We start from the raw sequence: 72,089 nt of genomic DNA on the forward strand, positions 1-72,089 counted from the left end.
GAGAAGCCATGAAAAAAAAAAGTACACACACACACAAACCACACACAGAATGCACCGTAATAGAGGGATATGTCATATTTTGCATATTACATTGTTAAGGTATATTATATATATTTTACTTTGTGGATATATGTTACATGTCATGTATTATATGGTTATATAAGTTATATGGCATATAACATATTACACACAAGATATCTGTGAATATGTAATATATGCTTGTAATATGTCATATGTTATATATTGTACCATGTGTATGTATCATATATCATATATTATACATTTCTAGAAAATTTTGAGACAGGCAGCATTTTAATAACAAAAGCTGTCATGTGGCATTAAGTAAAGTATGTGTGCTATTTCTAAGAGCTCTTTTCTTACCTCAATTGTCATGCTTTCAGTGATAATCCATAATCATGGTCATCATCTCATCATCTCTCTTTCACTGTGTCTTCTGTCTTCTACAGAAGATTTAGGATTGCTTATAAAAATAAGTGCAGTACTAAAGGATAAGCTAAATAAATAAGGGATATGAGTAAGGGAGGAAACGTAGGTAAGCCGAGGGTAAACCAAATGTGCAGAAGTGTTTTCATAATGCTTAACATATTTGCTAGAGTGACCACAGATTCGTGCCTTTGCCTCCATGTTGCAAAGGCAAACAGGGAACAACCACTGCTTGTAAGACAGAAACAAACCTACTCTGGGGATGCACAGGTTTTTCCTGATTTTGAGAATAGAAAAAAAAATGTCTAATAATGCTATTGTAATATGCTCAAAGCACATCAAATTATATTCACGATTCAGTCTAATGGAGTAGCTAATCAACCGTGTGTGTGTGTGTGTGTGTGTGTGTGTGTGTGTGTGTGGCTTACTGGAGAGGATACGGTGTAAGAATGGTTCTCATAGAATCATGGGTATTCTTAACAGAGAAAGCCCAGAAGGTCTATGGCTGTCTGCCTATGCTGGGTGTTCTGTGGGACATCGCTCCATACAGTGTAATGTGTGATAAAATGCAGGAGGAAAATATTATTTACACAGATGTTTTAAAAATCTGAACTTAGATAAATTTTAAGCTTACTAGTACTTAGGATAAGGATTATCGGCTACACCCTCATGCTAATCATACTTCATACGGTAACATGTGAAGATACTCTGAGGGAAGAGCAGAGAGTCCTTTGCATAAACAGAGCTGACAGTAGTACACTCACACATTAGTTTCAGCAAATACTGACATGGCACATCTTTACATGTTTGACAGCTGTCTACATAGATATAAAGACTATATTACATAGTTTTAACAAAACCAGTTAACTATATCTCACTGCAGTTTAGATTGCACCCGTCCTAAACATTTGGGGGGAAGTATTAAATAGCCTACACCAAGGGAGCTTAATTAGCTTGGGAAAAATAGTAAAAAAGTAAATATAATGATTCCATATTTAGTAACCCCTTATCATAAACTATGTGCTATTATTTATCAAACCTAATGAGTGAAGCCTGTGCCGTCTTCTTGGAAGATTGTTATAAGGTACCAATGAACACCTTCCTCATTAATCTCTTACCCAAAATGATTCATTCTACAAATACCCTGGATCCCTGGAGAGCTTTCTGTGTTTTCATGGTACAACTTCTAGCTTCCATCTCACTTACCATTCCACATTTCTTTTTATGCCCCTCTCATTTTTTTGTGAAGCAAGTTTCCGCCTCAGGTGGCACACTTGGTTAAGGGCCATGTCAAAACACTGGCTTCGGGGCATGTAGATAGACACAGCTATAGTTCGAGCCAGCAACAACACTTACCACTAGAAACCATGCAGCTCAAGTGGTGAAGGACTTACACCTTATGAAGATAGACTTGGTATGACAGCACGTACTCCCAGATGAACCCTTTAGCAGGTTGCAGCAAATGCCAGATCATCTCCTAGATTAAATTAATCTAAATCTTCTATATATATTACAATGGATTATAACTGGTTTTGACAGCTGTTATAGTAAATTTAACTAAGTAATTACCTAATACCTGTCCCCACCAATACTTGTCTTACTTTTCATCAGATTGAAGTAGTACATAATAGGGACTTAAAAATTTTTGTTGAATGAACAAATTGATCCCTTAATAAAATTTGCCATTCTCTGGTAACGCCTTCAATCTATCGATATTCCTTTAGAATTTTTAGAATTTTGACTCAATACAATAGTACAGATATTTAGTGATTCAACAAATCTATATGTTTTACTATTCCAAGTTTAGGCCCAATGGTTGACTTATAGATTTGTTATGCCTTCAATAAAGGAAGAAAATTTATCACTTAAAAAAAATTATACGTATTTATGTAGTATAGAGATAATGTACCCTACCTTGAACATGCAGTCAACCAAAATCAGTAACTTTCTTGTCTTCTCATAAACTTTTGAGTCATATTTTTCTCCTTAGATCTGAATATATTTCTTCAAATTGGAATCATTATTTTTATTATGATACTTTAAATATATCTTAAAATAATCTAGTTTTATGGGAATTTTTTTGCTAATTTTCTGATATTTTTAATATTATAAGTTTTGATTCATTTGGAATCTAATATTGTCAACCAAAATATAAACTATCTTTCTCAGCTTTGTGACAGTTGACATACCTGCTATCAAGGTCATTATCCACATCAAAAATATGTGTTGAACAGGTCAGAACTGAGGGCAGATTCTACCGTGAGTGGTGAAAGTCACTTTCCAGTTAACCATCTGTCCATTATTTAGCACTACTTGAATACAGGAATCAGACCAACTACAAATTTACCTAACAGCATGCTCATTTCATCCATATTTACTCGTGTTACTGATAAACATGCCAGGAGATAATTTGATAACTATATTTCTAGATTCCAGAATCAGACTATTAAAGACTAGTTACTAAAGTTAAGGGTTGCATGATTCAATTGTTGAGAAATTTTAGACAAATAACTTGATAAATTACTGATGACAATGGTGTGAAGAACATCATCTTGTAGGAATGTATCAAATCAATAATAATTAGAGATGATAGTATTCACTATTAAAGCAATAAAATCTGTATATGTAATAAGTATATTTCTACTTATGTTTGCATAGTACCTTATAAACATATTTTTCTCAGCAAACATTTTCCCTCATACATCCTCATCTATATTATTGTAAAAAGAATTTCTTCAGTAAAAGGAATTGTGTTTGATTGACAATATACTGACCACACACAGAAGTATATTTTCTTTATACTTTAAAGAAGTGTACTTGGAGTAACCTTGTGATCCTGCTATATTAAAAATTCTTTCTTTATTAGAGAGCTTCAGTGACTGAAGTGTGTGTGTGTGTGTGTGTGTGTGTGTGTGTGTGTTTAAAAGCACTTCAATTTTTTCCTCTTCCTGATTTTGTATTCAAAATTGCATTTTTTTAAAGTTTTTCAATCCACTGACTCATATTCTTGGAATCTTATGCTTGGAATTATAAAAACTTTTTCTTAATGCATATCTTTCTCCTGTCCAGAGCACATGACTGACTTTTTTTCAGAAGGCCTATGGAATCACTGTTCTATAGTTAAATGCAACCAACAAACCAGGTTGCAACCACGCCAGCCTATGCTAGATGGGAAGATATTGGTGGAATCAATTTGTCTGGATGAATGCTCTGTTTTCAAAGCTGATATTTCAGATACTCATAAAATTACTGTTTCTTCCCCCACTTCCCTCTCCCCCTGCTCCAGTTCTCATTTATATCTTAATGCTATTTTGCTTTCAGTTAAAGAAAGTTCATTGTTCATAAAATCTCTTCCATGTTGGACAAATGGTTATATTATACTGTGGTGAATGGATAAAGCTTAAGTAAATGTTCTATCTTTGGCATGCTTTTGGTCTCATTTAAATAGAAGAGGATAATCCAATTATGTCTCTATCCTTTTCAAGTTCCCAAGCTCTTAGGACTGAAGTTTATTTATACATTAGTTCATTTGGTAGTATATTTTCTTATGCTACATGTATACTAAATATCACAAAATGCCAGGAATACAAGCAATGCATAGTAACTATTTAAAATAATGAAAGTAACAGACAAATAAATATCTTAGGTTTCAGTGATGAAGGGAGAAATGGTAATCAAGATAGATTAATGAGATGAATGATCATTCTCCTATGGAAAAGAATGAATTTTCATTTCTAACAAGTGAAGAGAATATGCCTACTGAGAACATAAATAAGAAAAATCAAATATCCAAAACTGAGTGTGAGGAATGTTTGTTTTTATCAGATAATGAACCAGAGCTTGGTGATGAGAATAATAATGATTCCATTACTGATGCAAAGAAAATAAAAGTAGAGTTGAAAATAGTCTCATCAAATTGCTTCCATGTGAAAGGAAGAATCCATAAATTCTTAAGGAAAAAATAGAAAAATCTAAGGATAAAAGAAATGAATGGAACCTATAACAATGTCTTGAGAGAAAGATTGATATTATATGAAGTTTTATTATTATTGGCATCAGATATAGAACTGGTATGATTGAGGAATTCCTTTACAATTTTAGTTCAAATTTCTCATACTGATCTCAAATGCAGACCATAGTAATAAATCATGAGAGTTTCAAATACGTTTGTTAAATGAACCAGTTGCTAATATTTTATTCTTCAATGCATCTACTAAACTTTTTGAAAAAATTATTAGATATACATCTAATTTACCTAAACTGAGAATTCTTAAATCTAAGAAAGTATATTAAATTTAGCATGCATTTTAAAGTGAACATGCACTATATAAAAAGAAAATACAAATTCAAAATATATAATGTATTTATAAATATGAATAAAAACAAATGTCAATGTGTGCAGAGATAGAAAAGAGAGACTAATTTTCCTTCTTTCCTTGAGGAAGATAGGAGAAATGATTTCTATTCACAGCACTGAAATCATGCTATTGTTTCACTTTGTTTGTAAAAGATAGCCAGAGAGAAAATAAATCAGGCATTCTCCTAAATTTTAAGAAGGTGGCCATTAAATTTCATCAGACAAATAACTAAGATTTCAAGACTAATGCTATAATCAGAAAATTGAAGTATATGGGAAGATAAAAACTAGTCTTTCAAGACCCAAGTTTGATAGCTTCTGGAATAGCTTCCAGTTCTACTTCGACTATTGATTAGCCTATGTTTAACCTCAAGCAAAAGCTTTTGAGGAGAGATGGGTATTGAGCATGGCATTCAGGGTATGTGGCCCAGTCAGCTGGTCTGCTCCTTTATTAAAAGTAAAGTCTACATCTTCTTTATCCTTTCATCAGTCGATGGACACTTGGACTCTTTCCATAGTTTAGCTATTGTTGATAATGCTGCTATACACATCAGGGCGCTGTATATACAATGGAATATTACTTAGTCATCAAAAAGGATGAACTCTTGCTATTTGCAGTGACTTGGTTGGAGCCAGAGTGTATTATGCTAAGTGAAATAAGTCAGTCAGAGAAAGGCAAATACCATATGGTCACTCATATGTGGAATTTAGGAAACAAAATAGACATACATGTGGGAAGGGGAAAAAAACAGAGAGGGAGGGAGGGGGGAGGCAAATGGTAAGAGACTCTTAACAATAGAGAACAAACTGAGGGTGGATGTAGGGAAGTGGGTGGGGGATGGGCTAGATAGGTGATGGGTATTAAGGAGGGCACTTGTTATGATGAGTCCTGGGTGTTATATGTAAGTGATGAATCAACAAATTCTATTCATAAAACCAATATTACACTATTTGTTAACTAATTAGAATTTAAATAAGGATTTAAAAGGAAAAAAAAAAACAAAAAGACAGCAAACAAACAAAAAACAAAGCAAGGTCCAAAGTTAATGCATAAATCCTCCCACGCAAGCTGGGCTCCAAGTCAGACCTCCCATTTAAGGAGATGGTGGTGGGAAAAACAAACAAACTTACCCACACAGGAGGAGAGAAAAGCTACTATAGCTCTCAATTTTAATAGCATAGACTTTTTTTTTTTTAAGAAAAAATGGGCAAAAAATTTGCTATCTGAGGAAAACCTACAGAATAGATGAGAATGACTTAATGACCAAAAGAGTAACCACAGGAAAGAGTGAAGACACAGAGGAAAGGACATTCAAATTAAAATATTTAAATTCATGTTGTCAGCAGATAATGCTTTTAAAAATTAAAATATTGATGAATTAAAAAGTCAAAAATAAGGTCTTGGAAGATAAAATTGAGACAATCTCCAGATTATAGATTACAAAGAAAAGAAAAAAATTTGGGCACCTGGCTGACTCAGTCAATAGAGCATGCAACTCTTATCCTGGAGCCCCACATTGGGGGTAGAGTTTACCTCAAAAAAAGTAAAGAAAATAAACTAAAGATATGAAGAGTAAAAATTCAGTGGCAGAGAGGGTAAATTCAGAAGGTCTAACAACTTCTAGAAGAGTGTCAAAATATGATCATAGAGAAAATTGAGATTTAGCTATAATCAAAGATTTACTGAAAGAAACACTCTGAGAGCTGTGTACAGAAAGACAAGTGTTCAGATTGTATGGGCCTTCCAAATGCCACGCTTTTCTTGGAGCTAGGGAAATAGCTATACATGGAACAGACCATAGCCTAGGAAAAGTCCTTTTGAAATTTCAGAAAAACAAGAAAAGAAAGTCTCTAAACCATCTGGTGCAGAAAGCAGGCCACCTCCGAAGACACAAGCACCAACAGAGGTCATTAGCTTTCTCATCAGCACACTGGTGTCAGGAAAAAAATGTGCAATGAAGATTTTAGAGTTCTCAGGTCACAGGGAGATTTCTGAGAATCCAGAGACAGAGATGCCAGAAGCTATGGCCAACAGTAAGAGCTCATTTTCCAGATCTAGGGATAAAACTGAAGTAGATAGAAAGAAAGTGTTTGTCACAGTGATTTGGTCAATTCTGCCACGTTGTGTCTGAGCTTTGTCTGGGCTAAGCGCATGAAGATTCTCACCGTGCTTTCCTTCAAAAAGTGCTAACATATAATACTTCCTAAACATATCGAAGTCTTTCTTCAGTACATGAGAAGCGAAAAGAATCCTTAGCCACTATTCAAGATCCTCCATGAATTGGCCTCAATTTATCATTCCAAATTGTTAAGTTTTTAAAATACTCATTGTCCAAAGTGTGTCAGGCTCTAATTCCTCAACATCTTTGTGTATTATGTTCTTTCCTTTCTGCCCTATGACCTCTTCTCATAGTTTAACGTTCGTTTTAAAGGTCATTTTCCCTAGGAAGCCTTCTATGATACTGTTGATTTAAGTTAAGTGGTCTCTGTGCTTCTGTAGCATGTGGTTTATATTTCTAACCCAGGATAAGAGGTACTATTTGGGGTCATTTGAGGGCAAGCATGTGCCTTGTACATTTCTGTAATTATAGCAATTAGCTAATTTCTTAGTCCCAGAAGGTTCTGAATAAGTGTTTACTTGGTGAATCATTAAGGGAAGGGCTGGTTTATTATTTGGGGCTGATGAATAATTGACAAAATGTATTAGAAATAACAGATTCTTGAGCTAATCTTTATCCAGTTCAGATCCTTCTGGATTCTTCAATACTTGGAAGTTTACTTGGGAAGTTAAGAAAATAAACACCCGTTAAAAAAATAATGATTGAATTCATGTTACATAACATTTAACTTCAGCATAACAGTATATGATGAGAAATGGATCCTCTTTCTTGGGTTCTGATACCAATATCCAGTTTTGCCCAACCAGGAACTATTGACAACATTTAGCTGATGTTTCTGTTCCTGGTCTGATTTGGATTCTTCTCCGGGTTTCACTGATCCTCTACTACATGAACTGAAATTTTTCTCTTCCACCAGATCAACACTGGTGGTTTCAAGGCTCTAATTTTTGTGTGCAGACCATTCTCCTTCTTTAACAACCTAATTGCTTGAAGTGTGCTTTAATTACTTCAGCCAAAAAAATTAATCGATTTCTACAAAGGTTAGCATCTTCCAATAATGCAAATTTCTGACTGAGAATCTAAGCTCAATTGCATCAATTTGCATCTCTGTGTTTTCTGTTAGAGAGATCCACTTAGCCCAAGTCTCACATTCACAGGACCTCAAATTTAGGCATCTAATTTTATATTTAATATAAACCTTCAAAATATCTAGTGGATAATAAAATTCCATTGTACTTTGATTTGTTTGTGTATATTAAATGCATGATTATTTTAAATGTAAACATTTAAAATGCTCCACGAGCTTTATATCCCTTTTTTTATTATTTCTTTATTTTTTAAGCTACCAGGAATTTCTAAGAATTGAGTATGTACAAAAAAATAAAGAATTGAGTATGTACATGTTTTCTCAACTGCAGAGAGACCCTCTATGCTCCTTTATTTATGCTTTCTACTTAACCTGTATGATCTGCTGCTTTAAAAGAAAAAGAAGGGTGGGGCACCTGGGTGGCTCAGTCAGTTAAGCCTTAGACTCTTGGTTACAGTTCAGGTCGTGATCTCAGGGTCATGGGATTGAGCCCTGTGTGGGGTTCCATGCTCAGCAAAGTCCTCTCCCTGCTCATGCTCTAACTAACTAACTAACTAACTAAATAAATAAATAAATAAATATCTTTTTAAAAATAAATTTATTTATAAATTTATAAATGGGTTATATTCCACCCACTTACATGGGAAATAGGACTTTCTGTTTGGATTTGACTTGAAAAATTTTGCCATTGTATAATGTTACTACATCCCCTTTATAACTGCCTGAAACCAACCCATTTTGGGGTTTCTTGCTTGATCAATTTATACTCACAACGTGTGATGATCAAAAGTAGAATTGTTAACATCACTTTTTGCTAGTCTGTCAAGAAAAATTTTCTGTACATTGAAAAACATAGAGTAAATATTGGAAAGAAGTTAATGGAGCCCAACATAGAGATGGTTCAGTTGTTCCAGTTGGAGTTTTCATATATATAATTTAGCATAGAAAATTCAAAAAATGAAGTAAGTAAAAGGAAAACTTCCACCTGTACATCCAATTCCAATCCAATACCGCTGGGTTACATTTTGTCTTCCCCTTTCCATATTGTATATTTCTTCTCTGCTAGCACCCTCTCTGACAAGGTCATGACCATAACCTTGGTACTGCCACCATACAGGCCAAGTTCTTACAACCCCTAATCCACTTCAAAGGCCAGCCAAGGAGGTGTTTTGTTTTTTAAAAATTACTTTGGTAGACTCTTAACTGCTATATGCCCCCAATTCTGGCAGACTTGATTCTGCCTTTTAATCAAAGGAATTTAGATGGGTATACATTTCTTGAGTTATTTCCACTTTGCCTTAAAACTTCTTAAACAATGGTCTAATTATTTTTTCTTGCTTTTTTTTTCTGTTTCTCACTGGATTATTTATAAGGCTTCTTTATTACTGAAGTTCTTTTCAATTTCACTAAGATATGTCTTATATTTGATTGCTATGTGTATCTTTTTACCTTTCAAATAAAGTTTTTAGTTTGGGAAATATTTCTTCTATTTCATTTTGAATATATATTTTATTGTTTCATTAGAAGCACAATTTTGTATGTGTTAGAATTCATTTGCCTATCTTTCCTATTTATCATTGTGTAATTTTTTTTATATATGCATTCTTTTTCTCTTACTACTTTGATGGTTTCTTCAGGCTGATTATTACTTTGACTATCATTTGTGTTCTGTGTACTTTTGGTTGATTCTTTTACGATTATTTTGTTTTTCCATTCCTTTCCTGAGCTACTGAGTTCTATCAGCTCATTTTTCTCCTTATTTTTTGCTATTTTGATGGCTTATTTAATTGTTTTATTTTTCCTCTGTTCTTTAATCTCCCTATTGTCTTTGAGAATGATTTGTATTTCTTTTCAGATTTCTATAGTAATTAATAATAACTCACATTTATGAACTCTCTTGATGTTCCAGAAATAGTTCTAATCACTTAGTTCTTATTTTGTAATTACTACTCAAATAAACTTAGGCGAGTAGGTACTATTCTTATATTATTTTATAGGTAAGTAAACAGAAATAGTTCATAACTTAGTTATGAGAGCCTTTCTATTGGATCAGGCACTTGCTCAAGAATATTGAAAAAAGAAGAGAGTGACCTAGTGTAAGTCAGAACTTTGGTTTAGGGACCATGACTTGAAACATTCTCTTATCAATACTGTTTGCTCTGGAGGCACATCTCTCAGTTTTGGTATTTAGCATCATAACGTGAAAAAGTGGAGACTCAGTGTCTCCAGCTTCACGACTACCGCTATGAAAAGCAGTATTACCATCTTCATCTCATCTTTGCTGTTTCCATGTGCCAATGCATAAACAAAAACTGTGTGTCAGCTTGGCTTGATACGAAGCAAAATCAGTAAAGGGAAAAGGCACATGGGGCAAAGCCCAGATAAAATCAGGCTCAAGCTTCTTAAAACTCCTCTCTCAGTGGAGTCATGTAGACATGAGTAAGTCTTCCAGCAGTGACTATGACAACATATTAAACATGTATGAGATATGGTCACATAAGCACCCTTGACCTAGCATGTACAGAAATTCCAGATTCTCAGAAAGAAGGCAGGTGATCAGCATAAACCACACTGTTTACACAGATAATTAAGGTGCCGTGAGCTACTACATTGTTCTGGGAATGATGGGAATCCCCCAAAATCCAAATTCCCAGATGCTAGTTATAAAATCAGGGCTTTTTAAGAATAACAGTCTTAAGCTTACTTTGTTAACTCTTTCCTTCGCAGACATAAGCAGCAAATGATCATGTATTTGTATTACTTTACTACAATAATTACTTAATGACAATTCAATGATTTGAATTACATATATTACCTCCCTTTCTTGACTAAAATGTCTTTGAATGCATCATTGAATTCTAAACAACTTTTATTGTAATGAATCATATTTGGTAAGGATTCAATAAGATCTTGTTAAGTAAGCAAATGAATGAATCAATGAATGAATGAATTTGACTAATGTTAATGCTAAAATAGATTTTCATTCTTGGATTTGAAAGGGAAGAATTGTTTTGTGAAGCAAAATTAGAGTTGTTCTGTATGGTTGACCTCAAAATGTAAACTATGTTGAAAGGGTCAGAAAGAGTTAATCCTATTGTAAGAGTGCTCTATGGTGACAGATGGTAGCTACACTTGTGGTAAGCATAGCATAATGTATAGAGATGTTGAATCACTATGTTGTACACAGGAAACTAATGAAACATTGTGTGTCAACTCTACTAAAAAAATTGAAAGAAAACAATATGAAAGAAGGCTTTCTAAATATAAGAGCTGCCTACAGACAGAATCCTGTTCCTTGGACATCGTGAGTTCAAACACAGATGACTGGTAGAATGGATGTTTTAGTTTAGGCATTGGTTGGTTAATTGGTAGGCTACAATAGATTGCCCTTAAAGTTTATTCTAGCAAAAATCCATGACAAATTATTGATCTCTATCTAGTTTATCAGTGGTGCAGATGAGTTTCGGGACAGGATGAGCAAATGTCCTACTGCCAAATGTATAATCAAGCTAAATCACCTGTTAGAGATTTTCCTACCATGCAAAGTATAGTAAATGATTCTGGGAAAAAAATTTTTTTGAACATCAATTGGCCAGCTAATTTATTTATCAAAATTTAGGATAAGTAGTTAAAGAGTGGTAGAAATCAGTGCAAGGGATGACTTTCTGAAGATACTAGTTATCTATTACTGCATGAAAAGTTTCCCATGAATTTAGTGGGATTTGCATAGTTACTGTGGTTTAAAAAATAACATTTGTTATCTTGCAGTTTATGTGGTTAAAAAACTTGTGAGTGCCTTAGCTAGTTGGTTCATAGTTACAGGTCTCTCGGAAATTTTAGTTAAGATGTCAGCTGAACTGCAGTCATCTGCAGGCTTAATCAAGGCAAAATCATCTACTTCCAGACTGGCTCACTCAGGTGGCTATTGCAAGAGGCTTCATTTCTTTGCTGGCTCCTGGCAGGAGGCTCAGTTCTTCACTCTATGGCTCTCTCCATAGGCCTGATTGAATATCCTTATGACATGGCACTTGGATTCTCTCAGAGGACCATTTAAGAAAGAGATGAAGGAGAAAGCCATAGTGCTTTTTATGACTTGGTCTCAGAAGTCATACATTATCACTTCTGCCATATTAGATTTTTTTGTTGTTGAGTCACTAAGTCCAACCCATTCTCAAGGGAAGGGGAGAGGGTATTCTCCACTAATTCTGATTTAAAAAATGACAATGACAATATTTCTACATACAGCTCCCTTGATGCTACTATAGTTCAACAGCAGATATGTAGTCTATAATTCAATTGTCTACCAGTGTTGACATCATCCAATTCTTAAGTATGTTAAAATTTGAGTTTGTATCTTTTCAAGGACTTAACAATACTTATTATTTGAATATTTCCTAAATCAAAATCACATAAAATATGACACAATGTACCAAATAACAGGGTAAAATGTATAACATTTATCTTTATTTAAAAGAAGCTATCACTTTATGAAACATCTGGAATACAAAATATAAAGAGAAATTGGATTAATTTCACTAAATTTCTCAATCCCTGATTCCTAAGTTTCAAAAGTAGGGAACTCATTGTAGTAACTAGCACAGCCTGACCAGGACCCTTAAAAATAATCTCACGAGGAAAGGAGAGTCTAAACTAGTGATTCTGGCTAATGCATTACCCTAACAGTTTGTTGGGAGTGGCTTAGTTCTTTAGAGCTCGGCCTGCCTCATACTGTGTTCTACTTTGAGGAACAGGAAAAGCAATCAGAACCTAAGAAAATTGTGAGTGTAATCCCTAGTTTGGGGACCCTTGGAGCTTAAGCATTGATACAGAGCATCAGAGGCTCACTATAGATTATAAAAATGACTATGGGACCAGGCAGTTCCAAGTTTCTATAGCCTTATCTATGGTCATGAGAAACAACCCAAGCAGGGGACTTTCTGGTTGGCTTATAGAAACAGGACTCTGCCCTCACCTTTGGATGGCTTAAGCACCAGATTCATAAGCAATGATGTGGAAGGAGTGGGTGAAGAGAGATACTAGACTTCCTACAACCAATACCAGTGGATTCTTAAGCATTAGAAATATAAAAGATGAGAGCATATTTACAATCTAAATTGATAAGTATATAGGTATAGTATTACATTGTAACAGTTTGTCAGGTGATATGATATGTAAACTCTAACACGAGCACTGTGTTTTTTTTTTGTTTTGTTTTTTAAAGATTTTATTTATTTATTTGACAGAGATAGAGACAGCCAGCAAGAGAGGGAACACAAGCAGGGGGAGTGTGAGAGGAAGAAGCAGGCTCAAAGCGGAAGAGCCTGATGTGGGGCTCAATCCCATAACACCAGGATCACGCCCTGAGCCGAAGGCAGACGCTCAACCGCTGTGCCACCCAGGCACCCCTAAGACGAGCACTGTTTTAATAGGTGGAAATTGTTTTTTTTTTTTTTTTCAAGATAGAAATAAAAATTTACCAAAAAAAAGTGTGAGGAAAATAGGTTTTTGAGAAATGCAGCTGACTCTTTTTTGGTACTAATCATGTGTTGTCCTTACTTGTATTTTAGATGAGGAAGAGATTTAACATCTGTTTTCTTCTTTATGTATCCTTAAAGGTCTGAATGAGGCCTGTCATGAAGAACTCAAAGAAGGTAGTCAGTTATAATTTAAGACTCAAGTATAATGAAAAAGGGAGAAATTACAATTAAGAAAATCACTTCAAGTCACTATGGAGCCTATTTCTAATGACTATATAACTGGTATAACCTCTGAATTTCCTATTTATTTTTACAGGTTATTGCAGGAGGTCTGCAATATTAGGCAAACCTGCACCTGAATGAAATTGCTGAATCAGTTATGCTGTTTTAATAGCACATCTAGTGAATTGAACCACTGCCAAATCACTTTAGTTTTTTAGGAAAACCATAAATATTCATCTTAGACTGAGTCTTTATACACAATCCAAATTGGAGGATTTAGGTCATTACCCGATTTTTCAGACCAGAAAACAAAAGAAAATAGATTTTTCACCTGAGATATTCAGATAATAAAAGCCAAGGGAAATGTTTTCTCTTGAATTATCCTGGTATTTTCTTTCGTCCTCAGTTTCAGGTTCAGATTAATTCAACACATATCTGTCTATCGTACAAGGCATTTAACTAAATATTGTTGAGATATGGAAATACGTAAGACTCAATCTTTGTCTGGGAATATATGGGGGTCAGGGATGGAGTGGAAATGGCTACCATTTTTTGGAGGCATGCTATACATCTGTAGTTGTGTTAGTGACCTTTCTTCTTAAACCAATTTCTACCACCTCTTAAAAGTTGTTAAGTATTAGTTTTCCTATTTTAGAGCATACATCTGAGACTGTGACTGAACTAAGAAACTTGCATATCTTGTAAGTGACTAAGCTTGGATGAAAATTCAAATCACTCAGTTTCCAGAGCTGACAATGAACAATTATCTATTGATGGTCAAGTCAATCACATGTAAACCCATCTGTAAGAGTAAACATTCATTGAACAGATACTCAATTGGAATTCATAATCTCAGCTCTCACAATTTAAAGAACTTTTTAACAACGTGGGTAATATATAGTTATTTTATGACAGTATCATTACTATTGTTTATGTTTTAATGTTACACTTCCTGTACAAGTAATCCCAGAGTTATATGTAATTATCTGATCATGATGTACATTTTGTCTACGTTCCCATTTTCTTTACATGCCACATGGATACTGAACACTGTAACGTATGAAATCAATTATTTTAGATAAGTAAAGTTTAGAGAGTTTAAAGTGGGTTTTGTGGGTTAGATGACAAATTCTGGAGACTCCCATCTGAGTTACATACAAAAATATTTTGCTTAACTAATGAATATATAAGAAGGAGTAGGCCAAATGGATGTAACAACATCTTATCCTCTGCCCTAGTGTAGCTATGCACAGTGTTGTGCCAGCAGTTTTAAATCAATTAGTTATAGAAACCAAATGCAAATAATTATCTGATTTTGAACTCCTTAAGTTTAATTCTGATTAGGTTTTATCATGGAATCGAGGCATTATAAAGAATCACCACTATAAAAGAATAGATATATAGATAAGGCAGCATCTGACTTTGATTCATAATAGTCTTGATCCAAGTATGGATAATTTACCTCATCATGGTTACCAATGAAATTATTTATGCAACCCACACATATAAGGACACTTCCTGTTGTTGTCCATGACTCAAAGAATTGGATGTTGCTGATTAATACAGAAGTTTGAATTCTTTCATTATCCTCTTCATTTCCAAAAAGCCTTGGGTATATAGACTAAGCACATGTTCTTTGTTTGTATGTAAATCTCTATTACATAAAGAAAATCAACCACAACATGATTCCCCCAAAATTTGGCTGTCCTGGGGGTGCCTGGGTGGCTCAGTTGGTTGAGCATCTGGCTCTTGCTTTCGGTTCACGTCATGAACTCAGGGTCATAAGATCTAGCCCAATTGGCCTCTGTGCTCAGCAGAGAGTCTGCTTAAGATTCTCTCCCTCTCCCTCTGCCCCTTTCCTGGCTTGCCCTTGCCCACACACTCTCTCGATCTCTAAAACAAACAAACAAACAAGCAAACACACAAACAAAAAGTTGGCTGTCCTGAAGAAGTAGAACAGCTTTCATGGAAACAATGTTTTTATTCTCAAAAACTTTAGTGGGAAATAAATGGCACCAAAGTAGCGACTATGCATAACATAAGCATGAAAATAATAATACTGAACCAATGCACTGTAAAACATTAGCATTCCATGTTTATTCAACATACTGTTAGTGTAAATTATGACTTTGGCAGTATAGGTCATCTGTTTCTATTTGCTATCTGGGCTGCTGGGACTTCCAGGTGTTCATCAGAGCTGATATACCCAGTTTCCATAGTGCTCAAACTGTCTGTAGGTACATAGATGCCCACCTAGAACGCATTCTGTAGTTTCACCTCAAGTTAGATGTGATTGTGTGATGAAACTCAACAATAGGGCTTGAGTGAGTGTATCAAGGACCCCTTTGGATCTGGGCCTTTAGATGGAAGACACTTTCATTACATACTCTCTTTCCCCTTCCTCTTGGTAGATATATTTGAGGCAGTATCTCATCTTCTGCCATGAAGAAAATACTGCAGGAGAAATTAGAGCAAAAATGACAGAAACCTGGCATTCTGACAGAATGAAACAGAGATTCCCTGATGATCCAGGCCTTTCACGTAAGGACTGCACAGAAAAGACAGGGAAAAAGTAGCTTTTTATAGTTCTTATACTTTCGGATTTCAAGTGCAGTAACTTGTCTGTCACCTTAACTAAGGTACATGGGAAAGACCCCGCCTTAAGCTCTGATTTCCTCATTGACTAGGGATACTGGACTAGAAGGTCTCTAAAGTCACATCAAAATCTAATACTCTATGAAATTGACTCTCTTCTTCTCTGACAAATTGTTGTTAAGAAGCTGGAAAATAAAACCTGGAAGAGATCCATATTAATGAAGCAATTGCTATACAAATATGGAAAGTGGTTCCAAATTTAAAGAGCCAATGTAGATAAGCACTGATATGGTGTTGACAGACTCTAGTCCACTTACATTCCTTTATTGAACAGAAAAATTCCTGTAGAGATCCCACAAGGAGACAGGCTTCAAATCATTACCTATCACCAACCTTCTCTTTAGAGTTATAAAAAATTGAACATGCAGTGCTATGCAGAACGGATTGGAGAGGATCATAGAAATAAGAGTGAGGAGTTTGTACAATAATTCAAGAATGAGAAGCTCCCAGACTGTTAGGAAGATAAAAGTGGATCAGAAGGGACATGACTTATGCTGTAGGGCCTGACTGCCCATATAGGTACGCCAATGATGAAATTTACTGGTGATTATGTGATCTTAGGCAAATGACTCCACCTTTCCAAATCTCAGTTTTCTTGTTGGTAAAATGGGTGGGAAAAGAGAATCTACCTAAGAATATTGTAAGGGTTAAAAAAAAAAAGGCAGTGTAAGTAAAGAACTAAAGTGCCTGGTGACAGTAAGAGCTTAATAAATGAAAGTTGCCTTTGTTATGAGAAAATGTCGATATTCATGGTAGTAAAAATATTATAAGTTATCAAAGCTTTGTGTGCCCAAACATTGTAGAATGCAAACACCAAGTAAAACGAGATGAACAATCCTCAAAGGTTTGCAATTGCCGTATATAACAAGACTCAAATATGGAAATCAATTCTTAATTAACAGATTAAATGCTACTTCATAGCATGCAGTAAGTATTCAAAAAGAGAGGGCAATGTGAAATGGGGTAGGCTTTGTGGGGAAAATAACATTGAAAGACTATCCTAAGGATCATGAAGGCCCACGCTTACTATGTGTTAAATATTATTCTAAGTGTTTTACCCTCTTGGCTTCTCAATCCTCACAATAATCTTATGTGTGTGTACTTTAATTATCTCTATTTTATGCATAAGCAAATTGAGGGATAGAGAGTTCAAGTAATTTGCCCAAAGTTACAGGTGGTATGAGATGAAAGTTGCAGGAAAACTGGCAGGCCAAAGTGGGGGCCAGATCACCAAAGCAGAAGTGACACTGTGTTCCTAGAAAAGATAAAGGAATGAATGAAAAGGCCATGCTATTCTAGGTAGGGAAGGAAATAAAGAAACCAAGGAAGAAGAGTTTGAGTATGACTTATGTCTGAATCAGAGAGGACACATAGGGGCAGTGACTGAAATTCTGAGAATTCACATATTACAAAATGATATTTTATTTATTATATTTATTTTAATTTTTTAAAAAATTTTACTTATTTAACAGAGAGATACAGTGAGAGAGGGAACACAAGCAGGGGGAGTGGGAGAAGGAGAAGCAGGCTTCCCATTGAGCAAGGAGCCTAATGCGGAACTTGATCCCAGGACCCTGGGATCATGACCTGAGCCAAAGGCAGGTGCTCAACCATCTGAGCCACCCAGGTGCCCCTATAAAACAATACTTTAATATGAAGGAATGTGATCTTTGTAGAAGCCTTGACTTTATATCATAATCATTAAACAGCGTTGCTTATTTGTTTCTGTAATTATATTAATTTAATCTACACTTTGGCAGACCTGATATTAAGGGACAGGTAGTTCTCTCAGAGTTCCGAATATGTCATTCTCACAGAGTTCTTCTGAAAATGCCATTCTTCTCAGAGACTTTCTGAATGTGTAAAGAATCATGACAGGAACTGATAAGCAAGTTTTCTACACTCTAACAGGAATGACATTAAGATATTTCTTTCTTCTCAGTTCATTTTAAAAGAAGTTTTTCTACATGAATAGCATGAACTGAAAAATGCAAAAATTTTACTTGAAGAAGAATTGATAAGGGCAAAAAATATTACACAGGTTTACAGTGAAGTTTCTGCTTATATTATGAAATCCGCCGCCCCAAAAAAAGTTTTACTTTTAACTCAAGTTAATTTTATAAATCAAATACACTCTTGTGAGAAGAGAGATAGCATCTGTGTCATTTTTAGGCAATAGTTTTACAGCTGAATATTTAAACAGTGAGTCTTGGCATCCACGAAGGAGTTTAAACATCAACACCTCTTTAAAAAGCTGACCAAATGACAGTAAGCTGTGGCAATCCTGCTAACTTTTTAAATAAGAAATATTCTGAAAGAGGTCTGTGTCCTTTTATGTCCTTTACATGCTACATTAACACACTAACAATTTCATCTTGATTAAAAACTTTCTCAAATAATGAGTCTCCTTAGTGGAAAAATGTAAATTGGTGTTTGGTAACTAAATTTAAAATATAGTCATTTTAAAACTAATTTTGGTTATGTCAACATGATGAAAGATTTCCTTTATTTTGTAAATATAAACCGAGTACTCATTCATACTTTCAGAGTAGAACTTAGTATGTATTAGCAAACCTATGTTAAATTAAAATAAAAAATGTTGATGATGTCAGAACTAACAATGTTCATATTCTTGCTGGATTAGTTTTCATAAATATCAAACAGACATCAACATTCATCAGTTTCCTATAATTTAAATGAATAAAAAATCTTTAGTTTATCTTCACTGTTGTTATTGCATTTAAATTGTCATGTGAGTTTTGTTGCTATCATTCTGTTATTAACAAATAAACTTGTATTTTCAATAGAAATGGATTTATTCTTTCGGGAATTGGTTAGGCTCTAGGCCATAGAACTGAACAAGAGAGCAATGATAGTTGCCGAAACGGAACTTCCAATATACTGTGAAAGGTTATTTTAACAACAATAATTTTGAAAATCAGCAACTAAAAAAGACTGGATATGTCATAATGGTGTATTTTGAAAGGCTTTTATAGAAATTTTCCTAAATAGGTTTCATATCTATACTTCGAAGGTTTATTAGGGAGCTATAATTAGGATTTTTTAAATTTCCTTGTATTTATTTTTTAATTTTTAGATCAGAGAATTAGAGCTTTTAATTTCCTATTCTGATTTCCTTTTATGTGAAGTACCTAAATACAAAGGTGCCTAGAACGACAGAGTGTTTAGAGGGGGGGCTATGTTTGAGTTCAGTCCAGAATCCTTCAGACTTATGGAGATTTATGAAATGCACGCTTAAATGCTGAATTCTTATAATCAAGAGTAAGAGCTCAAAAAAGTCTTTAGCACTTACAAAAAATGTCCTGCTTCCAGAGATATTCCTATTCACATTATTCCAAATAATAGAAAACTATAGATAAACTAAACTTAAACTGTGAGTTAATTTCAATAATTCTAGGTTGTTCTATTCTGAACTATATGCATCTTTCTTTAAAATATGCATTTTTTAAAAAAATTAAATTTAATCCAGATGTTTGGTATTTCAAAAAGAATTTCTATTTTCTCTTCCAGATATACTGCTCAAGAAGATTTACTTTATTCATGGAAAAAGTTGATTGATTTGTCCTCTGCAGAAAAGAAGGGATAGTTGATGCCTATCAAGACACCAGAACTGCAGGGGAGGTTTTAAGAGTGGGGAGGGGGAATCCTTGCCTTGGGCCCTCCTTGATGACTTTTGAAGTTATTGTCAAAACCTCCATACAGAATTCATTCAGCTTTCCCCGTTCCAGGCATATTCCTGTTTCACATTTTCTTGTTGCCCCATCTTTCTGTAGTTCTGTCTGTTATCTATATACAATCCTGAAACTTAATGACCTTTATCATTCTCCAGTTAATTATGTGAGGTGAGACTCTAACTCAATTAGCATATATCATGTAGAGAGTGCTTTATGTATTTCTAACACTGCTAACACTCTCCTGTTCCAAGTTGATTCATAGCAGAGCAGTCAGCAAGTCTTAAGGACTGTTCTCCTGAGATCTATTTATCTTTTTCCTCTCTTTTTTTCAATCAAAAAATTATTTTACTCACTCAAAACTGCAAAACCAGAGTATATTTACTTATAAAGACTGCTTTCTTATTAAGAATCAGAGGATTTTTTGTTTATTTGTTTGTTTTTGTTTTTTGGGGGGGGTTATTGTTTGGTCTTTCTGGACTTGGGGAAGATATGTAAATTTTTGAAGATTTAATGAACTTTTCTCCCTAACCTGATCATAAAAAAATCTTAAAAATGATTAAAATCAGTAAATATACTTCACATGTAATATATGGAATTTTAAACTTTCTCAAATATAAAATATTAGACATCAATGGTGATCTAGTGAAAATAAAATTACTCAACATATACTTAATACAATAAAGATAGAGACAAAAATCTAATTCTAGTGGCATTGCATTCTTCAGCTGTTAAATGATCATGCTATAATGACACTTTTGTCAAAGGGTTTACCGTCTATAGTCACGAAAAATTTAAATGTATTTCAGTATTGGTAATATAGGTTTTAATAAATTATAATAGTTTCAAGTGGTAAAGAATTCAAGATAAATTCTACTTACAACTTAAAATTGAATTGCCCCACCCAATTTTCTTAATTGAATAAAACTAAATGCATCACTTACTCTTTAAGGAAATTTTGAAAAGAACATATATGGAAGCAAAGAAAATATTTTCAGATTAATATTTATTATTTCTACCTTGTTTTTCTTGGTAAGAATACTTCTGTGTACATGTATCTTAGGACAGTATGTTGGTATGTTATATAACTCCAGGGGCTGTCATTTAAATGCCATTCATTCCCAATATTATGTGAATGGTAACCTCTTGGTTGAACATCATGGAGGTCTGCACCAGAAGCTTGTCTGGTTATCGTGAGGCTGATGGATACAGAATCTGCTTTGTCACATGGTATGACTTTAGGTGTATATTGGTATGACTGCCAGGGCCAGCTAAATAATTTCTAGGGCTCACTGAAAAATGTAAATGTAGTGTTCCTTGTCCAAAAAACAGGAACAAAATGTTTTTTCCTTTCTTCCAAGGATTCTCTATTCTCCTGTCATGGGTTTTTGTTGTTGTTGTTGTTGTTAATTTTCTATTTAATATTACACTTCTCCAGGCATAGAGAAACTCAGGAGTGCAGACCCTTACAGGTATTTGGGTTCTGCCTTGAAACTTACTGCATCGGATTTCACCCCTCCATGTCTCTGTCCCAACCCTCCGCCAAGAGTGGATGGTGGCAGCGGCTGCTGGGCCGAAGCTAGAAGCAGATAGCCAAGAACCCACCCCAAGGGGGTGCTAAGAGGGGAGAACACACATGAGTTCCTAGTAACTCGGTCATTGTCCATTGCATCACTGGGCTTCACTTAAAATATACAAAGTTAAAGATAAATTATTAAGAATTTTAAGACACGACCTCACAACATTAAACCCCAAGACAAACATCCTTCTGAGAACAAGGTCCTGTGTTACCACACTGGTTGAATACATGAAGTAGGCCGTGGTCACTACATAATTTATCATTCAAACCAGCACAATTTTGATAATGAAAGGGGCAAAACTGTAACTTTGCTGGGACAAGAGTCATTAATCAACCTGATTTGGGACAAATTGCGATGAATAATCCACTCTACAGAAAATACAACTGAGATTGGCCTTTAAAAATTAAAAACTTCCTAGGCACCCACTAGTGAAGGTCTAAGGGTGGGGGTGGCTTAAATCTAATGATTCTTGTTCTATCTCTGTATTATTCTCTTCTGTCTGTTCCCCTTCATGTCCTTTCATTCCGAGACACTGACATTATGAAAATGACTGTAGTTCCAATCACACATCTGTTTAAGACAAAATCCAGAAGAACAAACTTCCCTCCAACACACACCCTAGGTACTTCCAGAACACAAAAGGCCATTCTAGAAACCTCAGAAAACCTCCCCTTGAATTGCCTTGACTTAAATTGAGTCATGTGCCTATTTCTGTTATCAAAAAAGATGAATTAATTTTAAGCATTTTAAGCTTATTAGAACCACCCCTGGAGATGGGAGTGGGGCCACTAATGGGCCCCCAATGAAGAGTACGGATATCAAAGAAAATCAAGTTTTATTAAGAAAATTCCCATTAGCAAAGCACAAACAGTGCAGATGCAGAATTGCCAAGTAATAATGTTGACCAAATACATAGATAGACTGATTGTTCCTGGGTGAACAGAAGAGACTGAGTGATATGAGCCCTGATTACATATGCAGTGAGATGTATGGAGGCACAGCTAAGCCGGACAGAGTTTTCAGACAAGTTTGGTGTTCCTAACAAAGCTCTCAGGACCCCTTGTGATTTTTATTACTGCTAATACTTCTCACTACTGTTGAAGAGGAAAATTTTACCTTACATTCTTAAAGGGTTTTTTTTGTTTGTTTAAGTAGAGCCTGAGAATTAAATTGATATAAGACATCCACAGGAGAAAGGCATACAAATTTACTTAATGCAAGTTTTATGTGACACAGGAGCCTTCAAAAGGAATGAAGACTCAAAGAAATGGCGAAAATTACATGCTTTTATATTAGGTTGAACAAAGAGAGGCAATTGTGGAAAAGTAGGTAAACTATGGGGAGAAGCTAAAGTAAGATAAAAGAATTATTTTAACAAAGTCTGTTTGTATAGAATTCTCTCGTTCTCAACTTCTCATCCTTGATGATAAGAATGTTACTTTCCTTCTACAATAGGGGGGACATTTTTCACATGGAAATTCCACCTCCTGCTTTTAAGAAAAAGAAGGAAGGTTAAAGTGTTTTTCTTACATCTGCTGTTTTTCAAGTGCTTTCAACTCAAAAGAGTCAAACTGCCAGAGTGGAATATTTTAGAGTGGTGTTTGGAACTCCTTCATTACCTACCCAACACATAAGAAATCAGCCATAAATAAATACTTGAAATGGTCCAAATGTGTGATGCTCTATTAGTTTGTGCTGTATCTCAAGTTCCTAGCATTTACCAAACACTTAATACATATGCATTAAATTAACTAAGGACAAAAGCATTATTAGGACAAGAAAGTATCATCACATTTTTACAAAAGTTCAGGAAGACATAATGACTTCAAACTTAGGTGTATCTAGAAAATTGCTTAAAATATATACAGAAAAACTATTAAAAGTACAGAGAGAAGCTGACAAATTTATCATAGTGATGATCAAGTCTCTCAAAGTCTATCTATAGGTTAAATGTAACTCAAGTGAAATTTCTCCAAATATTTTTCTTTCTAAAACATATATGGAAAAGCAAAGGGCCAAGAATAGCTAAGATACATGTGGAAAGGAGCAAGGCCAGATGACTTTCCCTGCCGAATATCAAGATTTACTTTACTTTCATCAGAGTAAAAAAATAGTAGAAAAATTGACCACAATGTAACTTATTACAGCACCGATATTTGGCAAAGATGGTTTTGAAAATTCCTAGGAATAACATCAATCTTTTGCTAACTGATGCCAGAACAATTCATTGTTCATATGAAGAAAAATAAAAGTAAATGCTTACTTCACTCCATATACTAAGGTCTATCCCAGATGGAATAAAAACATCAAGGAAAATTTGAGAAAATGAGAGGATATCTTTATAACCTTGGGACTGGAAAAGAATTTCTAAACAATTTACATAGACATCTATCATTAAATTTTGACAGTCTCCTTAAAAATTAAGAACTTCTGTTTACTGAAAGACACCACACACACACACAAAAATGGGAATAGATTTTCAAACAAGAATTATTATCCAGAATACATAAAGGACTCTTCCAACTCAACATGAAGAAGATCATCAATGGGAAAAGAGATTTATAACATGAAAACACATTTTTCCAAAAAGAAATACAAATGGTGAATAAGCATAAAAAGGATGTTCAATCTTATCCATTATCACAAAATGAAAATTGAAGTGAGATGAGATATTATTTTTCACCCAGTAGATTGATAGATGCTTGTAGTATGGCAATACCAACATTTGGAGAGGACATTGATCAACTCACACACGACTGGAGTGACAATTGGTTTTTAACCACATGTAAAAGATATTTAACAGTAATCATATATTAACATTTTATATTATCTTGTAAATTAGAATATTTGAATACTCTATGAGAAATTGTTCCATATGTGTGACACAAAAGAATGCTCATTCTCACTAGAATATAAGCTCCATGAAGACTGGGAAGCGTTTATGTGTGTCTATTAAAACAGTGCTTAGCAGCTAGTAGGTGTTCAATAAATATTTGCTAAGTGAAAGAATGAGGAACCAAAAACTAACAAACTGTATCTTCTCAGAAGAATAAAGTATGGCATATTCACAAAACAGAGTATCAAAATTAAAATTGATGAACTAAATGGTGCTGGGTTTAAAAATACTTTTGAATGAAAATAGGTCCTAGAAAACTACATACAGTGTATTATGTTTATGGAACTCAAGAGCAAGAAGAAATAACTTATCTTCTAGGGATATAAATGTATATGATAGCACTGTTTTTGAAATCTCAACAGAATGGGGAAGGCACAGCAAAGCAATGAGGAGGAATACACATGTGAAAGCACAAGAATCCTCCGGTCCTTAATCGGGAGGTATTCAGGAAAGAGATGTTATTATTATGTATTAATTTATAAAGGCTATATATTTTTGTATGTACTAATGATAACATTAGAATAATAAAATAAATACAATTTTAAAAAGCAAATGAAGACAACAGATTTAAAAATATGCACATAATTCTTCACTTGGAACTTTTAGACAAAACCTATAAAATCTGTTTGAAATTGTATAGAGAGCCGATGAAGATCTGGCACAGGGACAGAGTTTCCCACTAGCTAACCTGGTACATTTTCAAAAAGTACATACCTTTCAATTTGCTGGATTAATAATTAGAACTTTGTAAGATTTATTTTTTTAAAACCTAGAATTAGAATTCTTAAGCTTTGAACCTACTAATTTGGATTTGGCAACAATTCAAAGTGAATCAGGCCAATGTTTACCTTTGTACTATTTAAAATAAATCTACTTTAAACAAATAAATTGTGTTAAGATTGCAAGTTTTAAAAAAAGAGGATATCTTTTTAATTGTTCAAACTTTTCTTGGATATAAAAAATACTGACTTAACTCTAAATAATCACTCTTCTAACCACACGTGAAGCTTAGCTATTCTTTTGAGCAGGATCTGAGAACTTTGTTCTTCAACAGATGGTTTTTCTCCAGAATTGTAAATGTATGAAACCCTAACTGTTTATAAAATATTCATAAGCTTTATTTTCCAATAATTCTAGTCACCTTTCCTTGTGGTTGTAAAATGGTTTCTTTTAATGTACAATTCTCCCTTTAAATGATTAGTTTAGGAATTAAAACAAAACAGAACAAAAATGTTTGGTTACTCAGAAGATAAACACAGAACATTTCATTTTCCTAAATCCTACACCGTAGCCTGGACTAGGATTAGTACGCCTTGTACCGACATAATCAAAAGTAGCCATAGGAAGGACAATTGGAAAGGTTCCAGAAGAAGAATGATAGAAAAAGGAAAGTAATTAGGTTAATATGTTTAATGTTCTGAGAAGAAAACACATGGAGAAAGATTTCTCTTATTCCCTGGGACAGAAGTATCCTCTATGTTAAAAAATGACTGAAAGAAATGTTGGATAATCTACCTCAGTGAAGAAAATATCATTTAAATATGATGTGTTAAGGCCCTTAAAGGACAGAGCACTTAAGGAAGTGTATTTAGAGTATATTGATTACAGCCATAAATTTATGTATTTCTTGTGTAGATAAATTCGTTACCGTGATCCATTCAAAATTACCATTTTAGATAGTATTACTCTGTATAGAATGCTGGCAAACTCGAGTGAAGTTGATTTATTCAAGAGAATTATTCATTTAATTTCCACCATTTAGTATTTATGTTCCCTTTCCATTCATTTATTCATTTCATCTTTATTCATTTATGCATTTATCAAATATTCATTTAAATAAGTTTCATTATAACTACAGAAAGTGTAGGGCGAGATTTGCAGTAAATTTATTCTTTTAATAGGTTTCTTCTTGCAAAATCCTCTGAGCAGATAAAGTCTGCTTGATCCATTATGTTCACATCTCTTTAAGTTTTTTACAAGTCTTCCTCTATCCGTTTCATTTCTTAATTTGGTGCTTTCCTTGAATTTTATTAAATTGCCTGGAATCAACTTTGGTAATCTATTTAATGTTTGACATACTAAATATTTATTTATGCAATGAATATATGTTATGTTGTAGATTTTATAGAGTAGTCATTGAGGAAACTTTACCATTCATCAGTCAAGCAAACTTATTTCACACTGGATAATATAGTAACATGTTGAGAACTTTCCCTTGTTTTAAACTATTCATATGTCGCTAACACTGTCCATGGTCGTTTGAGATTTTTTCTGCTTCATGATGTTTTTCCGTTGTTGTTTCACTAAAATTAACTTGCTGCTTACAAAAACATAAACTAATTAAATTTTACATTGCTAGCAGAACTGTTATTATTATTTGTTTGTTTAATGATGATTGTGTATCTAGGCTTGTTAGTCCAATGGAGCCTGAAATCCTGCTTTCCTCTGAGCGTTGGCTGGGCCATATGGCTTCCTTTTTCTGCAAATGAGCATTTCCCACATATGCCAACATGGGACAAGGACAGAGACAGAGACAAAGACAGAGATACAGAGAGAATGCAGCAGTATTTTTTGTTTTTTTGTTTTTAGCTTTCCATATTTTTAATTTGGTGATCAGTGTTTTAAATGTAGTCACTTAACAGATAACTTTTTTTCTTTTTTATGCCCAGTCTTATCATTCCTGTGCTCCTGTTTTTATATCTATTTCTTCTCACCCTTTTCCCCTTGTTTTGGTTTGGTTATTCATTTATGCTTCCCTTTCACGAGGTACTGATTTTGCTTCTCACCTAGCTTTGGTTTTTCACTCTTCCTTAGTTTCATCATCTTTTTTCGTCATCTGAAAAGTTGGGGTCAGAGTCCCTTACTCAGACTGTTCTAAAAAACAATGAGCAGGCAGTATGCTTCCAGCTCAGGATAGTTCTTTCTTCCCACTCCTCCTATTATAGGTTTTGAAAGCCATGCAATGAAATCTGCTTTAAAGTATTGTATGGAATTGCTTCTCCTTACAAACTGATAACTACCAAAAGTAGATGAGTTAACTCATCGGTATCTTTTATGCTAGCCTACCTTTTGAACCCAGAACATGGAAGCACTAATGTTTCCTTTTCAATTATTCAGGCAGTAGTCTTTCTTTTAAAGCTTCCTGTTAAAGGGTGGGAGGAAAAGGTTCAAGGTGCAGAGGGGGCAAACAACTATTGTCTCCTCTTTGGAGTCAGTTTTTATTTGAGCTCAGCATGGATATGCAGGTAAACTCTACAATGCTAATAGCAAGAGTAGTATGGAAATCATGGAGAAAAATAAGTGTCAATATAATAGCCAGATGATAAAGAATTGAACACAAAATTCTATGTGCCATAAATCACTCTACAGAAATATAGTCTGGAAGAACATTGCTGAGGGGTGCACAAACAATGTTGAAACTTACAGAATTTAGAGAAAAGGTGAGACAACATTCCATCTTACATATATCATAGTGATTATCTTAAGTCACATTCAAAACAAGTGTCTTTGGGTGAAAGAAAGGGCCATATAAGTACATTGCCTATTGTTTGTTTACATTGTTTTTCCTGAAATTATGACTATGTTCAAGCATTTACCATAGGAATATTTTGAGATTATGGTACTTGTTATTTTTAAATACAAGTGTAGTTTTAGTAACACAACATTTTTAATATAAATGATCATAATAATGATGAGGTAAGTAGTAAACGTGTCTTTATTATAAATTTAAATCTGTGATGTCAGTAGTCAAACCAGAAAGAAAACTTCTCCTGAAGGACATCTACCCAAGAACCTGATGAGAACCTAAAGTAGCAAAGAGAGAGGTTGGTAAGATTTGAATAGGCTTCTTGAGACTCTGTTTTGCTATTTTTGTTTTGGGAATCAAACATCATGCATAAACTGCCACATACATAACTATATGTGCCTCATGTTTTACTCTTGCCACAAAGTCTCACATGTAAGTTCCTGCCCCCTGTCTGTCACCTACAATGGGCTGTCTTTCTAATGCATTCTTTCTCCCTTTGGAAGACTCTGTTTATTCTTTGTCAATTATAAATGCCACACACAGCCCTTGGGACAGCCCTTCACAAGGGGGGGGGGTGGTCTACCTCCAGATTTATCAGTGTCCTGAGCATATATCTTCGGTTTCAACAACTGAATCAGAACAGATGATATTCTTTGTAATGTCTCTGTGCTGTTGTACCTGTTGTTCCTTTACCTAGAAGTCCCCACCCTCCCTTGCCCCATAAATTCCTCCTTCTCTGCACCAGCTCACTTGTTACCTCTTTCATGAGGCTTTCCTTTAGGGTATTAGTGCCTAAAAGTAATTTTCCCCCTCTGTTGCTCCAACATAGTTGTATTCACATTGCCGTGTCATATGATACGGAAGGAGTACAATACAGTGGTTAGGATCATGACTGCCAGAATCAGACTGAGGTCAACCCATGACTCAGCAATTCTCAGAGCATAACCTTGGGCAAGTTATGTGAGCTCTCTGGACTTCAATCTCATCATCTGTAAAAAAAAGGAGTAATAATGGCAGGTCAAAGACAGCTGCATACTTCCTGCTTCTGCTCTGAAATGTAAAGAGCTCAGAGGCCACACTTCTCTGTTCACATGAAAAAGTGAAACAAACTGAAAATCAATTACTTTTCTTGGACCCATCAGGGAGAACTGAAGTTGCAGGGCAAACTGCCATCCAGAAATCTGGAGAGACAGGCTCATCCAGAGAGTCAGAGACCAGAACTGCTTACCTGGAGCAGAAATCACTGAAGCAATGAACTTGGAGGAGCACTTAAATAGTACTTTGGATGAATTGTGAGACCTGAGTGTGGACTAGTGTGAGAATGAGAAACTCCTAGGGTCAACAGGCGTCGGGGGCCCACATTTTTTAATAGGCTTCACATCCAGGTAAAGAACAAAGGAGACAACTTAAAGAGCTCCAAATCCCCAGAGCTGAAACAATTTGAGCAACAAAATAAAATAACATTGGATTACAACCCAAAGTATTAAATAAATAACCTGAGTCCATAAATGACATAAATAAATGATGGAATAAATAAATTAATAGTGGAGGATAGGTAAATCTTTCATGCAGAAGAATTCTAAATTATTTATGTAGCTACTCTGACCTCAAGGACTAAAACATAACTCCCCAATAATTAAACGTTGGCTGTGCATAGAGCCTTTCTTCAAAAAGAAACCTGAAAAAAAATAATTGTAGCCAGGTGATCAAGTTTGATAACAACAGTGATAAGTCATTTTGATATTCTGTACCTTTTTTTTAAAAAAAAGATTTTATTTATTTATTTGACAGAGAGAGACAGCCAGCGAGAGAGGGAACACAAGCAGGGGGAGTGGGAGAGGAAGAAGCAGGCTCCCAGCAGAGGAGCCTGATGTGGGGCTCGATCCCAGAACACCGGGATCACGCCCTGAGCCAAAGGCAGACGCTTAACGACTGAGCCACCCAGGTGCCCCAATATTCTGTACCTTTTAATATGATACAGTGAAAATGGTAGTTTACCTCTGTGTTCTTCCACTCAGCAACCTATAATCCCAGTCTAATCATGAGAAAAACATCAGACAAATTCCAATAGTAGGTCACAAAACACAATACCTGACCAGTTCTCGTCAAAATTAAGTTCATCATAAACAAGGTAAATCAGAGAAACTGTTAAAGCCAAGAGGAACTGAAGGAGTTATGATCACTAAATGTCATGTGGTATCCTGGATAAAATTTTGGAATTGGAAAAGAACCTTAGGCTAAAAAATGAAGGAAATCCAAGTAAAGCATAGACTTTAGAACATAATAAAGAATCAATATTGGTTCATTAAGTGATGGTTAGTTAATTTAATGTCAACTTGACTGGGGCACAGGGTATCCAGATATATGGTTAAACATTATTTTGGGGTGTCCATAAGGGTATTTTTGGATGAGATTAACATACTAATCAGTAGACTGAGGAAAGTAGATGTCTCTTCCCAATCCCAGGGGGGCCCCATCAAACCCACTGAAGGCCTGCATAGAACAAAATGCAGGATAAAGGAGAATTTACTCTCTCTGTCTGACTGGTTTTAAAATGGGACCTGGTTCTCCTGCACTTGGACTGGAATTTATACCACCAGCTCTCCTGGGTCTCCAGCCTGTAGAGGGCAGATCATGGTACTTTATAGCCTTCATAATCACATGAATCAGTTCTTTATAACAAACCTATGTATCATCTAACTATGTATGTATGTATGTATGATCTATCTATCATCTATCTATCATCTATCATCTATCTATCTATCATCTATCATCTATCTATCATCTATCTATCTATCATCTATCTATCTATCATCTATCTATCATCTATCATCTATCTATCTATCATCTATCATCTATCTATCTATCTATCTATCTATCTATCTATCTATCTATATCTATCATCTATCTATCATCTATCTATCTATCATCTATCATCTATCTATCATCTATCTATCATCTATCTATCTATCATCTATCATATATCTATCTATCTATCTATCATCTATCATCTATCTATCTATCATCTATCATCTATGCATATCTTATTGGTCTCTTTCTCTGGAGAATCCTCACTACTACACATACAAATATAAGATGTTAATAATAAGAAAAACTTGGTGCGGGCTATATGAGAACTCTGTCCCATCTTTGCCATTTTTCTGTAAATCTAAGCCTATTCTAAGATGAAAAGTTTATTTAAAACGAAGTTTGAATATCAGTAATTTAATAATGTTTATAGCCTAGTTCTTCACAGAACTGTAATGCACAGTAAGAGGTTAATCCATGTAAAGTTCTTAGAACAATGACTGGTGCAAAGTAAATGTCAATAGATGCTACCTATTATTATTAATGTACCACACATGTTTATTTTATCAGTTTTTTACTGTTTTCCAATCTTCTTGTCTCTTGTTGAACCTTATTATTTATTTTTGTAATCTCTGGAGATCAATTTTATTAGTTCTGCATATGGCAGCCTTTGGAAATTTAATAGGAATGATCAGAATGATTTATTCAATGAATACTTACAGAGGATATCTTCTGCATTTTATACTATTCTCTCTATTATAGGAGTAGACAAAGTAGATAAACATAGAAAATGCTTTTAAGAAAACTACAGCTTATCTGGAGAGATTTTTAAAAATGTTCTTATCATTTATCATGCTATTATCTATTCTGAACTTTTATTTATTCTGTCTTCTTCCAAAATGGAGCTAAGGTAATAACCATATGAGTTAACTAGGCAATAAATGGAAAGATAGGGCAGTAATAATGTGGGGCCTATCATGTAAATAACTCTCTCAATGACACGAACATAATCCCTCCTGCCAGACATGTTTAAGAACTAAGTGATCGAAGTCACACAGATACAGATTTGATTTCCAGTCCTTGCAAGCTGTGTGCCTTTACCAAGTTTCTTAACCTCTCTGTTTCAGTCTGTTTTATCTATATGTAAAGATAAATGTGTAGTTGTTTTAAAGAATAGACAAAATAGATGAAGGAGCTAAAGTCAATAATGTGCATTCAATAAGCATCCACTGATACACAGTAACTTCAGCAGGGAAAATGTCTCGTTATCTTGTTCAGTGAGGAAAATATCCATTAATTGTAAACATTGGATCTTGAAGAAAAATATATCACTGAATAGGTAGAATGTTATTGAGAACATTCTATAATTTCTGATTAAGATGTTACAGTCAATAAGTAAAACCAGACCATTTTCTCATGAGGGAATTTTCAGTGGTCTTTTCCCTCCATCTCTCTTTTTCAGTAGAACTGGAGTTGTATCCAAAGCGATTCTTAAGTCCCTTATACTACTCTTTCTTAACTGTATTGATGCCTGAGATTAAAAATGAAAATATCCTAAAAATAATACCAGTTCATTTATTTATGGACTTTTTTTCTTCTTTAATTGTAATTTCATTTTCCAACTGATGCATTATTCCTTTGTCATTAATTCTCTTCATCCCTTCTGGACTATCTCATTTTTATTATCACTCTTATGTCTCCTTTATTTACCTATGATCGTGTGCATGCTAGATTGCCATTTTTCTTTCCCAGTTTTGGTTATGAAGTATGTATTCTATCTATTCAGATTTTCTCCCACAAATTGCTTCTTTTTAATCTTTGTTTTCATAAACTGTATATAGGAGTACAAGTGATTTTCTGTCTCTATTGGCTCCATTCCTGAAAGCATGTAGAACTTTGAGTTTAACCCATTTTTACTGAACTTCTTTCTCATCATTTTCTTTCTCTCATATAACAATGTTGATGATAAAAAAAAAAGGCTCCTTAAAATCTTAGTTATCACTTCTCTTGTACCGTCTTTCCTTCTCGCCTATTAAATGTTTAGAGATATTATCAAAAACATGTTCAACAGTAGAGTCATTTAAAGAAAAGAACAGAAAATATTTTGCAGTTTTATTTATGGAAGGGTTCTGATATTAAACTGAAAGTACCATCAGCAAGTTTCTCTGTTCAAAAAGCAACTCAATTTTATTGTGTGAATTGGTCAAGACATTTCCTGTCCCCAGTAGCCCCATTTCTCAGTTTGAAGGTGATCATCTATCAAATGCAATATGTATAATAAATTAAAGTTGGCCAAGACTTGACATTCTTTGGATGAAGTTGAAATACAAGTTGAAACAATGATCATTTGCATTGCTACAGGGAATGAAGATGAAAGAGTTAAGACCTAGTTCCATCGTACACTGCTAAGCAGCAGTTATTAGTGGTCTTTGCTGGAGATTCTCCAGTAGCTCAGGTAAAATAGCAAAGCTCAACAGCAACAAAAAATTCCTCCAGCTCACTTGTAAGTAGAAAGGAAAGTGGATGCTTTTTCACAGCCTAGAAAGGCGCTTATCATGTTGAAAGTAGCAATTTAGCACTGAAGGTTGCTAATGGTGCTGCAAGATGGGTCACAATTTATAAGCATTCCTGGCAGAGCGCTGAAGGGTTTATAGCTTAGAGAACTGGGGGCTGTGAGGGCTGTGTCTTAATTTCAGTAGAACTTGCAAAGATTTAGCATCATTCTTTTCTTGTCAAAAGCAAAGTTTTACTCTTTTCCCCAGGGAATGTTGTATGTGTATCTAGCTCAGCTTAGTGACATCAAAAATTCCAGAGGCTTCATGAATATCCCCGAGGTGGGTGCCTGCCCTGAGGGAGCTGGTCCTGACCTGATATGTGTCAGGGAGTTGAACCCTTCCTGACTGGGAGTTTCTGAGGTCTGGTCCACTGCTGGTCTCACATGGCTATCCAGACTCCAGGGAAAGTAAACCTAGCGTTCAGTGAAAAAGTTCTGAGAAGCTTTGGAATTCTAAATTGAAGTTTTCTGTCCTTCTTTTTTATTTAGAACTAAAGAAAGAGAGAGAGAGAGAGGGAGATTATATTACCATCTCTTATTATGGCATAAAACAAACAAAAAGAGCTAGTACTGACTGTCAGTTGTGACTTAGGAACTATTGTTGATATTTTACATACATTATTCCTTTCATTCTAGGAAGAGATATTGTCGTGTTCAGTTTGTGGATGGTGCAAGGTGAAGCTGGCTCTCAGAAGTCAAGCAACTCACTTGAGATCATTCAGCTAGTAAACAGTGGAGACTGGATTTAAGTCCAGGTTTCCAACTGAAAAGTTTGTATTCTTACTCAGCTTTTTGCTGTATTATTAAAATCTAAATTCAGAACTCCTAGATCTGCTCTAGACGTGCATGGCTCTTAAACTCTAGCCCCTAGGGCGTACTGTTTTGTTATTCTCCTTGCATATCATTATATGCTCTACCAAGACGTAAATGGGAGAATCTTTCTTCTGATTCCCTTTCCTGGCAGAAACATCTGCAGAATCTAAGCTATCAAACATGTTCGCTGTGGCACAGAGTTGTTCAGAGAAGAATGAGGATCATCAGGCACACCTATCTCATTGCTGCTTTCAGAGGTTATGCCTGTGTCCTATCAAATATAATGCTTTGAGGATGCTGGCTCTACACAAGTGTTACCTGAAAAATTTCATGTTTTATTTCTTTCTTGGGTATGGTAATATTCTGTGTCCACTCTGAGGTCAACTCTGAAGGCTCTAGGACAAACAAAATGTAGTAATTGTTTTAAAGACAAGAAAGTCAACTTCATCCCTTTCACTTTTATAAGTGAGATCTGCTTAAGATCCAGTGGATTATCCCAAAATTGCCATGAAAAATAACAATCTCAAACCACTCATCTTTTTAGATCCTGCCCAACTTTTGAATCATACTTCTTGTCCCTACTTTTACCAACTCAGTTCCCTTCTGATTGAAGTATCGTTCTTCCTTCTTTCCTTTTCCTGCCTCCCTGAGCAAAGCCTGACCAGCTGCCTTGTTAGTGATTACCGTATTCACTAATAGGGACTAGAGTAGTAGAAAGAGAACTGAATATTTGAAACAAGTAGAAAATACCATAGAGAGGAAGCAAGCTTATGGTTGGATGATCACCAGCAGTTTGCCATCAAGAATAAAACAGGTAAAATTTTGTTGAGAAACTAAATAACACAGGATAGATATGAAGGTGGGGAACATGGGAACATGTAGTAGAGCCAGTGTTAGCAATGTGTTGAAAGAATGTTATAACACAGTCAGTGAGAGCCTTGCCTTTGGAGTAAGGTAGCTTGGGTCAAAGCCAGCTCTGTACGTTCTGAATTCATGAATTTGGATATATTATTCAATTCCACAGGCCTTGGTTTTCTCATTTATAAAATTAGGATGGTACTAATTCTCCCATACCCATAGGTTGTTGTAAGCACTAAACGAGCCAATTGTCATAAAACAATTAACACAGTGAGACGCATTCAGTAAGCAAGAGCAGTACGAATTTAATGAAGAATCCTTCTGAGATCAGATGCTTTGTAATTCATTTATCTTTGTGCCTGGCACATAATAGTCATTCAGTAAATATTGGTTTAATAAAGGAATTGTGCATTTGGCAGAATGGATTGAAGAGTCTAAACAAGAGAGAAGAAACCAAAAATCACTTGGGTGTGAGGAACAAATTAAAAGTAAAATCTATTTCTTCAGTATTTTTGTTTGAAGTATGAAAATGGGGTGGTCTCTATCCATTAATTGCTAGTAGTAGATTTTGTTGGCCCAAACAACCTTCATGTTCTTTGGGATCCTTCCCTGAGTTGCTACGGATCATTTGGTGTCAGAGTGAAATTCATGTCAGACTTAAGGGATTTCGGTGGGAACGACCCGATTTCTCTAATTTATGACATCTGCTAAATGGGTTTTTCCAATGAAAGTGGATATTTTTAAACTGTGGCTAACTTTAAAGCTGTATCATTGGGTATTTGAGATACTCTGCAGTAGAGAGTACTGTATTTGGAGGGTACAAAGAACAGCCAGTTTCCACTGTTAGCTCAAATTCTTTTTTTTAAAAAGGTGCTTTTACACAGGGCATTTCTCACAGTGAGTGCTGCCTTTGAGGGAAAATAAGGTGTTTTAGTCCTTGTCTTACTCACAAAAACAGTGAACATTAGATTACATTTAAAGGATTGTATCGATTCCACCAATAACTCTAGCATTTTACTGTAGGGTATTCACATATAATTTCAGTATGAATTACTGTTCTCTAATTATGACTCTAATTATCTTTTTATACTTTGGGTCAGTTCATTAAAACTGTGCTACTCAGTGACTACTCTTTTATCTTCTTCAGTACATCCATTGTCACAACCTTTTTTGCCAAATGCTCATCTTCGCGTACTAAATCGAGGTTTGCCTGCAGCCTTCAACTGGCAATTTATACATTTAAACACGCCTTTAGTCTAAGTACATTTGCTGTACTTTGAGAAATCTTTAAAGACTTTAAGAAAATAATTGAAGCTATTACTAGCAATACTAAAATGCATTTCAACACTATCGAAAAATGTAAATCTTTACTTCAAGGCTTAAAAGCTTTCTCCTTTTACCTAACAAGAAAACTACATGGTTTAGGTCCAAAAGTAATTTTGAAGGTTAGAAATATTATAGTGAATAAATTTGTTTGGTCTTGACATATACATAAAAGGAGGAGCAAAGAGAGAGAGAAGGTGCAAAACAATAAAATAATTTTGAAAAAAGAATGTCTAATTTTATCATCACTGTTTGGATTGAGTTGTGGCTCCCAAAAATATATGCCTACATCCTCACCCATAGAATCTGTGAATATGACCTTGCTTGGAATGGAATTCTTATTGGCCATATTTCCTTCTTGGGGGACAACTTTTTTTATTCCATGTAAGCTTGTTAAAAATAGGATTTTCAATATTAAATGTACACTGTGTTTGAAAAAATATTTGAAGAATAAGTTACTAATTTTAGTCTTTTGCATTTTACCATTCACATCTATATTTTTGCTCTAATGAAAAACAATCAATAAGTTACTTTAGAGGATTATATTAATAGTTATTATGAAATATATTACTATCATTCATCTGTATAATACCTTGGACCTACAAAAGAGCATTTGTTTTATCTGGAAAGAAAGATAAAGCATAAATTGTCTCTCTGTGATTGATGATGAAGCTTAGGATTTTCATTCATTCATTAAGTAAATAAATATTTATTGAGCACCTATCATTCTATGTGGTAGAGATACAAGGAATACATAAACAATCTTCATGAATCTTATAATTTATTGTGGGTAGAAGAGGGACTTTCAAAAAACATGACAAATAATAAATTATCTGTTATGTTAAAGCATATGTATTAGGTTAAGGAGCAAAAAGTGCTGTGTTAGAAGGGTTTCAAATTTAAATAGAGTAGTCATATCTCTGAGAAGTACTTGAGGAAGGTAAGGAAATGAGTCATAAAGATACCTGCGAGCAATGCTTTTTGAAAATAATGTATAATCAAGGGGCACCTGGGTGGCACAGTCAGTTGAGCATCAGACTCTTGGTTTTCATTCAGGTTGTGCTCTTAGAGTTGTGAGGTGGAGCTCCACACCGACTCGGCGCCAAACTTGAAATTTTCTCTCCTGCTTCCTCTGTGCCTCCCACTGTGCTCTCTCTCTCTCAAAATAAATAAATAAATCTTAGGGAAAAAAAGAAAGAAAGAAAAAGAATGCGTAGTCAGTCCTGATACCTGGGCCTGGGGCATCCCAGAAACAGTAAGGATATCAGGGTGAGCAAAGAGGAGGCCAATAGTAGATGACGTCAAAGAGGTAACAAGGTCAGGATATGAAGGGTTTTTATGGCATTTGAGGATTTTGGCTTTTTTTTTCTGAGTTAATTGCAAAAATATTGGAAGTTTCAAATTTAGGTTATATGATCTAATTTATGATTTAAAGGAACATTCCCTGTACTGTGTAGAAATAGACAGTAAGTGTGAAAATATATGATCAAGAAATTCAGGTGGCTCCTGGCATAATGTAGGTCCAGGTTATTTATACCAGGACTGAGCAGTGTAGGTGGTAAGTGGTAGAACCAAAGATGATTTATTGCGGGATTGGATTTGGGGTATGGCAAAAAGAGAGAATTCAAGGATGATTTTACATCTTTTACCTAACTAGAAAGATGGAGATGTCATTAAGTGGAATAGATAAAGTGGATTTGGAGAGGTATGTTAATAAGCATGTTAGCTTTCAGATATCTATTTGATATCCCAAATGTTGAGTAGGCAGTCAGAGATATACTGGACTGAAATTCAGGGGAGAGGGCCAGGCCAGAAAATTATATTTGGGAGTCATTAGAATATAGGTGATATTTAAAGAAATGCAAATGAAGGAGACCACCCACGAAGTGATGTAGACAGAGAAAATAAGAGATTCAAGGACTGAGTACGGGGAACTCCACAGAATTTGACCTCAGTGACATATAAAGTAAACCACAATTCGTTGTTCCAGGAAGCCAATTTTAAAAAGGGGGGGGCGGTTCTTAAGGAGGAAGGCAGATCAACTTGACAGACAGGTCAAGTATTATGATAGCTATTAATTGAGTATTGGATTTAGCATTGTAGAGGTCATTGCTGAATTGACAAGAACAAGTTTGATGGAGGGATAGGGGCAAAATCAATAGTGAGTGGATTCAGTGGACAACGGGCAGAGAAACTGGAGAGCAAGAATATTGACAGTTCTTTGAAGGGATTTAACTGTAAAAGGGAATGAAGAAATGGAGAAGTGGTAGTAACAAAATGATTTAAAAAAACAGGTAAATTAGCAGGATAATTTCTCTTTAAAGTGATGCTGCAGAAGGAGAAAACTTGATACAGAAATGAAATAGGAAAGCTGTAATGATATACTAAATAGGTGAGAGGGAATGAACTTTACAGTGTAACTCAAATGTTTGGCATTAAGTATAACCATGATCCGTTCAACTCTAATAACAGAAGGGAAGCAACTGTGTGGGACCAGATGATAGCAGGCTCCCAACATGTGATGTTGGGAGCTTCTTTCTGGTTTGATTCTCCTTCTTTGATTCTCCTAGCAGAATAGAAAGTGAGACCATAAGTTGAGAATAAAGATGGGGCAGGAGGTTTTAAATGATGAGGAGAGGATAAGGTGAAACGCTCATCATGGAGTATGAGGGAGTAAGTGAATGAGAAGCTGTACTGTGCAGCGTTAGAGGGACATGAGGTTCCTGACTTTGCATCTGCAATGAGACCATACTGCCTCGTCAACCGTGTTCAGTTCTCTGGGAGCAGGTAGGAAGTAAAGCGGCTCCAACACAGGATCCCACCTTGCATTTAATCATCTTGTCTCAGTCTCGTGTCTGTCTCAGTTCCTCGGTGTTTTGTTCTATCTTACACAACCTCCACAGTACTCACCATTTATTTTGTAGATAGTCTCTCAACCTAAGTCTGGCTGAAGTTTTCACAGGATCAGATGGAGATTGAGTGTATTTGCTAAAAATATCACTGAAGTGACGTTTTGGCCTTGTCAGGTCATCAGATGAGAGGTCTATGATATAAACATGACTTATTACTTGTGTTGTTGGCTTTGGTTTCTCATTTCAGGTGGTGTGTGCCAGGTCCCTCCACTCTAAAGCTGCCACTTTCATCTTTGCAGTCAATAGGCACCCTGTGTGGGGATATTTTGAGGTTTCACGAAGATCCCATTTCTCATCATAATTTTGCCTACTAACTTTAGCACCACCTTGCAGTGACTCTCGTCTACAATAATTGTTACCATGATATTGCCATAATGGTGATTCCCTATTTACATCATCCCTTGCATATTTATTAATTGGAGTACTACTATAAGGAAGAGATGCACCTTGTCTCACATTTGTTTCATCAATTATTTATATCAGAATGAATAAATGTATATACTGTATATAATAAATATATATATTATAAATATGTAAAATGTATTCTATAGATACAATTAAATACTATATCTATATTGCTGATCGAATTGTTCCACTTTTGGCCATTGTGGGTTCCTTCACATTATCCCAACATGGCATCTATCCTTCTCTGTGCACTTTGCTACTTTCTGGAACCACAAGATACACCAGGGTCATCTTGTATTTTTCTCTGCCTCAGCCCTAGAATCAGACATTTTTTTCAAGATCCTTAGTTCTTTTTGTTAGTAAATGGCATTCAGATACCCAAAGCTGGGTGTTAGTTGTGTTTATTGCTTGTAGGCCATCTCAGTGGACAGAGCTAGAAAATATAGTATTTATTTCTGTATCTATTATCTGTGTGTGCGGGGGCATACATATAAAACTATGAGTTCATTTTGATATCTCTAATTCTAACTTAATGCTACAGGGCTTATTCTAACTTCTCTCTTTCAATATGTGTAACTCTTTTTTCCCACAGTGAGAATTTACTTCTCATTGTCTGAAATGTATTTACTTACTTACTTAATCCTATTATACTTATAAAGTAATTTCAGAATTACTATTTCATATCCCTCTGGGGGAAATACTAACTAGAACACAGTATTTGTGTATAGTTCTCTTTGAATTTAGCATTACAGTATAGAGTTTAAGTGTATAAACTTTGGTTTTCCAAAGTTAAGTTAGTTCTTTTATTTCCACCTACTTTATTTTACTTATGTTATTCATTTGTAATACAGTTAAATTCATATTTTGCTGTTTGGATTCCATTTTAAGTTTCCCTTACATCCTGGCTGATTTAAATTATTTATTTATTTTGGAGGTATGTGAAATATTTCCATGGTTCTAAAAGTCAGAGCTATACAAAAAGGTATACTCAGAGAAGTTTCACCTTCCTTTCATCCTTATTAACATATTTCCACATACCAAATTTTTTCCAGCCTATCCCTACCTACATCTTCAGATAATCAAACTCATTAGTTTCCGGTTTATCCTTCTTGTATTTCCTTGCACAAATAAGTGGATGCATGCATACTTTCTTATATTCCTTTTTTTCTTACATGAAGGATATCACACGATAGACATACTTTTTACTTTTTTTCCACAATATGCAGTTAGCCTTGGTTTCACAATATATATCTGAAATCTGCGTATCAGTTCATAGACATATTCTTCATCCTTTTTACAGCTTCATAATACTCCATTTTGTGGAGGCATCAATAGTTTATTCAACTATCTCCTGTGTAAGGACATTTAGAGAAGAGTTGATTTTATTTTAATTAGTGTTATAATTTTGCTAGGTGAGATGGTTTATATGACTCATTATACTGTGGCAGGTAATATACTTTCTCCCTTTCCCAGTAGGAAGATTATACCTCCCTGATCTTCTGATGTAAGCAGTAGTCATGTGGCTTACTTTGGCCAATGGCATGTATACAGAAGTAAAATGTGTAATTTCTAAGTAGAAGTTTTAAGAGTTAGCTCATGGTTCACCATGTCTATTTATTACTTTGCCACAAGATGGGCCATGTCTTTGATAGGGTTTTCTCTGTTAGCCCAGAATAAAGACAGCATGGAGCAAAGCTTCAACTAACACATGGTAGTTGTGATGTGTGATCAAGAAATAAACTATTGTAATAAATACATACATACATACATACATAGGCATTGTAGTTTTATGTCACTAAGATTTTGGGATCATGTGTTACCACAGATTAATTTTGCCTAACTTTTCTGAAGTAACTAGGTAACACACCATATATATTTTAAAGTAATAAATAGAATCCTTGTCTTCTATATTAGTCTACTCATCTGCTGTAATAAGATACCACAGTCTGGATGGCTTACACAACAGAAACAGAAAATTTCTCACAGTTCTAGAGGTTGAAGTCCAAGATCAAGACTCTGGTTGGTTTCCAGCAAAACCTCTCTTCCTGGCTTGACGTTAGCCACCTTATTGTGGGGTTTTCTGTACGCATGTGCAGACAGAGAGACAGACAGATCTGGTGTTTCTTCCTCTTCTTATAAAACACCAATTCTATTGAATTAGAGCTTCAGCTTTGCAAACTCGTTTAATCACTTTTACTTACTTTCTTAAAGGCTCTATCTTCAATTACAGTCACAATGGTAGGATTAAGCTTCAATGTATGAATTTTGGGGACATACCATTCAGCCCATAACATCTTATTAGTAATTAATTTGTGGAAAGTATACTTTCAAATTATAATAATCACTAAATATTATTACTACTCAATTTGAATTATTAGAATACTCTATATTAGATAATATATAACTTTATCTTAAAATGATGTCTAATTGGCTAGAAATTATTGAAGTTCCCCATATTATTTTTCCTGGATTATCTTATATTAAGAAATTGCATTAGATGCATTTATGTTTGGAAATTCAGTAATGTGAATTCTTAAAAAGGCAACCAGTGACTGTTTCTATATAATATTACCTATTACATTGAACAATGTGGAAATTGGTCTTTACATTTTTTCAAAGGAAATATGGAATAATGTAGTAATCAAGGTAGCTCCTTAGTTATATAATATTGAGCAGTGTCCTCAGCTGTGAAATGGCAAAGAGTTATATACATCACAGGCCAGGCCTTGTTGGGATGCAATTGGCTGATTGCGTATGTAATGTCTGTAACTTTATGTGAGTGTACCTCAACGTGATTTAAAGAATACAAGTGAAAGTTGCTTTGGGAGAAAAAAAAGTTTCCTTGGTTATGACAAACAAATCTCATTATTTATTTAATCATATAAATTAATCTATAAATGTATGGTAACTTAGAAATAACAACACACTTTTTGAATATAAAAAATTATAATAGCTTTTAAGTCCCATGGGGTTTAACCTATAATATTCTCCATTCAAGGAAGCAAAATGTAATTCTAAGGAGAGAATACATAATATTTTAGAATCACATAGCCTGTGTTTTTTCAAAGATAATATTTAGTGTCCTAGATTAAGATATAGGAAAATTAGTGCTACAAAGAAAGTTTTTTTACTTTAGTCATTACTGGAAACTTCTGAAGGAATTTGACAAGAACTTGAATGGATTGCCATCTGGATTTAATGCAGGTGTCTTCAGCCTGGTGGTTCCTAACGTTGCCTAACTCTTCACACTTTTTTTTTTTTTTTTTACCAGCTATCACTGAATGGAAAATTAAATCTTTTTCATTTACAAAACTGCAGCAGGTGAACGATGTCAGCAAAATGGTGGCATGAGAATTTCTAGTGATGGTGCCCTCCCAGAAACATCAATTTGAACAACTATACCCACTGAAAATCCAAGAATTACAGGTCAGGGATTACAGCACCAGGGTGAAGCACTGAAATTAAAGCACACACACACACACACACACAACATATTGAGGAAGGTAAGAAAGATTGATTCATACTACCTCCATTACTCCCTATGCCTGGGCAGCCCAGCATGAAGCATCCTCCCCATGGGAGAAAAGTGATATGAGTGGCAACTTTACCACAGACCCCAGAGGGGCCCACCTGGCACCATGCTAACTCCCGTGGCACTAGGTGGCAGACTCCCTACAGGCTCCTGCAAACCCAGGCTCCCAGCACATACCAGCACTGGCCAGCTCCTTTGGCCTGAGGTGGCTTTTGTGGCTCCAGCTTTCCAATCATCCCACCCAAATATAGACTCCAGACAGGCACCTGCAAACTTGGTCTCCTGGCCAGGCGTAGTGTGAGACCAGCTACTGTGGCCCCAGCCCCCTGACCCACCCCAGTACCAGGCTGGTCCCCTCAGACCTAATTTCTAGACTGGCAGTGGCTCCAGACTTGCCCTAATGCCAAGCTGGCCCCTGGGGCACCAAACTCCAGGCTGGCTCCCTGGAAACCAGTCTCCTGCGCTGTTCCAGTACTGGACTCTGCAAACCTACACGCTGAGCAAATTATCTGAATAGCCATTTCACAAAATAGTATATAAAATGGTTAATAAGCACATGAAAAGTTGCTTCAAACCATTAGCCATCAAGCAAATGCGTCTGAAAACCACTCCCTGTAAAATGGCTATAATAAGAAAAGACAAGCAATAACAAGTCTCGTCAAAGACGTAGAGAAACTAGAACCCCCATACACAGCTCATTGGAATGTAAAATGTCACAACTGTTTTGGAAAATAGATTGAAACTTTTTAAAAATATTAAACATATGTTACCATATGAGCCAGTAACACCATTCTTAAAGTTCTATCGAAGAGAAATGAGAATATATATCCGTACAGACTTGTACACAATTATTCACAGGAGCATTTTTTTTTTTTTTTGAGAAGTGGGCAGAGATAGAGAGAGAGAGAGAGAGAGACTCTTAAGCAGGCTCCACACCCAGCGGAGAGCCCGACACAGGGCTCGATCTCACAACCCTGAGATCATGCCCTGAGCCAAAACCAAGAGTCAGATGCTTAAACAACTGAGCCACCCAGACGCTTCCACAAGAGCATTTTAAATAATGGGCAAAAAGTGAAAACTATACAAATGTTCATCAGTGTTGAATGGGATGGACAAAATGTGTTATATCCATACACTGGAGTATAATTATTCATCTAGAAAAAGGATAGAGCACTGAAACATAATACAACATGGATGAATTTCAAAATATGCTAAGTGAAAGAAGCCAGACGCAAAATAACATAAATTACATGATTCCATTTATATGAAATGCCCATAGGGGCCATTTTTTTTTTCCCTCAAAGAATTGCTTCATAAACTTCTTCACTGGTGTATGTTTTCATGCCTGGCAAATAAATAAAAGAGGATGAAATGTTGCCATTTACAGCAACATGGATGGAGCTAGAGAGTATTATGTTAAGTGAAGTAAGTCAGCCAGAGAAAGACAAATACCATATGATCTCACTCATATGTGGAATTTAAGAAACAAAACAAGCAAGCAAAGGGAAAAAAGGAAAATGAGAGAGAGAGAGAGAGAAAGCAAGAAACTTACTCTTAATTATAGAGAACAAACTGATGGTTACCAGAGGAAGCGGGTGGGGGGATGGGTTAAATAGGTGATGAGCAGCGGTTGTTATATCCAAATGTTGAATCACTATATAGTACACCGGCAACTAATCTTGCACTGTATGTTAACTAACTAGAATTAAGTAAAAACTTAAAAAAATAAATCAATTCACTAGTCACTGACTCCACTGTGGTCTCTTTTTGTTTCCTTCAAACACTGATAACCTGTGTCAATGCTAGCAGCTTGACTTTAACCAGTGAGGACCCTCACATACTAAAGGGCAGAGTTTCAAAAAGATATGCAACCTATCATTTTAAAAACATTTCTGTCTTTTCAAAAATACATTAATAATATCATATATTACGTTCCTCAATAATTCTAAAACATGGATTCAATTCAGTAAATTCCTACTGAAATTCAGTGCTAGAATAGACATGTATTGCTTTCTCACACCAAACAATGAGTCTATTAATCCAAAGTATTTTCTCTTTTTATGGCAGCTGTCATGACAGTCTGTGCTGAATTTATTGTTCATCAATACTCAAAAATTCTTTTTTTGTGTCTGGCAATATGTATTCCTCTATACCTTTCAAGTGTTTGTATATTGCCTATTGTAAATGTTGGTGTTTTATAATGTGTATGATTTGTAAGATCACCTTATAATTTTATGTGCAGTAGATAGTTTAAAGCTTAAATAAGCTATTAAATATATTCCTTTTTTTGTTTATCACCGACAGACTGTGTCATTTTGACTGAAATTACAACTGGCTTGACTGTGAATAGACATGAACTTAATGTGAATTAAAAGGGAAGATGTCTAAGCCTAACTAAAAAAGGTAGATTCTTCTAGAAAAAAAAATGTCTTTTACTCTTATGGCTTCTGATGGTTAAGTTTGTCTCTTATTCAGTCACATAGGAGCTCATGTTGTATGGCTTGCCATTCAAATAACCATATAAGGTGTTTTCTTTTTTTGTTTTTGTTTTTGTTTTTTAAAGCCATCAAAAAATTCAAAGTGGCTTTAAATGTTTAAAACTTAAAAAATGTGGCTCTTTTATTTATTGTGATGTTTATACCAACTGTTTTAGAAATGATTTATTTTTCTTTTCAGAAAAAGTTGTTTCAGATGATCTTTAAGGTTCTTTCTATCTTGTAATTTATTAGCTTTTTCACTTCTAATTAGCTTTTAATATCCAGTATAATGGTTTACTATCTTAATTTTTATATCTGCTCACTAAAATATGCACCACTAAATACTTTATTAATACGATAACTTCAGACTCCTTTTCTATTTAACAAAATAAAACAAAACCTTTTCAAACTTGGATTTTTTATTCAGTAATAGACTTAAAACTTGCCTTTCCTTCTCTCTGGCAGTTATTGACCTTTCTTACAAGAGATTATTAGCTAAAGGTCACCGCCTTTTTATTTTGTTACCTTAAAGCTAAAGAATTTATTATCTCATCCCTAATACTATGGCAGATCATTTTCTTCATGGGCTGTGTAGTACATAAATAATGCAAGATTTAAAGGCTCAGAATTCCTTTATCAGCAGATAGCAAAGCACTTTAAAAAAAAATTCTTTTCTGGCTTGAGGTAACAGTCTACTTTTGTGCTGAATCCACTCAAGGCTTTGTGAACTGCTTAGCTATGGAAGGCAAGCCACAGATTCCAGGCAGATCTGAGGAGACACCTGCCACAGATTGAATCCACCCTCCATAAAATTCACCAGAAAAGAGAATTGATGGGAACACAATTTCAGTTTTTAGGATTGTGAAAAATGACATAAGTCGAGACATTTTTAAAATAGATCCAGAGCAGCCATTTCAGGGGGCTGCCTTACACTTGCTATTTTGTAAACCTTCAAACTGGGCCAAACGGCCACCATTCCAAGAAGTCAGCAAGAATGAGAAAATCCAGTGTGAAAAGACCAATAAAAGTGAACTTTTGCCGAGCGACCACTTCACCTGACTAATCGATGAAGAACAAATCTCGACCTCCTTGTCAGCACCAATATCCTCTTTTTAAAAACCACTCATCTAATTTTTTTCTTTCGCCTCAAAACCCTGAGTCCGCCTCCTGTGATCAAGACACTGTTTCGGTTATTACCTAAATCTCTCTACCCCAAATTGCAATTCTTTGATCCCAAATAAATGCAATGCGTCTTGAATTGGTTTCTTGTTTTTAGGCTGACAAACATTATTGGATGAAGGGTTTTTTGTTGTTGTTTTGTTTCATTTTGTTTTCCCATTACCGGTTTTCTGGCATGACTACTAGATCAGGAAAGAAATTGGAAAGTGGAAATGGAAGCGTGCAGTAAGAATGGGGAAGAGGCCGCATAACTGTGATGCCAGTAGAAACCGTTTTGCAGTCTGAAACACAATAGCCACATAGACTTGCCTTAGTAGATTTTAAGTAAAATCTGAGACGGGAAGGTCCTGACTGACAGAAATGTAACACATTTCTCAAATGCTGCAAGTTCCATTACCACCCAGAGGAGGAAAAATAAAAGTCAATATTACACTTTTCCAAAATGCATGTGCTGGAATACTGCCAAATAATTATGTGGCAAATTTTGACCTGTTTCAAGATGCTTATCAACAGAGGGTTCAAAAGATCAGCAGTTCTGCCTCTAGAAATTCAGAGGCCTAATTAAACTTATTTATGTATTCTAAAAATCACTCTTATTTTTAAAGCACTATTAAAAACTTGCTTACACATTTGATTCCTAAGCCTTCCTAATTTTGACAGATGTTAAACTGCTATAACCCGGAAAAAAAACATAAAAATCTTCAATTGACCTGGATCGTTTTCTGCGTTAAATGTTCGAATGTCAAAATAATTCCATTAGCTGGTATTGAATAATAATAAGAAGGGGAACAAAATTTCAGTGTGAAATAGTATAAGTTTCCTACATGAACAGTACGATGATTATAGGTATTCAAACACAAATAAAAATTTGTAATAAAAAGTTTTACAAAACCTTTTTTTCTTTGCTTGTTTTTATTTCATGTCTCATAGATCCAACTAATAAGACAATAGAGTACTGCTGATGTGTATTTCAAAAATCTGCAAGAAATGTTAAAAATGAACAAAAAGACTCTCTAGTAAACTGTACTTGAAACACAACATTCAGCCAACAGAATACACTGTGTTATGTGATATTTTTACCCTTTGGTCCTTTTCTAAAGCTTTTTAGAGTATGGGAAAAGTGGGAGTCACCAAAGTTCCCACTAAAGTTAGGAATAGTTTAGGTCTTCTATCCAGTCTAACTAAGTCAACATTCACTTTTAAAAATAAAAGAAAGTATATATACTCTAAGTATATATACATATAAAGAAGTTGAATCACTATGTTATACACCTAAAACTAAAGATTTTTTTAAAGAATAAAAAATAAAGCCAGCGTAATTTACTTTTCCACACCTATTAGTACCAGCAATAAGATTTTTAAGTAGTTCTACATTTTCTATCACAAAGTGTAAGATTATATGATACTTTGAATCATTTAATACAATAAAACTAAATTGATATTATGGAGACAAATGCTACAAAGTCCATTGATAATTTATTTACTGAAACTAATATAACTAAATATAGCAAATAATTATTTAGCACTTAGTATAGGAAGATGTGGCCTGGCAGATAAATAAGACAGGTGTTGGGTTAAACAAGCAATTCACTTATGACAGAGAGTTATCTGTAATATTAGTAGGAGATAAATGAAGATGCACATAATGTCCCTCAAAAATTCTGAGCAAGACATAATTTGATGGACATGGGCAGGGATGCATATAAGTGCTTAAATAGTTTTGTGAATATTGACTAGGTGGGTATATTTAATATGTGAGTGAAGGAGTACGCTATGGTGGAATACACTAAGGGACAAAAATGATGTACCCAAATATGAGCTTTATGGTTTTTCAGTTAAAATAAATACACATGCATGTTTATTTAAACATGGAAATATTATCCTACTAGTATGATAATATCTCCAGTGGGCCCATTAAAATTTATTGTGTCGATCTTTGTTTCACATATTATTGACAAAATAGGACATAACCCTTCGTCTCTAAAGGAAATGCATGGTAAGAGTTGTTAAAAAAAAAAAAAAAAGAAAAAAAACCAACATGATCTTTCATGTAAATATGCTCTTAACCATTCTGAAGAAACAGATCATTGACTTGGTGCAAAAGCTTTTCCAGCCTATCATGGAAATACATATTTAATGACTTTGTAAATTTCAGGTCAATGGTCCAGTAGACCAAAAAGTCTTGGAGCTGTTATAGTATATCCTGTGAATGCACATTTAGGGAATTTAAAAATCACAGATTATTGACTTGATTATTGATGCAAAGTAGCCATTACAGTTTATCAGGTAATTAAATATCCTAAGAAGTACATTTATTGGATGCAGTCGTAATTTATGAACAGATTTAAATGTAATATTACTTTCAAAATCCTTTGGTTAATTTTGATATTCCCTTTTGATATCTCTTCTCTTCTTCCCCATTATACATTTTTATTCCATGTGTAGTGGAGGAAAAGCTTTTCCTTGACACTCTTATGGTCCCTGTCTGGACCTAAAAATTAAACTGACAAAGACAAACTAACGGGAGAAAAGCATACAAATTTATTTAATATAAGTTTTACATGACACAGAAGACTTCATAAGGAAATGAAGACCCAAAGAAACAGACCTGTTTTTTGTTTTGTTTTGTTCTTTTTTGTTTTTTATGTTAAGTTTGATGAAGAGAGTGAGTTGTGTATAAATAAGAAAGATTATGGGGTATGATGTAAATGCAGTAAACTGGAGGAAACTTAGTAAGGCTTATTTGGTATAATTCTTCTTGATGTCCCTTTGTCTTTGGAGATAAAGATGCACCTTTTCTCTGGGTATAGACAGTGCGTCTCACATGTGGGTTTCCTGACCCGTTTCAGGGGAGACGCGCAAGGCAGGTAGGAGGTCAAAGTGACCTTCCTGCTTCTGCCATTTCCTGAAACTACTTAAACTTAAATTCAATATGCCAACGTGCCATATTTTGCGGTAGTGTATCCTGAACCCCAGAACATCTGTAACTATACCTGTCTCTAACAATGATACAGGTCTTTGCAAGTGTTTGTAAAACTTCCAATAAATTACACAAGCGAATACTGTAAAAAATTTTCATCACATTGTGACTTCGTCAATTTTAATCCAGGTCATGATTTTGAATGTATTTCTCTAATATGAAATAGTTTAAAATTTAAATTTTTCTTCAAAAGACATTCATGTTTTAAAGTTAATGAAAGATTTGAAGCTGGGCACCTGGGTGGCTCAGTCAGTTAAGTATCTGCCTTGCGCTCAGGTCATGATCCCAGGACAGTGGAATCAAGCCCACGTGGACTTCCTGCTCCGCTGCTCAGGGGGGAGTCTTCCTCTCCCTTTCCCTGTGCCCCTGACCTTCTCCCCTGCTCCTGTGTGCCCTGTCTCTCAAATAAATAAGTAAAATCTTTAAAATAAATATATACATACATACATACATACATACAGGATTTGAAGCTTATCTCCTCTGTACTGGTTGAGCGTTTGATACACTTTCCTGTTTATTGCATCCATAATTTTTTTAACCCTGTCCAGACAGATTATTAATGTTTTTTAGTGGTAGTTACAATTATATCTGTTAAAACAGATCTAACTCATTCATTTGGATGAAAATCAGTCATTTAACTAGAAACCACAATATTTATCAGAAAATCCATATAGGTAAAGGTAAAATTAAGGTATGCTGTTTTTCTAAAATATCATTTATGGTAACATTTGCTATTTTTGTCAATTTTATTTTTTTAATCCACACAACTTTGGGGCTACTGTGTACAAGCTCTGAATCAGGCCATGTTTAATGTTTGTACATATATTATATATAATATATATATTATATATGTGTTTTTCAATTAAGTACAGCAAAAAAAATTATTTTAGTCAAAAATTTGAATTACATGTAAGCCTACAAATGTTTCATATAATCTAAATAATTGCACAAAAGGAAAATTTTGGCATTTGCAAATCAAGAAACATCTTAAATGTATTTGTTAGACACCTTCCTGAACTTTAAAAGTCAATACTTCAAATTTCTACATGTTCTACTTGAATCAATACTTGATAGAAAAATGGCCCATCTTCCATTCCTTTTTTTTCACACTTGAACTATAAATGTTAGGACTCCAAGCCCTACAGAGGTCTCAATTATCTGAATTCCTCCAAAACTGGTTTTCAACCTAGCTTTCCTGACTTATCTCTTTATAGGTCCCATAAAACCTGTGCAGAACCAGCAGGTCCCCCAACCTCCCCATCTCTTATGGCAATGTGTATTTGCCTGCAATACTTTTTATTCCATTTTTCAGCTGAAAAACTGTTCTCAGATGTGCTAAACACTGATAATTCAAAATAAATGAGACACAATTACTGTCCTCAAAAGGTCTTACTCTTCTTTCAGGGCTCTGTTCTGTCATATTTTGAAATCATTCTTCACATCTCAAAATAAAGTTAAGTACATCTTCTGAATCCTACAACTCCTTTCCTATGCCTCTACTGTAACGGCAAACTCTGTTATTCTGTAGTTCAGTAATCTATTTATATATCCCCTATTCATTGTTAGTTTCTTAAGGAAAATGACGGTTGTATTCCCTTCTGTATCCTAATCTGGCTACTTGCACTTAAATAAATTTTGGTAAGTGAATTGCTAATGAATTATAAATTTAAGATTACCAGTTCTAAAATAGAAAAGACATAGTAGGGCATGTGTAAAAAGAGCATTGTGTAATTTTTTCCCTATATTTACATTTATTGAGAGATGAAAAAAACCTCTTTCATCAATTTGCATATATTTTTATTTCTCCTTTTGATTCTGTTAATTTTTGCAGTATACATTTCGGGATTATTTTAATGTCATACAAATTTAGGATTGTTAATTATTCTTGGGGGAGTTATTATTTTGTCATTATAAAATTTTCTCTTTGTCTCTTTAATACTTTCTGCTTTAAAGTTTGCTTTACCTGATACCATTACAGTTAAATCAATTATGTCTCTGTTAGTGTTGACTGGTATATACCTATTTTCAAACTTTATTTCTTAGTATTTAAGAATTTTCTTTTTTAAGCAGCATATAGGTGGTTTGATTTTGGTATTCAGCCATATAATCTTTGTCTTTCAATTGGAATATTTAATCTGTTTACATTTAATGTAATTGCTAATATATTTGGGGTTAACTCTACAGACTTCTTACTGATTTTCTATTTGTACCAAATATTCACCATAACTTTAAAAAAAAAGATTTTATTTATTTATTTGAGAGAGAGAGGGAGAGAAAGAAAAAGAGAACAAGTAGGGGAATGGGGGGCAAAGGGAGAGGGAGAAGCAGACTTCCCACTGAGCAGAGAAGCCTGACTCAGGACTCAATCCCAGGACCCCGACATCATGACTGGAGCCAAAGGCAGACGTTTAACCCGTTGAGCCACCTAGGTGTCTCTCACCATAACTTTTGATTCCATCTTTTATTTACTTTGGATTAAGTATTATTATGATTATTTCTGCTTTCTACTTCATTACTTTCTTAATGAAACAATATTGTACTTTAAAAATAATAGGTATAATAAAATGTTATACAAATTTATTAAAGACTAATGTACTTTTACTGTCTTCCAGACAATATAAAGAACTCTGAATATTTTACCTGCAATTACTACCACCCACATGTATGCTAATATTGACATGTAATGTATATATTATATACAATGATATATATAATTTTACTCATATTTTAGAGAGAGAGAGCACCACCAGGGGGAGGAGCTGAGGGAGAGAGAGAGAGAGAGAGAGAATCTCCAGCAGACTCCCTGCTGAGCTCAGAGCCAAATGTAAGCTTGATCTCACAATGCTGAGATCATGTCCTGAGGTGAAATCAAGAGTCAGAGGCTTAACCAACTGACCCACCCAGGCACCCCTACATATATAATTTAAAAACGAAAAACATCATTATTTTAGACAGCCACTATTTATTTAAATCTAGCTACATATTTGACTTCATTTTGTTCTTAATTATTAAGTATGTATTTCTACTATTAAACTGTGATGATTTTTCTTTTGGCTAAAGGGTTATCTGTAGTATTTTCTTTAATTTAAATCTTCTAATGACAATGTCTGTCCACTTTTATTTGTCTTAATGTCTACGATATCATTATTTACCTATACACAAACATAAAACTATATGCAAACATATATTTCTTTATAAATTTTAATAATTATAGCTTCTGATTTTATTAGTGTAATTTTATCACTCACGTGGGTAGAATACTGATTTATATTATTACCACAATCCCAAGTATATTTCCATTCAATTGGTTTCTTAATATCAATTTATTTGCTTCAAGGTAGAATCTTTCCTCCAGCAAACTCAACCCCTGACCCCATGGTAAACCATTTTATCTTAAATATTGATAAATTTAACTTAATTTACAGTATTATTTATAATACTCTCAGATCTTATGCTTAAAAATTAATTTCCATAAGCCTCATTCATAAATTTTTTTTAATTAGATGAAAAAAATCAAACCATTCTTGGAATTAACTTGGCTGAGTTTCTATGTAAAATATCTGGTGACACTAATAAAAATAAAACTGGTATAATTTAACTGTTTGAAATTTCTTTCTGCTAATGAATCCAAATAACAAAAAACGAATGCTTTACTTTTCTAGGTGCAAAAGAAAACTTGGAAAATTATTAAATGTATTCTCAAAAAACAATTCTTTAAATTAAAAGTCATTCTCTATTCATAGAGAAATATGTAAATACATTTTCTAAAGGCACAGGCAGTAAATTGTTATGTTCACTCATTTTTGTAGCAATTATTTTGTGTAAAGTATTATGATGCTTTTTAAGCAAAAAAAAAAAAAGAAATTCCCATTTTCTGGTTTTCATATAGTCATGAATGCCATGAAGTCTCTTTGGTAAAAGGAAAATTCTGGCATCTAATTTGTGTAGGTTACATATTCTTCATCAATTTTGGAAAATGAAAAGCTGGTATGTTTTTTTCACCAAACATGTAGTTTTGATTTTTATTTAACAAATTGTTATTGAAAGGGATTATCACATATTTTTAAAATGCATTGATAAAAAATAAGGTATTAAATAGTACTCCAAAATTTACACCATATACTAAATGACAAAGCTATTGTAGCTAGAGCCTTCAGACTATTCTCTCCAAACGCTAGTGTGGGAAGTCTCAGTCTCTATTTTTCACGTTTCACATACATCTAACCAGTATCTACTCACGTTTCTCACTGACCTTGACAACCAATAGCCTAGCAACTTTGCATATGACAGACCTGACAATATTTGTTCAGAGAATTCCAGAATTACTTTTGACCAATGATTGCTGTATCTATTGCACTTACTTTTTTTCATTCATAAACTTCCAGATCAAAGAAACCTTAAAAGATCTGGATTTCAAGACTAATATCATGATGAAATAAAACTTTTGGAGGTCTGGGAATAGGGGAATTAATAAATAATAAGAATGAGAATAATTGTGTTAGAGGTTAGCTTGTGGTAGACTGTAAAAGATTCTCATTCTTACCCTTCCCTGCATCTGTGAAATCTGTCATGTGACTTTATAATAATCTTCCATGTGACTTAAGGTTTGTAAAGAACCAGCATGTACTTCTGTTCTATTTCATCTGCCTTCACCATGAGAATATGCTTTAACAAACCTGCCAGAGAGGTGAAAAGAATGTGGAGCAGAGGCCAGTCATCTCAGTCTGCAACCAGCTGATCCACAGATGCTTGAGTCCCCAGCCTGGAGTCAGCTGACTCTCAAACATATAAGAAAGCCCATTTGAGACCCAAACAACCTTGCCCTAAATCTCTGAACTTCAGACACGTGAGCTTAAATAAATTATTGTTGCATGTCACTAAAGTTTTGTGGTTGTTTGTCACACACAGTTATTGTGGCAATAGATACTGATACTGAAATAAGGAATACCAGATAGAATTTTTCAGGTCAGGAAACATGTACAAGGTCTTCTAAATCTGTCTAATTATGAAGGCAGAACTAGGTATAAACCAATATTCTCTTACTCCCAGAATAGTGCTTTTTATCACTACATGTGTAAGCAATGTTCTTGATTTTTTTTTTCCTGAGGTGGTTTTAATATAGCTGTTCTTTGATATTTAAAAGTAATTTTTCTAGAGGGACCTAAAATCACAACTTTCATTTTCCTTTCCAATGAAAATCCCCTTTAAGTTCATACAAATTTCACATTTCTTTCTTACCTTCTCATTCTATCTTCTAGCATGAAATAAGAAGAGAAAACCTTTGGAAACATTTCAACAGAGGTATTATCTACTTTCCTCTTTAGAAATAATGCACCTTGATTTTACATTTAAGGATTCTAAAAGGAGGTATTTGAACTTATTATAAATTTAATGACTTCTTGTCATTGTGAGAAACAAGAAATAGTTCTTTGAATCCCCAAGGTGACTATCTTGTTTAAAACATTTGGACTTTACCCGAAAAAAATCTGAGGGGATTCATAGGCATTGATGTTTAGCAACATGACAATATTATGACTAAGGTTGAACACCTGTTAATACTGTACTACAGAGGATATCAATAATCATATTCAGTAATTAAGGTCTTTCATGCCATTTAAATAAAATAATAGCACTGAGTATTTCTTCCTTTTAGCTTGCATTAGAATCACGTGGGAAAACAGAGTCATAGCTCCAAGTATTTCTGATGTAATTGGCTTCAGAATTAAACTTACTTGAGTTTCCCAGGTGGGTTTAATGTATGGCTAAAGGTGGATAAAAACTGTTCAAATTTTTGTTATTGTGTACACTTCATGAAAAACTTTGAATTTGAACACTGTGGCATTTTATAGCACTTTGTGCGTGGTTTTGCTCACTGCTGTCTCTGAAGCACATACAATATCTTGTACGTAATGAATGCTCAATTAATAGTTATTGAGTTTCAAAGTTTATGAATGAATAAATGAGTGAATGAATGAAATACTCAAGCTATAGCTGTGGTAATTATTCTAGCAAGTGACAATATCTCATAAAACATTAACAGAGCCATGTTTCATAACTTTGTGAATCAGGCTTTTGTTTGTTTCCTTGTTTCATAACTTTGTGAATCAGGCTTTTGTTTGTTTCCTTGTTTCATAACTTTGTGAATGAGGCTTTTGTTTGTTTCCTTTAATGTAATGATTCTCAATCTTTAGTACATATCAGAATCATTTGGAGCTTCAAGCTTTAAGGTTCTTAAACCATAGATTGCTGGTTTACCAGAGTGCCTGATTCTCTAAGTCTGAGATGAGGCTAGATAATTTGCATTTTTAACAACTTCCCAGGGGATGCTAATGCTGCTTGTCTGGGGCCAAGCTTTAAGAATTGCTTCTCAAATTCATATGCAATACGTCTTTTTGAAATCTCTGCAGTTTATCCAAAGACCTTTGCAAAGGTCTAACATACCCCATCTGCCTGATATTCTGGCATCACTTGGCTCTTATCATATTGCCCAGTGGGAATTGGAATGCCAGGAACGTCACAATGATACTCTGGTTACTGCTATGCTGTGACTAATGCCATCTTTTGTCTCTGACCCAGGGGTCTCATGTCTTCTGCTAGTATTCATTAAATTGTGAATTTGAAAGTAGGCTAAAATCTCTGATCAGTCACAATTCTTGACAGTACATATTAAAATATAAAATCAATTTCAGGACTTCTTTACAGCATGGTGAACAGCAGTTTTCTTGGCATGTTGTAACACTGACATTGAAAAGATCTATAGCATTTTTAATTGGAAGTCCTGAATAGAGAACTTCTCTTCAGACAGTCTCAGCTTTTCATTTAAGTGGGATTCATAGAGCTTAGGGGAAAAAAATAAAGAAAAAAGAAAAGAAAAGAAATTGTGAATTTGGTCCCAGTTGAACCAGAAAAAAAAAAAATGCACTTTGTCTGACTTTCTTAAAGGCTAGACATTCATTATGTCAGACTTGATTCTACAAACAAACAGCAAGAATAAAAATAGATCAAAATGGTGTAAGTAGTCTTACCAACTGGATTGAAAGCCCAGTAGTGTTTATGTCTGCCCTTTTAGATATACTCAGCACAGAACATAGATTAGTATCTATCAAGATTTAGGGGAGAACTGGTGTAATTTTTCTCCCTATAATTTTTAATAGACTTTATTTTTAGAACAGATTTAAGAGATGTAGCAGTATTGAGCTAAGAGCACAGACATTTCCCATATACTCCCTGCCCCAATGCATACATATCTTCTCCTATTATCAACATTCCCCACCAGACTGGTACATCTGTTACAACTGATGAACCTACATTGGCATATTATTAGCACCCAGGGACTATAGTTTACATTAGAGTTTACTCTCGATGTTGTACATCCTATGTTTTAACAAATTTATAATGGCATGTATCACCATTATAGTATCACACAGAGTAATTTCACTGCCATAAAAAAAAAAAAGCCTCTGTGCTTTGCCTATTCATTCCTTCCTCCCCCTAACCAGTGGCAACCACTGATGTTTTCACTGTTTCAATAGTTTTGACATTTTCCGGATGTTATATAGTTGGAATCATACAGTATGCGATCCTTTCAAAGTGGCTTCTTTCACTTAGTAATAGGCATTTAAGGATCCTCCATGTCCTCTAGTAGCTTGTTGGCTCATTTATTTTTAGCCCTGAATAATATTTTATTGTCTGAATGTACCACAGTTTATAATCCTTTCACCTGCTGAAGGACATCTTGGTTGCTTCAAAGTTTTAGCAATTATAAATAAAGCTGCTATAAACACCCATGTGCAGCTTTCTGTGTAGACATTAAGTTTTCAGCTCCTTTTGGTAAATACCAAGGAGTGCAACTGTTGGATAGTACGGTAAGTGTATGATTAGTTTTGTAAGAAACTTCCGGACTATCTTCCAAAATGGCTACACCAACTTCTCAACTTCTATTCCCACCAACAATGAATAAGTTTCTGTTTCTTCACATCCCTGTCAACATTTGATGTTGTAGGTGTTCCAGATTTTGGCCATTCTAATAGGTGTGTAGTAATATCTCATTATTGTTTTAGTTTGTATTGCCACAATGGCACGTGGAGCATCTTATCACATGCTTATTTGCCACCTGTATATTTTCTTTGATGAGGTGACTGTTCCGATATTTGAGCCATTTTTTAGAACTTTTTTGCATGTAGATGTCCAGTTGTTTCAGCACCATTTGTTGGAAAGACTATCTTTTGCCCCATTGTATTGCCTTTGCTCCTTTTTCAAGGACCAGTCAATTGTATTTATGGGACTCCTTTTCTAATCTATTCTATCAATCTCATTGTCTATTCTGTTACTAATGCCACATTGTTTTGATTACTGTTGCTTTATAGTATGCCTTGAAGTCAGATGGTGTCAGTCTTCCTACTTCATTCCTGTCCTTCAATATTGTACTGGCTATTCTGGGTCTTTTACCTCTTTATATAAACATTAGAATCAGTATGTCAATATCCACAAAGTAACTTGCTGGGATTTTGCTTGGGATTGCACTGAAACTAGAGATCAAGTTGGGAAGAACTGACATCTTGACAATATTGAGTCTCCCTATCTATTAACATAAAATATCTCCCCATTTATGTAGTTCTTTTTTGATTGCTTTTATCAGAGTTTTGTAGTTTTCTTCTTATAGATCTTCTATTCTCATAGATTTATGCCTAAGTATTTCTTTTTGAAGCATGCTAATGTAATGATATCTTTAATCTCACATTCCATTTCTTCATTGTTGGTATATAGGAAAGCAATTGACATTTTATATTAATTGTGTATTCTATAACCTTGTTATAATTGCTTCTTAGTTCCATGAGTTTTATTAAATTCTTCCAGATTTTCTATATAGACCATCATGTTATCTACAAACAGTGTTTTATTTTTTCCTTCCCAAATTACATACCTTGTATTTCCTTTCCTTGTCTTAGTGTGTTAGCTAGGACTTCTGGTATGATGTGGAAAACAAGTGATGAGAAGGAACATCCTTATCTTGTTCCTGACCTTAGTAGAAAATCTTCAAGTATGTATGTAGTTAGGTGTAAATTTTTGTATGTATGTTTTATTAAGATATGGAGGTTCCCGCATGATTAAAGTTTCTGTCCTTTCTTGGTATATCAGTAAACTTCTTTTTTCACTTTTTTAGTAGTTGACTTAGGGTTTGCAATTTACATTTACAAGTAATCCACATCCATTTTCAAATAACACTATACCAATTCACAGGTACGGTGAGTACCTTTAATAACAAAATAGTCCTAATTCCTTCCTCCTGTCCCTTGTACCATTGAAGTCCCTATGTATACATATACTTATATAATATGCACACATACACATATGTAATTGTATACATTGTTGATATTATTTTTGAACAAATTGTTATCTATTAAATCAATTAAGAATGAATTCAAAAAATTTAATTTTACTTTCGCTTCTCCCTTTTCCAATGCTCTTCCTTTCTTTATGTAGATCCAAGTTTCTGACCTTTATCATTTTCCTTCCATCTAAAGAACTATTTAGCATTTCTTACAAGGCAGGCCTACTGGCAACAAAATCTCTCAAATTTCTTTGTCCAAGGAAGTCTTTATTTCTACTTCACTTTTGAAGGACGATTTTATAGGGTGTAGAATTCTGGGTTGGTGGGTTTTTTCCTCTCAACGCTTCAAAAATTTTACCTCACTCTCTTCTTTCTTACATGGTTTATGAAAGGAAGTTGATTATAAGATAGAATTCTAATTTTTGTTCCTTTATAGGTAAGGTTCCTTCCCTACCCCATTGCTTTTTTTAGAATTATTTCTTTATCTTTGATTTTTTTTTGTAATTTGAAAATGATATATGTAGTTGCAATTATTTTTTGGCATTAATCCTGCTTGGTATTCCCTAACCATCCTAGTCTATGGATTGGTGTCATTAATTTGGGAAAATTCTCAGTCATTACTACTTCAGATATTTCTTCTTTTCCTTTCTTTCTTCTCCTTCTGGTATTCCCATTACATGTATGTTACATCTTTTGCAGTTGTCCCATTCTTGGATATTCGCTTCTGGGTTTGTTTGTTTGTTTTTCCAGTTGCTTACCAGATTCGGAGGTTTCTACCGAGATACTCCAAGCTCAGAGAATCTTTTCTTAGCCATTTCAATCTAATAAACACATAAAAGCATTCTTCATTTCTGTTATAGTGTTTCTGATCTCTAGCATTTATTTTTGGTTCTTTCTTAAAATTTCCATCTCTCTGCTTACATTGCCCATCTGTTTTTTGCATACTCTCTACTTTATCCTTAGAGCCCTTAGCATATGAATCATTGTCTTTTTAAATTCCTGGTCTTAAATTCCAACATCCCTGTCATATCTGAGTCCAGTTCTGATGCTTGCTCTGTCTCTTCAATCTGTGTTTTTTGCCTTTTGGTATGTCTGTGGGTTTTTTTTTTTTTCCTTGATAGCCAGGCATGATTTACTGGATTAAAAAAATGTAAATAGACCTTTAGTATTGTGGTGGTAATATGTAGGGGAGGAGAGGCATTCTACAGTCCTATGATTAGGTCTTAGTACCTTTTAGAAAGCCCATGCTTCTGGACTGTGAACTTTACATGTGTATTTCAGTTCCTTCTTAGGTGGGGCACGATGGAATTGGGTATTCCCTTCTTCTGAGTGAATGACTAGAGCTAGTTGGAATTGGATATATCCATTTCCCCAGGTTGGTGAGGCTGTGATAAAACCCCAGCAATTGGCTCTGGTTAAATACTTTCTCCTAAGGGAAGACTTTGTTGAAAGAAAGAAAGAGAGAAAGAGAGAAAGAAAGAAAGAAAGAAAGAAAGAAAGAAAGAAAGAAAGAAAGAAAGAAAGAAAGAAAGAAAGAAAAAGAAAGAAAGAAAGAAAGAAAAAGGAAGGAAGAAAAGGAAGGAAGGTAGGAAGGAAAGGAAAGAAAGCCAGAATGTTCTCGTGTGCTTCAAAATGAGTCCTTCCCCCCTGCAGGACACATGAGGGAATTTTTATCTAATATTCACTGTGAGAACCTGGTAGAACTCCAGGAAGTAAAATTCATAAAAGTGTATGGGCACCCCCTGACTACACCTCCCTGAAGTTCTTAATCTTAGAGTTGTCCACACTGAACCTCCAGCATTTCATCAATTAGCTCAGGTTTCCCTACCCCTGTGCTGGTTTCCACAGAGGTTTCAAACGGTCATGGGTTTCTTTTCCAGTAAGTTGTAATTCTTTGTATTCACCTGTCTGTCACCAGTATGGGGGCAGTAGCTTGCTCTCTGACCTAACTTCTCTTATACATCTGAGAATAGTTGTTGATTTTTCTTTCCTTTTCTTTCTTTTTTCTTTCTTTCTTTCTTTCTTTCTTTCTTTCTTTCTTTCTTTCTTTGTTAATTTTTCAACTTGTTCAGTGTTTATTTGTTGTTAGGATAGGGTGGTGACTTCTTATATAACAGACCTGTGTTTTTTCTTTTTGAAGTAAACAAACTATTTGAAGCTAAAAAAGATGGCGTAATTTCTTCCCTATTCTTACATTACCAAGGTACAGTCTAATAAAAAAGGAGATAAATCTCTTAATTTTTTTCTTGCACTTCAATCTTCATTTTTTTCTCATTAGCCATTCACAACAGCCAGCTTGATCAGCAGGAAATGTTGTAGCTGACAAATAAAAATGGTTAGACATATTTTCTTCATTATTTCCTTACTAATCCCACCCCCTTTCCTTTTCCTTATGATGACTGATCACCAGATAAGCAAATTGTTAGCTCATGTTTAAGTATCCTTCTTGGGCTGTCTTGCTGATTTTAAGAAAATTTGACTTTGCTGATGTTGGATTTTCATCTCACAATTATGCTAATATTTTTCATCCAGAAGTATAAACTTTTTATTTTAAGAGTTTTGAGTATATTGCTCATAAAAAAAGTGCCTCACCATTTAGATAAAATGAGAAGTTTAGAAATATGAAATTGCAGCATATATTATTTCTCACTTAAACAGAATCTTTCAGAAGACAACCTATTCTTTTACTAACAGCTGTTCTCATAAACAGTAGAAAATGAAAACATACAACCATATATTGTATTTAAAATAAGTTATGTGCTACCCATTATAATGTAAAATTTCAAAGTCCCCTCGTACATTATATTTGACTTATTATTATTTTTTTTTTTTACAATATGGGCTTTTAAAAAAATGGAAATTTAATTGCATTTCTCTTTTCAGTGTCCTCTCAGTACCAGAAGTTAATGGAAAAATCAGACTTTCTCTTTCTATTTAAAATACTTTTTAAAACAGTAATTAAGTTTATAGTATATTTGAAGGTGCTACAAACTGTACAAAATATACTTTATAGTATATTTGAAGGTGCTACACACATCGCCTTGTTAGGCAGATGCTAAGCAGAAAGCTAATCAAAAATCTTGTCCCATGTTTCTATTTTCAGGGATAGGACTTGAATAGCTGTGTGGCTAAATCACCAACTTACCTTTCACCTCAACCCCATTTCCTTCCCCCCCCTTTTTATTTTAAATTTTATTTATTTATTTGAGAGAGAGAGTGCATGGGAGCATGAGTGGAGGGAGGGGCAGAGGGACAAGGAGAGTCCCCACTGAGCATGGAGCCCCACACAGGGCTTGATCCCAGGACCCTGAGATCAAGACTTGAGCCAAAATCAAGAGTTGGATGCTCAAATGACTGAGCCACCCAGGCACCCCTCTTTCTCCTTTCAATACCAATTTCTCTTTTGCCTAAGATTCTCTATATTTATCTTTTTTTTCTTAGCATGTTATTTCCAAGACTCCTTATTCAAGATTTTAAATACTTGGAGTTATTTAGGCTCATGTCTTGAAAGAGTTTCCAGAGAACTTTTTTCTGCATTTTGAACAACAAGAACAAAGAAAGGGGGCTGGCAAATAAGCTTCTATCAATAATAAATGTGGCTGGAGAAAATTTTAGACTTTATTTGTTGCCATGAATGCTATGATGCAAACCATTACAACATGTCTACCAATATGGTCATATAGATTTGCATCCATAATGATTCTGTTGCTACAGGTTGATAAATATTCCACAGTAAAAACTTTGTTTGCTTTGTAATAAAATTATAACCAGGCAGGATAAGATCCTCTAGGGCAATAATTGCTTCACAGTAGGGGGCATCTACATCTCAAATTGCTCTGCATCTGGCCTCTAAATCATCTGTACAGAAGATAGTATTGCCAGCCAAGAAAATGGGAAAAGCAAGGCCTGTTTATCAATATACAGAACACAGTGTATTGGGGATATCTATAATTTATTAATATTTTTCAAACAAAACCAAAGGAAACTAAGCCAGGCTTACTAGTTTTAAAAAGGAATACAATTTATGAATCTGGGACTGTGCTAGATAATCAAAGTGCTATTGTTACTACAAGTAAATATTTCTGTCTTAGAAATTTTCTAGATGAAGGTAGTATCATAACAAAAATGTATAAATAAGAGATAACCTATATTTTTGTCTACTATATGCTAGGTACTCAGTTATGAGCTTTAGGTTAGATACAACATTTTATTCTCACTCTAAATCTGTGACATAGATTTCTCAGTATATTGCTCTAATTTATAGGAGAGAAAACTAAGGCTCCAAGAAGTAAGGACATTTGTTCAAACTCACAACTACTATGTAGACACCAGGGAAATCAAAGTGTTTTTTTCTGATACCTAAGTTTATTTTCTTAATGACTGGGACACTTACTCCATGTCTAAATATGCATGAATTTTATATCTATTCCAACATTGGCACAGCTCTCAGGAATAGTAAGCAAATAAACATATAACAAATTCAGCTCCAATTTGAGTTTTTTACCGATATTCAAGGAGAAGTGGCCATTCTAGAATTGGGAAAGGTGTATTACTGGTCAGCATGTTAGTGCATTTACGAAAGTCATCAGGAAGTCAGAACTGCCCAGGTTATCTTCAAGGCAGCATTCGCAAGCATCCAGGGACCCTGACACTTTTCTACCAAACATTATCCTGCTTTATTCATCACTAAGTGAAATTATGGTATGTATCAACTTATATTTTACCCTCTGTCTGCCTCCTCTTACATGTAAACACACATGTCTTGTTATGTTGTTCTCAGCCAAATCCTCAGGGTTCAGAACAGTAATGGAAATAGTCACCATTTCTACAAATACATGCAAAATGAATGAAGAAAAGAAAGTATTCTGGAGAAGCTGTGTATATGGAAGCAAAGACCAGTAAGGAATCATTTCAAAGGACTTATTGGATATGTTAACTTTTTCTTACTGTTTGTCTCCAATATGAAGTTGGTAACACTACTTATTAAAAAAAAAAAAAAAAGAAAAAGGAAGAGACATTGTTAAACAATTACTTGGGGTCAGTTTATTCAGAGAGGATGGAGAAATATTTCAAAGAGCAAGCCCCTGAAAAGGAAGCTACTCAGTAGGTGGAAGGAAATGAAAGAATGTCAAGATATTGACAGAGAGGATTTCTCTTTTAATCACTGAAATCCTATACCTTCTAAAAATATTTCTACCAAGAGTAAATATGGCTTTTCTGAACACATAATATTCCATATTTCACATAAAAACTCAAAACTGGAAATTTGGTTAGGCTTGAAAATACTTATGAGAAGAGATCAAATATGAAGATTGCCGATTTCTTTTCCAGAGCAAACAGGCTCAAGGCTAATCAGTTGATGGGCAAATGGGCTATCTTCTCAGAACATGTGACTAATATGCGAGAGAGATTTTCCCCAGGATTAGGAACAAAAAACCCACTAACCTTTTACCCAATTGGGCTGAAACACAGGAGACTTATACTGGAGCTTAAAAAAACCCTAGAGTCTGTCATTACTGGTTTTCAAGTATTATGTAGGGAACTGAAGGGAATGGAGTCCAGGTAGTGTGTTCATCTTTTTTCCCCCTTTGAAGGTCATACCTTTGGAATAGAAATGAAGATATGAGAAATGAACAGCTGGTTGTATAAATGACATCAAAGAACAGGATTTGGTTCTTTTGGACATAATTATGCTAACAAAATCACTAGCTCCTGCAGTGACAAAGTGCATTTCATGGATCTGCAGAGGACGTATTTTTCAGGACATTCACTGACATGATCAACAAGATTCTTAATCTCAAGAGCGAACGCAATTGCCATGAAGAAAGGTCAATAAATGAAATGATGCATATCAAGTAAAACACGGAGAGGAAAACCAGTGGTATAGATATCTGCTATTTCTAAGGAAAAACCAGTAAGTACATTTAGAGTTCAACTTAACATCTTAAGATTTCTAAATAATAATACTGAGGTTGAGTATAATAAGGTAAATATAAGATCTTAATGTAAAGAAGGCAAACATGGCATGGGATGTAGGTCTAAATTGCTATAATGAAAGCTATACCGTCCTTAGGAGTAACAATCCTAATGCAAAGAAAAGAGTAGGATTTTATGTCAAGATTATGGATAATTATTTGTAAATTCACCTAAAGGGAAAATCACTTAGAAAAAAAAAAAATACTGAAGGCATTTTATTTTGGAAATACACTACATCTGCCTGTCCAACCACAGTGACTTCCTACTAAAGGTTACAAAATAAGCAAACTGGCAAAGTCTGAGTAATAGGGTTTAAAAGGAATTCCATTTTAAGAAAACTCAATATGTGATCAATTTTTGAATTGCCTTGAAAATAATTATCTCTCAAATATTTTAGGAAGAAGCTGGAGGATGTTTTTATGAAGATGTAATATCCTATATGGAGAAAAAATAGAGAAAAGGATGTTATAAATAATAATAACTTTTTAAAAAGTTTATCACACCTTCTAAAAATCTATCAAGACTTTTGCTAAAGAATAGAATGTGGTTGACACTATCATCAAGGATTTGGGAAGATAGGAAACAGCTTTTGGGAAAGGAAAAAAGGTATGATCCTGTGACCTGAATTTTGTAAAGCAGTGGTTCTAATCCAGGGGCAATTCTACCCCAATGTGACACTTGCCAATGTCTGAAGATATTTTTGATTGTCCCAACTTTGGGATACTATTGGCATCTAGTGGGCAGAGGTCAGGAATAATACTAAACATCCTACAATGTACAGAACTGCCCCCTTGAGCCTTGCTCCAACAAATAATTATACAGCACAAAATCTCAATAGAATTTAGGTTGAAAAGGCCTGCTCTAGGTAATAACATAGCTCCATGAATATGTGAGATTAGTTTTTTAAAATTACAAATTGCTATAATGAGAAAAAAGGGGGAAACATCAAAACAATGTATCATGGCTATATGTGAAGCTCCCCATTGAAACTGGAAAGCAATGTTTATACTTTAAAATGCCAGATTTGGGGGTGCCTGGGTGGCTTAGTTGTTAAGCGTCTGCCTTCGGCTCAGGGCGTGATCCCAGCGTTCTGGGATCGAGCCCCACACCAGGCTCCTCCTCTAGGAGCCTGCTTCTTCCTCTCCCACTCCCCCTGCTTGTGTTCTCTCTCTCACTGGCTGTCTCTCTCTCTGTCAAATAAATAAATAAAATCTTTAAAAATAATAGTAATAATAAATAAAAATGCCAGATTTGGATTCAGTAGGACTAGTATATAGCTCTGTTTTAGCTACAGCCTTTTATAATATTGAGGTGGAAGAACTCTAGTAGTCATGAGCTGGAGTTACAGAATAATAGAGTAGGATTCAAATTCTCAATCCACATCAACAAGAAAACAATGACTTTGACACATTGGACCAGATGGACTTAACAGATATATTCAGAATATTCCATCCTAAAACAGCAGAATACACATTCTTTTCAAGTGCACATGGGACATTCTCCCTAATAGATCACATATTAGATTAGAAATCAGGCCTCAACAAATAAAAAAGATTGAAATCATACCATGCATCTTTTCTGACCACTATGAAACCAGAAGTCAACTGCAAGAAAAAATTTGGAAAGACCACAAATACATGGAGGTTAAACAACATGCTACTAAACAATGAATGAGACAACCAGGAAATCAAAGAAGAAATTAAAAAAAAAAAATACATGGAAACAAATGAAAACAAAAACACATTGGTCCAAAATCTTTGGGATACAGCAAAAGTGGACCTAAGAGGGAAATAATAGAGTAATACAGGCCTACCTCAAAAAAGAAAAATCTCAAATAAACAACCTAACTTGACACCTAAAGAAGCTAGAAAAATAACAACAAACAAAGCTTAAAGCCAGCAGAAAGAAGGGGATAATAAAGATTAGAGCAGAAATTAAAACAAGAAAAAATTCTCAATCCACCAACTTCTAGCTAATTACCTGTGCAGTTTATCTTAATGAACCTCTTTATTTTATCTAAAAGAAGGATTAAAAATGATATCTGCCTCATAATATTTTTGTGAGTATTGGGTATAATAATAAAATTAAAACACTTAGTAAAATACTTGTAATGGTAAGTGTGGAGTAAATAGTAGCTTTTATTTATTACTATTTTCTTAGCTTTCATTTCCTTCCCTGTAAATTAAGAATACTTGATAGGATGATCTTAAAGATAGGATTTAATATCTAAGACTTCTTTTCAGATATTAAATCCTATGAATAATTAACTAAAATTTAATAAAGTGATCGATTAAAAAGATTCTATTTAAAATGGAGAAATACACTTAGGGTACACAAAACTCTAAAATACAGATTTTGAGAATAATACTAAAAAGAATTTTTACATTTAGTGCTGGGTTTGAACACAAGAAAACACAAACTTGTACTTGTACTACTCCAATTTAACTTAAAAAAAATCAAACATGAATAAGAAGCTAATTGAATTGGAACAAAACTAAAATCAATGTTTAATATGTTGAGCTAAAACCTGATGACCAAGGACATTGAAAACCAACATGGGAGACAAGAAGCTAAGCAAGAACCAGCAGAAACCTCAAAGTTTTGTTTCCAGCCCTAGGTGATGAATGACTCAAGTTTACTAAGTAGTACTTCAGATAATTCAGAATGCAATTTTGAGAAACCTAAAGAAAGAAGACCTGAGAAGTGTCATCCTGATATTTCTAAAAGAAGAGATAAATTGATAGACTCTAGTACTCCAGACTACTACTTCCTGCCATCGGTCCATTGCACAACTGTCAGGACTTTGGCCATTTCTGTGTACTATCAGTATTTGAAGAAGCAGAGTTAATGGTTCCCAGAAAAAGACAGACACAAATTCCCTGACACTGAGAAGTCCCTGTAGGCTGACAGCTATCCTCTGGGATCTATGTCCTACTTGCCCAAGCATACTTCTTGCTGAACTTCCTAGGAGGTGTAAGAATTACAAAGAAATGCAAAAATATCAGTAGTTAAGGATTTTAAGGGAACACAGAGACTGACAAAAGTCTAGCTAATCATATCAGAGACAGCAAATCAGTGGTAAAAACTCCCAATGCAATTTCAAAAGTAAGCGAGACCCAGGGCGCCTGGGTGGCTCAGTCGATTAAGCCACTGACTCTTGACTTCAGCTCAGGTCATGATCTCAGGGTCCTGAGATGGAGCCCCTCCCTGGGCCCCTTGCTGGGTGTAGTGCCTGCTTAAGATTCTCTCCCTCCCTGTCCCTCTGCTGCTCCCCTCCCACTATTCCCTCCCACCGTCCCCTACCCTTAAGAAAAAGAAAAAGAAAAAAAAATAATAAGCAAGACCCTGGATTCCTTAGCTGAGATAAGGAGCCCAGGACCCCATGACCGTAGCCCCGTGCTCTTGACTGACAGTTACCTTTGCTTCATTATAAGGTTAAAGTCTCTGCCTAAGAAGGAACATACAAGTACACGTAACATACAATGTATGCAGAGTCATGTTTCCTTAAGACACATGCAAGACCTTATGCCCAGCTCTATATAGATGACAAATTTTCCCTTTCTGAATATTCATCCTAACCCTAAATAAAAGAATTGCATTCGTCCCTGCCTGGGGAGTCAGGGCTTTGGAAATTATTCCCTGTGATGTACTTACGTGCTGCTGATAAAATTTCCTTTGTGTGACAACTCTACCCAGTGGTAGTCTATACCTGCAACTGGCCAAGGAGCGAACTCTTGTTAGTTTGGTCGTATTTGTTTTACCAAGGGTGTTTTGGTTACTTCTGCAAACAGAAACCAAGTGTCACTACTAACAGAAATATTATGATGAATTTTAAAACCACATTTTAAAACTCTTTCTAGATGCTTCTGCCTGCCAAAACTCTGTGTCTGAGATCTTTTTTTTAAAAATAAGAATATCAGCAAGTGTTACTAAAAAGTGTTAAATAAACACTAATACCAAATGGAGACATCCTTCTTGATGGAATATAATTTCATAATTGAAAAGGGAATGGTGCTTGGTGGCTCAGTCAGTTAAGAGTCTGCCTTCGGCTCAGGTCATGATTCCAGGGTCCTGGAACCCAGCTGAGTTGTAGCCCAGCTCCCTGCTCAGTAGGGAGCCTGCTTCTCCCTCTTTTTTTGTCCCTTCCCCCATCCGTTCTCTCGTTCTCTCTGTCTCTCTCTCTAATAAATAAAATCTTAAAAAAAAAAAGAAAAGGGAATGACTCAATATCTTTTAATTAATATCCTTTATTCAATTAATATTTAAGTCAGTGTACAACATGAATAATTTGAAGTTTGGCTAAAGTCAACCAGAGCTATTGTGCTTTGCTTGGGCAAAAATTCGCTAATAAACTATCAGAATCACCTGGGGAATTTTTAAACTTTATCAGTTCTCAGGGCCCTCCAGCAGAGATTCAGATTCGGTTAATCCGGTGGGCTTGGCCATCAGTATATTCTCCAAACTCCCTGGTGATTCTAATATACTGCCAGGATTGAGAAACTCTGTTTCAGAACAGCACACTTAATAGAGAATATTAGCAAATTTTTGAGGGTACTCAGAAAATGAATTATCTAATACTGAGATACAACTTCATTTTATTTTTTCATAAAATTTGCCAACTAATAATTTAGGCAAGATCACAGACATGCTGAATGCGGATTTCAGCTAGACATTTAAGAAATCTTGATTATATTGCAGGAAGATTTTTTTTTAAAGAGTGCTACATGATAAGAGTAGTTTGATTTTTTATCTTTTTTTTTTTAAAGATTTATTTATTTATTTGACAGAGAGAGACAGCCAGCGAGAGAGGGAACACAGGCAGGGGGAGTGGGAGAGGAAGAAGCAGGCTCCCAGCGGAGGAGCTGATGTTGATGTGGGGCTCGATCCCATAATGCCGGAATCACGCCCTGAGCCGAAGGCAGACGCTTAACAACTGAGCCACCCAGGCACCCCTGATTTTTTATCTTTTAAAAAAAGATTTTATTTATTTATTTGTCAGAGAGAGAGAGAGCAGGAGGGAGAAAGCACAGCAGGGGGAATGGCAGAGGGACAAGAAGCCTCCCCCCTCAGCAAGGGGCCCAAACAGGACCCAGTCCCAGGACCCCAGGATCGTGACCAGAGCTGAAGGCAGAAGGCTAACTGACTGAACCACCCAGGTGCCCCTTTCTATTTTGTTAAGCTATTACCCAAAGTACATCTAAAGCTGTATTGTGTGTGTGTGTGTGTGTGTGTATGTGTGTGTGTGATGTGATGTACTCTATACAGTTTAATTCTCCATTTTGGCAGTTAAAGAATCTTTATTAGTGATGTGACTAGGAGTATGACTTTTAAAAATTACTGTGTCATGATATTAAGAACCTTATAATATTTGGCATGACAATAGTCTACTTTTAAAATACTCTTATTACTAGAATGGTAATGATACTGTTTAATAGAGGAAAAAAAGCTGACTCCTGGATCTTGAGTTAAAGATTTGACTATGAAAGTACAAGATAGTGGTCTTGTGGTTTAGCCATTCATGTGTTAAAATATGTAGGAATTTAGCAGTTTGCATGTTCATTGTTAACCATTGGAGTATTGTGGCTACTAAAAACAAAACAAAACAAAACAACCCTCCCTCATGTAAGTTTAGAGGCATTAAAAGACTTTTAGTCTCCATATCAGAATATGTATTATTCTCACTCTGCTCAAACTAGACTGGACTTGAAATTGTGAATGCCATTTTTTTTTTTTGTTTAATATTATTAAACAAAAAAAAAAAAAGGGGATTTTGAAGTGTGGTGATGTTTGGGGGAAAAAAAAAAAAAGATTCAATAAGCCAGAAACCTTTAACATGGAAAATAAATGTGTGTGAAGAATCCATGACAGTTGTCCATGATAATTGTCTTTAAATATTTGAAGGACTCTCATGCCAGAGAATTTTTGATACATTTTTGTGTGGGTATGGTGAACACACTAGAAAATATTTTGTTAGGCTGAGATCTATCTTCAGATCAAGCCTCAAATTGTTCACATGCAATGAAATGTCCTGTCCTTAAGGTAAGGGCTCTCTTACAACTAGAAATTCTTAACCAGAGGAAGGGGACTTCTTTCGAGAAACAGTGAAGGTTTGGGTGCTGGCAGTGCAGTGAACAGTGGACGGTGTTTCCTATTAGCTTCCTTACAGTTCCAGAATTTATTTAACACAGTTCAGAAGAGCAAGCGATTTAAGATTATGAAGGTACTTAATATCAGAAATGAAATCACAAGAAGGGACTTCTAATCCTTCTCCAATATGAGCAGTTGGTTTTCCTTGAACAAAAGTTATATATGCCAATTTATATATTTTTATGACCATTCTCCTATATTCTATTTCATATGGCCACAGACTATGAAAAATGGAGAACTGTGTTTTCTACCTTGCAAGAAATATTTAATATACATTGTCAATTCTCAAATCATAAGCAATTCAATCTTAGCAACTGAACTTGAACCAGGAGTCATGTATGTATATATAAAAGGTAAAAAGTACATCTTATACCATCTTATAACAGGTTATATTTGACAGCTGAAGGAGTGCTTTAAGTCCTATTAGAATATATTAGTCTGTCACAAAACTAGCTTTAGAAATGATAGCCTTAAGCAAGTTCTTCTTTCTTTGAACGAATGAAATACAAGATTGTTGAAAAGAACTCCTTAATGACTTCCATTTATTTTCGAAGTCTGTAAACATGCTGCAAAAGAGAAATAAGCTTTGGCATTTCCCTACCAAAAAAAAAAAAAAAAAAACTCTTCAAATTGTGGATAACTACGTATAAATATTGCCTTAGAAAACTAAGCAGGAAATAGATGTTCTTTCCATGGCTCAGGACCTCCTGACCATAATCAAATTGAGTGAGTGAAAGA

Source organism: Ursus americanus, chromosome 4, assembly GCF_024610735.1.
Source record: "Ursus americanus isolate L20-20 chromosome 4, mUrsAme1.1.p, whole genome shotgun sequence".
Lineage (NCBI taxonomy): Eukaryota > Metazoa > Chordata > Mammalia > Carnivora > Ursidae > Ursus > Ursus americanus.